The 50,847-nt window shown below is 36.9% G+C and overlaps 4 protein-coding genes and 1 long non-coding RNA gene across 11 annotated transcripts in view; 4 read left to right on the top strand and 1 right to left on the bottom strand.

Moving 5' to 3' along the window:
• The first annotated feature begins 2,046 nt into the window (after positions 1 to 2,046).
• LOC122092965 (phosphoglycerate mutase-like protein 1) lies at positions 2,047 to 10,442 on the top strand. The gene is made up of 10 exons (XM_042663254.1): positions 2,047 to 2,296; positions 3,938 to 3,999; positions 4,172 to 4,279; positions 4,431 to 4,510; positions 6,441 to 6,603; positions 8,345 to 8,419; positions 8,521 to 8,609; positions 9,088 to 9,207; positions 9,872 to 9,916; positions 10,033 to 10,442. Exons 1-10 carry the CDS (start codon positions 2,068 to 2,070, stop codon positions 10,154 to 10,156), a joined length of 1,095 nt encoding a protein of 364 aa, XP_042519188.1. The 5' UTR covers positions 2,047 to 2,067; the 3' UTR covers positions 10,157 to 10,442.
• Positions 10,443 to 12,935: 2,493 nt separating this feature from the next.
• Positions 12,936 to 16,729, top strand: LOC122094166 (probable beta-D-xylosidase 6). Of its 2 annotated transcripts, XM_042664879.1 has the most exons (7): positions 12,936 to 13,758; positions 13,884 to 14,050; positions 14,165 to 14,262; positions 14,373 to 14,723; positions 14,825 to 15,241; positions 15,348 to 15,950; positions 16,395 to 16,729. In XM_042664879.1, exons 1-6 carry the CDS (start codon positions 13,006 to 13,008, stop codon positions 15,944 to 15,946), a joined length of 2,385 nt encoding a protein of 794 aa, XP_042520813.1. In that variant the 5' UTR covers positions 12,936 to 13,005; the 3' UTR covers positions 15,947 to 15,950; positions 16,395 to 16,729. The 2 variants fall into 2 exon arrangements, with proteins under 2 accessions (XP_042520813.1, XP_042520811.1); XM_042664877.1 differs by lacking the exon at positions 16,395 to 16,729 and having other exon boundaries at positions 15,348 to 16,118.
• Positions 16,730 to 18,441: 1,712 nt separating this feature from the next.
• LOC122093154 (fatty acid amide hydrolase-like) lies at positions 18,442 to 28,493 on the bottom strand. 2 transcript variants are annotated; one of them, XM_042663419.1, is made up of 21 exons: positions 27,863 to 28,493; positions 27,695 to 27,774; positions 27,374 to 27,483; positions 27,218 to 27,278; positions 25,831 to 26,018; positions 25,607 to 25,736; positions 25,385 to 25,462; positions 25,142 to 25,289; positions 24,554 to 24,666; positions 24,390 to 24,465; positions 24,066 to 24,137; positions 23,298 to 23,349; positions 22,184 to 22,264; positions 22,005 to 22,088; positions 21,789 to 21,892; positions 21,549 to 21,641; positions 21,194 to 21,262; positions 20,614 to 20,678; positions 19,333 to 19,394; positions 18,866 to 18,961; positions 18,442 to 18,727 (listed from the first exon to the last, which is right to left on the bottom strand). In XM_042663419.1, the coding sequence occupies exons 2-21, from the start codon at positions 27,771 to 27,773 to the stop codon at positions 18,665 to 18,667; spliced, it is 1,824 nt and encodes a 607-aa protein (XP_042519353.1). In that variant the 5' UTR covers position 27,774; positions 27,863 to 28,493; the 3' UTR covers positions 18,442 to 18,664. The 2 variants fall into 2 exon arrangements, with proteins under 2 accessions (XP_042519353.1, XP_042519354.1); XM_042663420.1 differs by lacking the exons at positions 27,695 to 27,774; positions 27,863 to 28,493 and having other exon boundaries at positions 27,218 to 27,277.
• A 5,528-nt stretch (positions 28,494 to 34,021) lies between these two features.
• On the top strand, positions 34,022 to 34,691 carry LOC122092700. Its single transcript, XR_006144268.1, has 3 exons — positions 34,022 to 34,178; positions 34,271 to 34,355; positions 34,452 to 34,691. It is a non-coding gene; the product is annotated as an uncharacterized LOC122092700 (long non-coding RNA).
• A 14,862-nt stretch (positions 34,692 to 49,553) lies between these two features.
• LOC122092627 (7-deoxyloganetic acid glucosyltransferase-like) overlaps positions 49,554 to 50,847 on the top strand; it is an 18,927-nt gene continuing 17,633 nt past the window's right edge. For 4 of the 5 annotated variants that reach the window (XR_006144241.1, XR_006144243.1, XM_042662851.1 and 1 more), the window contains exon 1: positions 49,555 to 50,147. Coding sequence is in view for 3 of the 5 variants with exons in the window: in XM_042662851.1 (XP_042518785.1) it covers positions 49,634 to 50,147 (514 nt within the window). In the remaining 2 variants the exon portion in view is untranslated. Of the gene's footprint in view, positions 50,148 to 50,847 lie in introns of all 5 variants that reach the window. The other variant, XM_042662852.1, reaches the window with a different exon arrangement.

Below are 50,847 nucleotides of genomic sequence, written 5' to 3' on the forward strand. Positions count from 1 at the left end.
CCTATACATGCCATATATGCCAATGTTACCATTGTTGTTGTAAGTAGTTATAATTTTTCTTTAGCACTTGTTTAATAATTAATACTTGTATTAAAAAAAAAAAAATAGAAAAGAACACTACTTAGTGCGTGGCCTCTGTGCCCAACACAGAGGAGTCAAAAATGACGGTCACCATTATGAAATAAAAGATATTCATTCCCAATTGATGCCCCTTTGCACCCTCTTATTGGACCCCATTATGGGGCAAGGGCCATGTGACTAGCTAACATTCTTCTCCCCATTAAAAAAAAAAAACCTTAGGGATCAATGACTTGACATGCTATCACCTCAAAGAAGAATTACACTACCTTACATAATTGCCATGTGATTGTTAGGGAAGACTACAATTTTTTGTATATGTGAACCCCAATGTTTTCTATTTTCATGTTAAGCTTCAATACAAAGATTTCCAAGCAAGGTTTGAGAAGACATAATCTAGGTTGGGATTGGTCAAGGCCTATATTGATCTGATCCCAAACTATTGGCGTTGATGAGATAGAATGACCCCTGGATTCAATCAAAATAATATATTTTTTTTACTGTATAATCCTTTATCCATATTAATTCACTGATGTAGTATTGATCGATTATTGGGAACAATCAAAGCCAGTCAATACCAATCCAATCCAATTGATTCCTCAAACCATGATTCAAAGGGAAATTGTATTTGATTTCAATATTATAGCAGGAGCCAACTAATGAACCTTTACTGGATTCGTCATCTTATGTAATGAGAGTCTTTAAGAACGTGGTTTTAAAACATGAAACTAGAGGTGGAAGCGGTTAGTACAGATTTTGATACGATTCAGGTCAAATTTGGCACTAACGGGTTTTGAAAGATCTATGAAATCGATAATTTTTCAAGGAATATTCCAATGATCATAGTATTATTACCAGGAATCGATGGTTTTCGAATTGATATATAATGAGTTAACAATTGGTAACCCATGATTTATTATTATTATTATCATGAAAATAAATATACGCTTTAAGAGAAATAGAGTTATATACATATGTAGCAAATAATTCATCGACAACAGCTTTACAAATTAGCTCTTAAAAAAAAAAAAAGAAGGATATTCATCGGCATTTCACCCATGATACTATTGAGAGTGGCTCATACACTTCACTTACCACTTGGTAATATTGTTAGCTTGGGAAATAAGTTTGGAACTAGGAAGTGGGAATTTGATAATAATTTAAACACGTTGAATAGAATCTCACATACAAGTATCTACAGGACCACAACCATAGTGCACCGTTTCATGTTCCATATTCTTTGGTAAATACTTTTCCATGTTCTTCACATCATTGGAAGTAGTGTGTCAAAAGCCAACTTGAATCGGTTGGATCGATCAAATAGACAAAACAAAAATATATATTAATCGTGCCCGAACAAATTGCAATTGAAATCTATGATTAGATTCCTCAATTTAAAGGTTAGGAAACCATTTATTATTTAGTTCAAATTTGATAAATTAAGATATGAAAGCGTTTATGAAATCATTTAAACTATTGAATTTGAACAAATTAAAACTTGATAAGCTATTGAATCGATTGAAAAGACATGGTTAATCCAACATTCTATATACATCCTCTAATGTTTCATAATTTTAACTTAGATGTTAAACCTAACAACATCAGATTTTTTTAATTAGCCTTCAAAATTATGTTCATTGCCAATTAAAATGAATTAATAAATAAAATTCAATTTTGATTTATATTTTTCACATTTTGAAAAAAAAAAAAAAAAGTGAACCCAACCGAACCAGTTAGTACCTCTAGTCAAATTGATGAGAAGGAGACTCACGGAACCATTTCCATCTCCAATTTGCATGAGAAATTGAAAGGAGAGACGACTCACGGAACCTCACGGACTTGGAGGGAGGCTCTGTCTCATACGTGGAAGGTTCGGACAGACTCGGAGGTTTGAGTAGGGACTAGGGATCGAATCTACGCTGACCAATTTAAACCATAATAATAATAATAATAATAATAATAGACAAACTTAAATAGCAGAAGCCAACGATGGCTTTGCCCGCCGTGCCCGGTTCCAATCTTCCTATTTCTCTCTCTTGCTCTTATTCCTTACCCTTCCACTTCCCAATCCTTCATCTTGCCCCATTTTCTATTCCCATTTCCATTTCCAGTTTCAAATCCAGAGCTACCAGACGAGCTTCCGTTTCTCTTCCAGCGACAGCACTACCTCCATCGACTACATCTCGTAATACCTTCGTTTGCTTCTCTAGTCTCTCAGGTAAGTTTTTATTGTTTTCTTATCTCTCGGGATTTTTTCCTTTGATTTGGCGATTCTGATCTGCTATATATATATTTTTTTGTTGAATCTCAATATTCGTGACATGTTTGTGTAATATTTATTTTGACCTTTCTCTAAATGTTACGAGATTGTTAACGATTGTGATGAGATTTCTTCGGAGTAACGCTCTTGAGATTCGGTTATGTTTAGATTTCTAATGGTTTTCCCATGCCTATGCTTTGGTTTTGGTTTCTTCATTTATGATCTGCGTTTTTCTATAGGCTGTGGATCTATTTGTCTCTTCAAAAGGCGGGCCATTAAGTATTTACACCTTTGCCAGAAGTATCCGGACCTGTTTTTGTCTCTGTGCTGAGTCTGTTGATGTTAATAGCTTGAGCATTAGATATAGGTGGCTGCTTAAACCTGGCTAGCATAATCTATTTCCCCGAACCTCCTACATGGAAAACAGTAGACAGAGTGATTAGTTTTACAACTGTGGATATGGCTGTTGATTTGTGGCAGATGTGGACTAATGAAAGGTGGTTGAATTATGGAGCGATGGACTAGAGAGACAGCCCATTGACAAATATGAATCATTGGCCACTATTGAGAGAATCTGAATGCTATTGTTATATTGCACTTCAGTACGTTGCATCTATTGCAATTGATCCCAAGTTTTCTTAATAAAGAGATTCTTGTTCCTTGTCAAATTGGTAATTTTATTCCTCCTTCAATTAAAAAAAAAAAAAAAAAAATCCGAACCAATATCTACTATATTTTTATCAATATTTGGCTTAGGGAATAGCTTTTATTGCACTTTTAATAAGAAATTTGTCCCAAACAACACTGTCCAATATTTTCATTGGTACTTGGTTTAGCTCCTTTTGCTGGTTGAGGGTTGATGTCTTGTATTTTGTAGTTTGGGTTGATCTCCTATATTTTCTTGGGCCTCTTCAAGATAGGGGATCCATGTAGGGGTTAGGGGGCGGAAGTTCTGGAGGAATTTTTTTAGGGATTATATGGGGATAATCCGCAAAATTGTATCTCTTTGATTTCCATGTAAATTGGTAGTGATGGGGGTTAATAGGGACATAGGGTTACTAGGAGTTCTTTGTAAACGAAGAGAGCTTGTAACCCCTTCTCCATTGCTAGTGAAACTGCTCTCATCACTCTGTTGACATAAACACCTTGCAGGATATCCTTGTGTGGTGATGGTTGTGTTTTCTGCATTGTGTATAGCTTTTTGCTTCTACACTGCCAACATAGGAAACTTAATTCATGTTTATTGAACCCTACCACCTCCCCCCACCCCCACCCCCAGAAAAAATAAAATAAAGAAAGGTATGATAGCCTGGAAAATTCAATTATTGAAATTCTCCGAGGCTTACAACTTAAATTTTTGAAGTGTTGACTGACAGTCTTTACACTATAGCTATATGCTTTTCAGTGGTGTTACTGTTCTTAGCCATTGCTTGTATATTTTGTTGCAAAAAAAAAAAAAAAAAGGAAAAAAAAAAGAGAACACTTAGAGATAGTATGTACTTTGACTATGTAGTGACTTTCTGAGTTCTTGTGGGTGGGTTCACTTTCTGATTCTGTTATGTTCCCTTTCTCTGAAAACTTTATTTGCATGCATTTCAGATATGGATGGTACTGCAGGCCCTACTCTGTTTCCATTGCATCGCTGTAAAACTCTACACCTGGTTTGTGCTAGTCTTATTATCTTTTTCTCTTGCATATCATTATAGTTCGATTATGTGTTTTGTGGATGTGAATCTGCTGCATTTGATCTGGAGGATGTCAAAAATAGTCTTCCTTTTTTCTTTGCCTTAATCAAATTCATATGCATTGGGGTATTGAAAACCATGTATGCAGGTGCGACATGCACAAGGGATTCACAATGTAGAAGGTGAGAAGGATCATAAAGCATACCTATCTCAAGAACTTTTTGATGCACATGTTACTCCTTTGGGATGGCAGCAGGTAAATAGTTGGTTACCTTGAGGTATTATGGTTAGTTTTATGGTCTCTCACAGTCTCTCCATTTAAATAGAATTCCATATGGTACCCTCTAAAATGTGCTTATGACCCTCAAGAAAATGCCTGAAAAAGCTTTTCTCTGGTGTTTTAATAGGTTGATAGTTTGCGCAAGCATGTTCATGCATCTGGACTTGCCAAAAGGATTGAATTAGTTATTGCATCTCCTTTGCTAAGGTATCAATTTGCCAGGGTTTTTTTTTTTCCAGATTATTTTTAACAGTCAGAGAAATTTGGTCTTCTATTTAATGATGATCAACATGTGGTTTGGAAACTTTCCCTCTTGTAATCCCTGGTTGGCATTGATGATTGCTGCTATCTGGAACTAAAACTTTGCTTTTTTTACTTCCTAGACTTCCCTCTTGAGACATTGCAACTTTTGATGGATTTATTTTTGAAATAAGGAATTCTACCATTTTTTTTTTTTTTTTTTTGAAATAAGGAATCAAGTACTGGACCTACTCCATCAAGTAAATGAATTGGAAAATGGATTAATAAAAGCATCATTCTAACCTCTCCATCATGCTCCATGATTACAGTAGAACTTTGTAGCAGGGTCCCAAGTTTCAGTTTTGGTTTCGGTTTCGGTTTCGATCAGGCTCAAAACCGATATATTTTTTGAAACCGCAAAGTTTCGGTTAAAACCTGGAAGGTTTCGGTGGATGGTTTTGATGGATGGTTTAGAGACCCACATGGCCAAAATAGGTCCAAAAACTTGTAGGAAACCCTATTTTAGGCCATCTAAACATGGTGGAACCCTTAGATTGTAAAAACACACCCAAAATGGTAGTTTGACTTTGGACCCTAGGTTGGTAATATACTTTGTACACTGCTGTATTCCTTCTCGAATATGGCCTATTCCACACAACTTTGAATCTTGCACAAAACTTCCACAAATACAGCAAAAATCGTCACTTTCAATGTGTTTCATTGCTACCCAACAACTTGTTCCACGTTTTGTATGGGAGTAATTTTGGCTAAAATATAAAAAAACCAAGTTTCCACAAACCTTAAGAGTCGAAACCAGTGAAACCAATGAAATGGGTCGAAATTTGAAACTATACATTTTATAATAGAAGGTTTGTAATGTATCGGTCGAAATGATACCGAAACTACACATACGCAGAAATTTCACCAATCAAAACCTTGCACTTTTTACATATCTCATGGAGTTTCGCTTCGACATCTTGCGAAACTGAAATTTTTCGCAAAATTTTGGTGAAACCTTGAACATTGCTTTGTAACACCAGAAGATTGCTTTCCTCCCCCCATGCTCCAAACCCTAAAAATTGAGTGGTAAAATTGTAATATATCTTACGCTTTGAAAATATGTAAAAAGTCATGTATACGATGCTATTTTGGTTCAGTCATTTAAATACTAGCATGTTCTTGCATGCGACTCTAAGGATGCACGTCAAGGGTTTGATTTTCCAGAATGTATTTTGGATGACTTTCAATTGTATTTAAAAGTGCTCTTATTGAGAAGTGTAAGTGAAGAGGTTTTCTAGACAGATCTCATAACAGACTTAGCAATATGGCTGGCTCGAGGCAACATGGAGAGCTGATGAGGATAAATGGATGAGCCAATCTTCTTCTCTCTTTTTGTATTTATTTATTTATGAGAAGGCCAATCTTATTGTTGGATAGATAGGATGCCATTCCGATCTATTAAACATTAAGTTATGTATTGCTTTTTGACAATATAGCTCAGCATGTAATGTATTTCTTCCTTGCATTTTCAGCTGTCTTATTGTTTCTCAAAACATTGATTATTCAACTATTTTCAAAGCTTTAGTCTGCAACACAATATGCTCATTTCTAAAAGAGGTTTGATAGATCAGAAGGCAATATCATCTGTCTTGCTAATCGTTACAAGACAGCATCCTGCTGACCTCTTCTCATAGCACAGATAGCTTGGTGGTCCCATATAGGTTTAGCAGTTGGTATACCAATTGAGATTATTTAACTTGAATTTTTGTTGCAGAGTTATTTTGATATTTCTACTTTGGGAACGAATTCTATATTTGTAGAGGGGTTTGTCACAGAGAAAATACCTATTTTTGTTATCCCATTGTTACCTTTTACAGGTTGCTTATCTGCTTTTCAGGACAATGCAAACAGCTGTTGGAGTATTTGGTGGGAAGGAGTATGCAGATGGGATGGAGGCACCTCCACTAATGGTAGCAAAGGCTGGAAACAGTGACCATCCCGCAATTTCAAGTATAGATTGCCCACCTTTTGTAGCAGTGGAGCTTTGTCGAGAACACTTGGTATGTCATACACTCATACATTCTACTTATGATTTGTTGTAGAGTAGCAGGTCCCAAATGGTTCTAAGAATGGTTGCTCTAAATTTAATAGAGGGTCATAGATTGCTTTTGAGAGATGTGATATTTGTTTGCTTTGAAATTCTGATATACATTTCAAAACTCGATGCCAATACATCCTCACCATGAGATTGAATAAAATCTTCAGATTGCAAGTTTCATTTCAGTTCCAGAAGTTTTGGTATTGGGGTAGGGACTGATGTTATGTAACCAGTGAAAGAGTCCACTTTAGCAATTTTGACAGATTTTGGTCAACTCAGGTATTTCTTAGAAATCTGGTTCATTGCTGCCAAAATTGGCAGTTTGACTGATAAAATTTCTTGCAGCATGAAATTCGGGTTAGATAACTATTTTGGGCTAGGTTTTTGGTTTGTAGGCGTCCTGGCCACATGTAAGACAGGTTCATTTTATTTTCAGAGTTGGAGCATTTGGAAACTCGATTTCATGTTGCCTTGTAAGATACAGTATTCACAGGGTGGGGATGGCACCATTTAGCCAATACTGGACTCCCCATTTAAAACAATGGTTAATCTATACCTACCCGCCCTGTGAAACATGCATGGGGCTTGCCAATTGTACATCAAAAGAGAGCATGCGTGTGTCTGCACCCAAAAAGATTCATTTGGATTAGTTTACCTGTGAAAATTGAATATTTGTTCTTAGTCTTAGATTGTTGCATAAGATTTTTTTTAAGCAAGCGAGCCTCAATTGATTTCTCGGTCTTATTCTTCAATTAATGAATTATGGAATTATCAAAAATCATTGAATTAACCAAAGCATTCCAACTGTTTGCAATTTTGGTCTCTAATCTGAAAGCATTTAGGGATTTATTTGGTCTGATAACAATTCAGAACCAGTTGGTTGTCACTGTGCTGAGGGGGTGACAATCTCTTCTTGGGTTGAGAGAGAAGTGTTTTAACTCGTGGCTTTGGGTACTTGCAATTAGAGGTGGCAATGTTTTCTTGACCTGGATTTAATTCTGTCTGGACAAAGAATCTTCTGTCTTCAATCCAGGTCCAGACAATTGAGTTTCATCTGAACTGAAGTGTGATCATGACTGAGTCTGAGTTGAACAATTCAGGCAACTTGACTCGGTCTGCAATTTAGGTATATTAAAGTATGTTAAATACTATGTTGATTTATTTTTGAAGTTGAAATATTTGTTTAGTTTGTTTAAGTTGTAAGTTTTAACTAAATAAGTGATACAGGAATGATCAGATCTTAGGAATCTGATTGTTCTTGTGAGTAATGGACCCAAAATCATCATAACAATTCAGGGGAGGGGGGGGGGGGGGAGTAGGTTACATTGCTTAAAATCTCCTAGATTATCTCAACTACTAAGAGTTTCCGAGCTAGACAGCTCAGGGCTGTAGCTTTCCTAAACTAATTTAAAGACTAAAGAACTTATGAATAAAATATAAGATAGGTGCTTTTTGTTGTTACCAAAGTGGTGAAGTGAGAAGTTGTAACCTTCTTTTGATTGCCCCTTTGTCTTATTCCCCAAGGTTTGACATGCTCTCTCAGTTTCCCTTGATATTTAAAGTTTATCACACTTTTCGTGAGAAGGGGAAAAATTAAGGGGGTTGGATGGTTGTTGTATATGGATATGCATGTATCCCAGTTTTAATCAGTTTTTTTGCGCTTGAAGCCTTAACTTCTCTACCATTTGTACTGTTGACTACAGGGCGTTCATCCATGTGATAAGAGAAGAAGCATTACGGAATATCGGCCTCTCTTCCCTGCAATCGATTTTTCCCTGGCAAGTACTGTGTTATGACAATTTATAAAGTGCATAAAATAGCAGTTATAGTTTACTTTGTAGGGAGTAATGCTTCAAATAATATATGAATTTCTGTTCAGATAGAAAGTGATGAGGACATTTTGTGGAAGGCCGATGTTCGAGAGGCAAATGAAGAACTTGGAGCTAGGGGAGTGAAGTTTATTAACTGGTGAATGCCTTTGCCATCTATATAACATGGGGTTGAGGCTGATGGATACTATAAAAAACAGACACTTAGGTTAGGCAGAAGGGTGGCATGGTGTTTTTGTGCAATGGCAATTGAAACATTAGGCTATGTGTACTCTTAGTTAAATGGACGTTGTTTATTACAATTTACTATTATTTTACGTCTCTGGTGATAACTGATTCTGCTTTCTCTTCTAAGCTTGATTCCCCCCCCCCTTCCCCCTGTTGTCTCTGGCTTTCTGAAACACGTACAAGGTCAAGAACTTTTTAGTGAGATGTAAAATCATACCAAAAAAATTCTTTGCCGTAATCACTTTCATTTGGAATGAATCAGAAGACTGACACCCTTCTATGTGGTTTTCCCCCTTTAGGTGTCATTCTCTGTGGTTAATTTTATGATTTCTTTAGATATTTAGCATATAATGAACTGATAAAAATGTGATTCAACCATTTCCTTACAGGTTGTTGACACGAAAAGAGAAGGAGATTGCAGTTGTTACTCATAGTGGATTCTTGTTTCATACCCTAAGTAATTTTGGAAATGACTGTCATTCGGTGGTGAAAGAAGAGATCAGCAAACAGTAAGTGTTGAACGTACAGTTTTGTTTGGGTTGTTGTACATAAAGGCCTTGAGTCCATATTTACTAGCACATGTTTTTAGCATAAGCTATTATTGTGGAATAGTCTACTTGGCTCTGTATCATAGCAATGTGCCCAAATTCCTCCGTGTGAACAACTATCAACTTACCACAACTTGGGTGGTGATATGTGATCTGTTGGGGGTGGTGGCTCTTTTGTTGGGTCTGTACTTCATCTTCGCTTTTATACCCCATTTTTGAAATGCTTTTGTGTAATAGATTTTGTTTTGACAATTGAAAATGGTTAATCTAAAATGTAGACAAAGAAGAAGAATGCTGCATTTATGTGCTTTATATCAGTATTCTTTATGGATCTGATAAAAGTCAGTAACTCCTTTCTGGGGAGGAATATAGAAGTTAAGCGAATAAAATAAGGAAAAAATATACAATAGATTGGACTGCGATCAGGCGCCTTTTTTGTTTTGTTTTGTTTTTTGTTTTTTGTTTTTTTTCCTTCCCCCTAGTTTGCCCTCTTAAATGGACCATGCGACATTGCATCTAAAACAGACATAATGTAGTTGCTTTTGTTCTTGTCTGCCGCATTCTGTTCTGCTTCTTCATGACAAATCAGGGACTGACCCATGACTTTTACCATCTACACTTGCAGCTTTGCTAATTGTGAGCTCCGCTCCATTGTGATTGTCGATAGATGGTGAGTGTTGCAAGCCAATCTAGAGAGCACTTAATCCTTTCCTATTATTTTGATTGATTATGCCCTTTTCTTTTGCTTTTTTCGTTCTTTTTCATATAATTTCTTATGATCTGCAGTATGCAAGGGTCAGACTCCTCAACAACCAACTATCCAGGAAAGATTCCTCGCGGTCCTGATCCCCCCAGTGAAGTTGTAGATGAGAATCAGAAAGAGAAGGTAGTTCCCAATTCATCAGCCTGATTGGTTGGCGAATTGGATGTTGGAATCTTATTCACCCATGATGGTATTCTTGGGAATTGGTTTATTAAGGTTCCCATTTCATTTAGTATAAACAAATGCCGGTCTGTGAGGCAATACCAAGATTCTTTTGGAAAATTGTGCCATTCAGAAAGAGTGGTAGGCATTGATTCTTTAATGCAGTGAAAACTGACATTCTCAGGGGCCTGTTATCTTTAAATTCTGTGACAGGGTTAGTTTTATTCCCTTGTTTATTTTTGGATATTAATAACAGGGTTAGAATTGCATACATGTTTCTTAGTGGCATATTTTCTTGTGCCAACAACAGGAAGATTTCTTCTGCAATTTTTTTTCCTTTTGTTGGAGTGAGGTGGGGACTAGGGGACAATACTATTTGCTTTATAGTCCATAAAGCTATTCCCTTCATCGCTTTTTGGATCTCCAATGTTGAATTTGTGTCACAAAATAACATTTGCAGGTGAGAATATGAAAGAAATAGGAGACAGTTTTGGAGTTTGAATTTCCTCCATCTTAAGGTGCGCATAAAAGGGAATCTAATTTCCATTTAGACTACTGCCCATCACCCACAAATTAATTACAGACTTATTCCCAACTGTATAGATTCTCAAGATCCAAACTGAGACTTATGTGAACTACCCCTCGAGGGTTCATCTCCATCTTAAGGTCCGCATAAAGGGGAATCTAATTTCCATTTAGACTACTAGCCATCAGCCACAAATTAATTACAGACTTACTCCCTGTGGGTTCTCAAGATCCAAACTGAGACTTTTTTTTTTTGGGGTGGGGGTGGGGTGCTTGTGGAGGGGAAAGATTAGTAAGCTTTAAGGAAAGTTCTTTTCCGTGTTTGTTTTTCTTTGCCCATCACTTAGCTGCCACTTGAGTTTTGTAAGGTAGGAAATGAAGACATCTCGAAGATTTAAGGAAGATATCGTTGTGTTTAGCGTTTTAAACAAATGATCAGATCTTCAAAAGCATCGAATCACATTGAATATTAATCGGAAGATGCAAGAGCAAATACTTTTAACGATCTAATCATAAATCATACTTTACTATTGTGTTTACTATAATTAAAAATACTAAATGAACATACATGATGAAAATCAATCAACGATCTAAAATGTCAAAATGTAATGGTTGAACTGTATCTTTCCAATTGAAATATTTTAGAAAAATTTCTATCTGCCTGATCTTAGATCAAGTGGTACCATCATGTTTGTATGATTTAAAATGCCAATTGAATGATTCTGATCCAAATCAAATATTAAAAATATTAAAATATTACGGTTGAACTGATCTTTCAGTAGAATTTTTTTAAGCTTCGAAGATCAAATGCACTATGATTTAAAATGTTATATGAGTACCCATGATCTATTTAAATTGTTATATGAGTAGCCATGATCTTTAAATAAAAAATTAAAAAATAAAAAACCTTAATGTTGAATTATATCCTTTCAATTGAAAACTTTTTGATAGATTTAAGAACTTAGGATACATTAATCAATATCTTTTACACTTGGAACATCCCAAACATAATATTTTAAAGGAAGAAAAAACACTACCGCTTGGTGCAGGTACATGACACAGTGTGTGCAAAAGGACTGTACTACCCTCATGGTAAAGATGCTCCCGCACACTATCCTATTAGTTGGTACACTAACGTATATTTGTGCCGAGATAACATTCTCTTGCAAACCTAATCAATTGATTCCATTGAAATATTAGAAAAGAATCCCTATTCATCTAACAAGTCAGACTATAATGACAAGCACGATCAAGGAGATTTAGTACCTAGAATCATTTTTGAGGTTTTTTTCCCCTTTATTTATAATAATCCATGACCCATCTATATTTTTATAGTTTTGCTTATAAAATCACCTACTAAAACGATAGTGATATCAAACCACCATCCAATTCCACTCCCCTTGGGTTTCCTTTTTGTTTCATTGATTGAAGTGTAAGAAGCTATTTATACATAGACAAAATAGAATTGCAAATGGCTTCATCTTGACCCAAATTTGTAATTTAAAATAATTTTCTTTTTCTTTTTCTATTCATTACTTGCCAAACAAAACACTTTTCATTCTCGAAGAAAAGTGGGATCTGGCAGAGGAGAAGTTGAAACCTGCGATGTAATGAAGTAAAGCTTACCATAGTTACAGTTGGAACCTGAAATCTGGCGTAGAAGTAGAAAGAGTTTCTTGTTGGAGTAATGAAATATAGCCTTCACTTTTGAGTTGAACAGACTAAGGCTCCGTTTGGTATCGTTTTTGTTCCAGAAACGTTGTTTCGTGTCAAAAACGAAAATTTCAGTTTCTGTGTCAAAATGCAGTTTTTAAACGAAAAAATGGTGTTTTAAAATTTCAGATTTTTATCGGGAACTTTTTTTTCTTTTTTATTTTTGTAAAATTGAACGAAACTGGGAAGTCTAATCTCGATTTTTGAGTTTTTTTTTTTTCACTTTTTATTCTAAAAAAACAGAAACGGACCATAAGTGCACCAAACAGAAGATTCTGTTTTTTCGTTCCAATAGAACAAAAAAACTCTAGAAACATTTTTTTAGAACGACACCAATCGGAGCCTAAGAGTATAATTATGTAAATTTGACTTTATCAAAAAAAAAAAAAAAAGTATGTAAATTTTATGGAAAAATCATCTTTCTCTAATTAAAAAAAAAAGTTTAAATTTCTGTTACTTTTTCCCAATGACATCATCATCATCATCAGCCATCCACCATTATTGCCAGGCCAATCTTAAATTCTCCCTCGCCAGATTCTGTGTTCAGTTTTCCCAACTGGGTTCCCACAGAACCGTGAGGAAGAGAGAACCTGGAGATGTTTACCCAGTGGAGATTCTTCTCTCTCCTCGAATTCCTAACTCTGCTGCTCTTCATCTCTCAATCAATCACAGCACACCCACATCCTGAATTCCCATGTAACCCTCCACATCACAGCTCCTACGCCTTCTGCAACACCTCACTCCCCATCTCAACCAGAGCTCAATCTCTAATCTCTCTTCTCACCCTTGATGAGAAGATTCAACAGCTCTCTAACAACGTAACACCAATCTGGAGGCTTGGCATTCCTGCCTACGAATGGTGGTCCGAATCCCTCCACGGTATCGCCGACAACGGCCCTGGTGTTACTTTCAATGGCTCGGTCTCATCCGCCACTAGCTTCCCGCAAGTGCTTGTCACTGCAGCATCCTTCAATAGAACCCTCTGGTTTGCGATTGCTGAGGCAATCGCCGTGGAGGCAAGAGCTATGTATAACGTGGGTCAAGCTGGGTTGACATTCTGGGCACCCAATATCAACATATTCAGAGACCCCAGATGGGGGAGGGGACAAGAGACACCAGGTGAAGATCCCATGGTCGCGGCTGCTTATGCCATCGAGTACGTGAGGGGTTTCCAGGGAGAGAATCGGAACAGTGATGGAAGCAGAAGAGATGATTATGGGTCTGGAGAAAATAATAGTTTTCTGGAGGGGTCTGACAGCAATTTGATGCTCTCCGCGTGTTGCAAGCACTTCACAGCTTATGATCTGGAGAAGTGGGGGGAATTCAGTCGATACAACTTCAATGCTGTGGTAAGGTCTCTTCTTTCCTGCAATTTTTTTGGGGTTTAAGTGCTGGGGATGATCAAGGTCAAGTCCATCCCTCTGAGTTTTTCCTTTCTGAAATTTGGGTCACCATTGCGTTATCAATTCCACAGGTTTCACAGCAAGATTTGGAGGACACGTACCAGCCGCCATTTCAGAGCTGTATCGAAGAAGGCAGAGCAAGCTGTCTGATGTGTTCCTACAATTCGGTAAATGGAATCCCCGCGTGTGCAAGGAAGGATATTTTGCAGAAAGCTCGAGAGGATTGGGGATTCAAAGGGTATTTATAGTTAATGCTTGCGATTTGCCAATAAACCCAGATGGGATTTTCTGCGAAATCGGACATTGCAATTGGAATTATTGTATTTGGACTTGATAAAGAGCTAAAATGCAGGTACATCACCTCTGACTGTGATGCAGTGGCCACTGTCTATGAATACCATAAGTATGTAAAGACCCCAGAAGATGCAGCTGCAGATGTTCTCAAAGCAGGTTCATTTCTTGTGCTTCTCGGACTGTAATCTCTGGCAGCCTAATTTCCCTCTAACAGTAGTACCTTCACCAGTTTCACAGAATTGACTCCATTGCATTTCCATGAGCAGGAACGGATATTGACTGTGGAACATTTTTGCTTCGTCATACTCAGTCAGCAATTGAACTAGGGAAGATCAGAGAAGAGGACATAGATAAAGCTCTCCTTAATCTGTTTTCAGTTCAACTGCGTCTTGGTCTTTATGATGGAGACCCAATCAAGGGGCAGTTTGGGAAGTTGGGACCCCTGGATATCTGCACCCAACAACACAAGCAATTGGCACTGGAAGCAGCAAGGCAGGGCATTGTGCTTCTGAAGAATGATAACAGGTTCCTGCCACTGAATAAAAGTACTGTTGGGTCTCTAGCCATCATTGGCCCGGCTGCACAGAATACAAGCATCTTGGGTGGTGGCTACACAGGTTTGCCTCTGTGTGTCGATTAGCAACCAAGCTTGGGGACAAGTATCTGATTGGAACTTTGATTTGGCTTATGTGGTTTCAGGGTTTTTTGTACTTTGTAGGTACTCCTTGCAATCCTATAAGTTACTTTGAGGGGATTAAAGAATACACGGGGAAGGTTTCATATGCTTCTGGCTGCCTTGACATAAAATGCACAGCTCACAATGGGCTCACCGAAGCCATTCAAATTGCAAAGGAAGCTGATGTTGTAATCGTTGTTGCCGGGCTGGACCTGTCCCAGGAAAATGAGGAACTCGATCGATTTAGCCTTCTGTTGCCTGGTAAACAGATGGATCTCATATCTACCGTTGCCAACTCAAGTGAAAAACCAATACTCCTTATCCTCACTGGAGGTGGCCCTATTGATGTCTCCTTTGCCAAAGATGACAATCGTATTGCTGGCATTATCTGGGTTGGCTACCCAGGTGAGGTTGGTGGACAAGCACTTGCTGAGCTCATCTTTGGAGAATTCAATCCAGGTTAGTAACCCATTTCATATGTGCATGAGACTTGCAGCACAACACAAAATGATGAAATCAAGAAAATGGCTCACATTTCTGTTTTTTGGTGGTTTGAGATACACAGGTGGAAGGCTCCCTATGACCTGGTATCCTGAGTCATTCACTGATGTACCAATGACTGATATGAGTATGCGGCCAGATCCCTCACGCCGTTACCCTGGACGAACTTACAGATTTTACACTGGAGATAATGTATACAGATTTGGATATGGCTTGAGCTACACCAATTATACTTACAGTTTTTTATCAGTGCCTGATAAATTAAGTTTGTTGGGTTCCTTCCAAAAGCATCTCTACAACGTCCGCATGCTAAGCCAGAGTAGAGATGGCCATGAATATGTTCCTGTGGATGAGGTTGAGTCCTGTGATGCATTGAGATTTCACACAAACGTATTGGTGACCAATAATGGGGAAATGGATGGGAGCCATGTTGTACTGTTGTTCTCCAGAATGCCTGCCACATTTAGAGGTGCTCCACAGAAACAGCTTATTGGATTCACTCGCTTGAATACTTTGTCCCACAGTGCGACTGCAACAAGCATCTTGGTTGACCCATGCAAGCATCTTAGTTCTGTCAACAAGCATGGAACAAGAATCCTGCCTTTGGGAAACCACATTCTAATGTTAGAAGACTTGGAGCATTCCATCTCAATTCAAACTTAATAAGGTAATTTGATACATATTGAAAAGGCCTGGAGATTTTGGCCTCTACTCACTAGAACGATTTTTCTGCACTATATATTTTATTCTTGTTTACAATGAAAATTGCCTTGGTACTCAGGGTACTTGTAGAATTAAGGCCTCAAAATGGTAATCTGAAATTTGATTTTCTTAATGGAGCATGTCCGTACACAAATCATGTTAACTGTTAATGGACCTGCAAAGCCTCTATAAACAATTTCATAAATAAAAACACTTTCATAACTAGATGAAGCCGCAGCTTACAATCTTACAGGATACACTTTGAGAACAAGAATCACCAATCTAACTGAGATTGATAGTAGGGCCAATGGATGTCAGTTAACAAGCTTTTAAATCACACAAGTCAATAGAACTTCTGCTACTTCCTTTTCCTGCTGAATAATCTTTCCTTTGTTTCATGACTTTATAGATAACCTGTACTCTTACAAGCTAAGTTTTGAGAATGGAGAACACCAATCCAAAGAAGATTGATTGTAAGGAGCAGTTACAGGGTTGAAATCAAGTGATGCAATAGTTTTTCAGCTACTTTATTTTCTAACTGAGTATCTTTCATTCTTCCTCTTTGACTGGCTATAAGATCCATATTCTAAGAACCAGGGGCTATTACATCCAGAAATATTTTGTTGACAAGAGTTGTTCTGTTTCTGGTTCCAAAATTGTGGAGATATCTGTTAGATTTTCCATGGACATCAATTCCTTAAGTCGGAATGATCAACATGAATCAATTTGTGACTTTCCTTCCAATCTCTAGACTATAGACATGGTAAAACAAAGACAGATTACTGAAGATTTAAGAAGGAAAAAAGATTCGAAGAATGTTCTTTGAATGAACCATCTATGATGTGCAGCCAAATTTATTGGCTTACTTGTATAACTTAAATGCTACTGGTTTTTGTTACGAGAATTCTCTTTCTTCTGCCAATTGTATCATTAGAATGCCTACTGAAAGAAAAAATTTGTATGAGCACCAGCATTGTTTGTTGAGTAAATATTACAAAGAATTTTTTTTTTCTTTTTTCTTTCGGTAGGCATTCTAATGATACAATTGGCAAAAGAAAGAGAATTCTCGTAACAAAAACCAGTATATTGCAAGAAGAGAGCAGACCTTGTGCAACCTTGAAAGAAAGCTACTGTAACACATTATCAAGGTAAGGAGAAAAGCATCATCATGCAACTTTTGGTTCCAAATGCACAATAGAAACTCTATTTTCCCATTAGGTTCATACTGGATGGTCCATTAGATATTAAGTATGATATAGAGATAGCGTATACAGTTAGGTGAAACTTTTGGTTTACATACTAAGACAACCGTGGCGGATTGCAAACAAACCATTTTTCAAGCCTGCGAAAGATTTATTTGGAGAACAGAGGTGAAATAGAAGGTCTTCCACATGACAAAAAGCAAGTTTTGAGAAGTTTGTTACCTAAAAAAAACAATGGGAGAAAGACTTTCACAGAGAACCATTGGGCTAATGGGGAACTTCAATGTCTTCCCAATTCAAGTATAAGCACATAAACATGATTCATCATTAGTTCATTGTTACGCCAACCATCTTATCTCTCTCGCAGCACAAATGTGGAACGAAGCCCAAATCGAATACAGAACCCTCAGTCTAAACCACAATCAAAATTTCCTATGACGAGACACAACTATGAAATAGAGAACTCATTTTGGCATCCCAAGTGACTAATGTATCGGCCATTACTAGTGACAATGAAAGAGTACCTGGGCAGGCACTTCAAATAGAAGAGACTATCCTCAGCTAACGTGAGTTGGATTTCTTCTCCGACCATAGCTTTCACCATTTCAGCGTTGTTCGTTATTCTCAGTTTCCACAAAAATGGGTCTAAAAACCAAAATCAAACCGTTTGGTTGATGGTTTATCTGTTCCAGATTTGCAATTTTGAAAAAAAAATCTCAACTTGGAATCCTGATATCCAATCCAAATAAATTCATGGAAAAACATCAATCATAGACTTGAGGAATTGGTTTTGATGGCCGGCAATCCTTTTACTGGTTTCTCATGGCACTAAAGATTTAGTTGCGAAGGATGTCCAATGTCTTTGGTTCTATAAGTTTGTAAAGCAATGCAAATTTTCTGCCCTTTTTTTGGGTTTTCATATTTGGCAATAACTCAAAAACTTTCCAACAAGGTACTCATAAAGAGGACTTTCTTCCTGGTTCAGTATTTTTGAGCAATAGGAAAGGCTACTTAAGACATGCCAATGGTTGGATGGGAACCTCCCCCTTTGAATTAATATGTCAAGCTTTGGCTCCTATCTCTAACAAGGAAAACAATTTCCAAGTCCCTTCACTCAAGCTTGAGCTCCTAGCATGAAATTGTTGGTTCAATGTTCAGCTTTTTTTCACACAATGGCTACCTTCAAACCTGAACCAGAAGCTTTCATGCTAGCGTCTTGAGTTTTTAACCATCGCCGCAAGCAACACCTCTATAAAACTCAAAGTGGATGAATCATTGAATTTCTACTGGACATATCCGGGAATGTTCAATGGAAAACAGATTATTTCGGAGCACAATAGGGAATAGTCCACCAGGCATTCATAAGAACTAACTTTATAAAATACAAGTACCCCTCTGCACACTATGGAGAAGGGGGCATATTCTTCAAACTTATAATGATTCTTTCAGACAAAATCCAGTAACGTTCTACAGCAGTCTAATTCCCCTTTAGAACGTCATAAAAGGTCGAAGGCCTCTTCCTAGAATCTGTGCAGAGTTCCTGAAAATGCAACAGGGATATGCTGTACATTAGCTGTGCACTTTCCAATTACTAGATGGAAATGGCAGAACATAAAAGTAATGAAAAGCTCTACAAACTTTATCCCATATATCATTCCAGCCGAATAAGATGTGGTACCTCCACAGCAGAAGCCAAACGCAAGATTGAAGCTTCAGCCCATGGACGACCTATCAGTTGCAAGCCAATTGGAAGACCTTGTTTGTCATGACCGATCTGAACATGGAATATGTTAGGAAAAAAAAAAAGATCAATAGACAAAACGACAAGTTCATCTTGAAGATAAGTAAAAGCTGAATTGGTTGGATTAGAGATGGAATGAGTGAGGAATGGATCACTCGTCCTAATTGTATTTGTAAAACAGGGAAGTCTGATGGGTTTCTAGGAGCCTAATGTGTTAGGTTCAGAAACTCTTTTGAAACCACAGTCATAGTGAATAAATAATGACCAGCTAACTACTTGAGAGTTGAGTCTAGATTGGTCCCTATCCTGCCAACCAATCCATGAAGCAGCATATCAGATGATCAGACCATAACAACATAAAACACTTCAGTGAACAAAACCAACACATGGATAAGTTTACCCACAGGGACAGATATGGCAGGGAGTCCAAGAAGATTGGCTGATACTACAAACTGCATGAGATATCCTGAAATCCACATTAATAAAGTATGAGAGATAAGACTAACAAGAAAATAATGAGTTTCACAAATGAAAATTAAAGCAAATTAACCAATGAGAGATTTACATCTTGGCTACTTTTGAATGGATGTAAAATGCTGTAAAAAACCAAAGCAAAATCATCTCCAATCACTAAATTACTGTATAATTAACCACTTATTGGATAACATAACTAAACTTTTCTTTACTTCTCAACTAAATTACTTAGATTTAGTAGAAAGTATGAAAATGCAGAAATTTTGCTTTAGTTCAACTACTACTGAAAATAGTGATATTTACTGTCACCTATTAGCCTTTTCTTCATAAAACATTTCACTGATACGCTTCATCACTTCACATTCAACCCAGATGAAGCCCTTTGTCTTTTGAGTGCATGCAATTTCAAGAATTCATAAAGGAAAGTCCAGAATAAAAAATTTCCCAAATGCCATGAATCAAATAACAAAATTTTGAACAATCACGATGCTTTACCTAGTGATTGCCCAGATAATTCTGAACTACATGGCCACAGCAAAAATCACTGTATTTGGGAAATCATTGCTTAATAAAAAAACATAAACATATGTTGTGTTCCATTGACAGATATAAGCATAATGCATTTGATGCTGGACCCACATTCTATTTAAGAACACTGGATGAATATCAAAAGTATACTAGTCATTGAAAAATATCTTTGCTCATGTCACTATAAAAAATAGTGTTACATGCATCAGTTGGACTTGATAGACTTAATGGGTCACCACCCGATCATCCCCGATTTTGAATGACTAATATTGCATACAAGTGGAAAATATCAAGCAAGAGTGCAAATGGGCAGAAGATAACCCAGGAACATGACAATCCTCAGATTTCTGAAGAATTCTTAAAAATTTTCCATTGTTAATTCTAGTGTCTTCACATTCAAGATCCATTGTAAGTGGTGTTGATTTTACATAAATAAAAAAAGTATACCCGAATTGAGTTTCCCAATTTTTCAAAAAATGTAGCTTTTTATTTGTCTGGAGTTAGTTGACATCTTGTTTGGGCCTAATACTTGCGTGATTTGACTTTATACCACATCAAGAAGCAATTTCTTTTATTGAGAAGATATACAGAATAAATGACAGTTGGCAAATGGCTCAATTGAATATGAGTATTCAAAATAAATGAAGAGAAATCATTACCAAAATGCAGGTATACTGACTGACCTGTAACCTGTAAATTTGTTTCCCCTTGGTTGAGAGAACTTGGAGGTATTACAGGCGCTGTGATGCTGCAATGCAAAACAATACTAAGTCATCTTGTATCATTGTTAGTTACAAGAAAACACAGTGGACCTCGGCACAATGGTAAGGTTGCTCCATTGCGACCTAGCAGTGTTCACAGGTTGAGTCAGGAAATAGTCTCTCTGTGAGGGGGGTGGTAAGGCTGCGTACATCATGACCCTCCCCAGACCCCACAGTGGTGGGAGCCTCATGCACTGGGTACGCCCTTTTATTCTCAGTTACAAGAAAAATATCCCTTCATACAATTCATACATGACCACATTCACTACGTGAACAGCACTTGCACATTCACTCTATTATGCAAGCTTATACATGAAAAAATCCACTCTTTGGTTGAAAGAGTAGACTGCAGTTACTCTCTTCCTTACCACAAGGAAATGTCAAAGAAATGGCAGGAACAGATTGAAAAGGGTAGGGAATCAACATAAAAAGCAGCCAAAAAAATAAGTTTGTTATAAGAAGCTACGTCCATGACAATCTAGTAAAAGTTAACCAATCCTACCCTGTTGTTGGGGTTACTATGATATCAACCTTCTTGAAAATCTCCATATGATAGTACATGATCCTTCTCCTGCATCCAATTTAATAAATTTGAGAGAATATAGAGATAAAATAAACATTTGGCATTATAACCACTCATTAAGTTGTGAACAACTTAATTGAGAAATTTTCCATGGGATTTCCAAAGGAGAATATAAAAAATATGGACAATGGATAAATCCATAAAGGGATAAAAAAAAAATACAAGAAAAACGTGTCATAAGTACTGCCCAACTAGATAGGTACTAAAACTATGACCACAATATTACTCAAGAATCTACTAATTATTCAAGTAGATAAGCATTATTTTTCCACACCTAACACGCTGGGAAGCGACATAATCTGATGCAGAGAAGGACCGAAAAAGTGCCAAATTAGTGCGAGTATCAAGTGCCAATCGAGCATTTTTCCTACAGACCAAAAGAAAGAAGATGTTGCAATATGACTCCGGATTATGAAATATGAATACAAAATCTTTATGTGAAACCTATCATTAATTAGAGGAACCATACAAAAAACCATTAGAGTTGGAGAGTAGTACAAATAAGAAAATGTACCCATCTTCACAATCAGGATTTAATGTGCATAGTGATTCAGAACCAAATGAAACAACTTGGGCAGTTCGCATCTCATGCAGCTCCGGTATTGCAATCTCTATAGCCTTGAACAAAAAATAGGTAAACGTAAATCTTTTATGTGTTAATCCTCAAATCAAATTTCCCCTTTGAAAAAGAAGTTGAAAGTAGCACATCTTACAAACAGAGCAAACTTACTTCACATCCATGAGTTTGTGATAGCAGGTTAAGAACTTCCTCACACTTATCAGAAATATCAGTTGAGTAGACATCATTAAACCACTGCAGATAAACAACCATTTAGCCATGAAGTTATACTTAGTATCCATGAAAGTTATTTGAGTTTGTCTCAAAAAAAGGATTATCTTGATCCATACCTCTGTATACTTTCCGAGTCGTAGAAATCTTAAAGCATCAGAACTTTCATATGATGTCAAATTTGGCAAACAAGGAGGGGACTACAAAAACAAGCATTAGTTTTGATGGATAGTTTTTGAGATACTTATCAAATATAAAAATAAGATGTCGAGCATTTACAAATGTCATGTTTGAGGGTAAAAGAATTGGTACACATGACAAAGCTAGAAAAAGGCTAGAAAATGTAAAAATATAGAGTACAAATTTAACAAAATAAAGAAAAGAGGTGCACCAAAAACATAGGTAGTATTTGCATTATGCATTTAACATGGTTTAACATTGTTAAGCAGAAAAAGCAGAGATAAATTGCATTTTTCAACTCATTAGAGACAATCATGTGAAACCTCATTTTGGCAAGAGAAACATACATTAACATCAAAAGAAACAAATAACAAGGTTGAAGATAAGGATTATAATGCCAAAGTGGTTTGCCATCCTCTAAATGGAAAGAAATCTTTCTTATGGTGGCCATTTTTCTCAAAATTTTGCAATACTTTATTATTCTTATGAATGTAACCTCAAGGAGTATAGTTTTATATTTAATATTTGATAGAAGAAAAAGTAATTAATAACATTTATGTAATATTAAAGCAACCACAGATGAAATAATGGGATAATAGCCACTATCAAGGTAAGAATGGTTAATAACAGTTGTTACTTTATTCACCCCCTCCCCCCACACACACAAAAAAAAAAAAAGTTTGTTATTTTTTCCAGTTTATTAAAAAAACATCTTATAAAGTTCCTGGGCCTGCCAAAATTTACTAAATTTTTTATGTAACTTAAAGCAGTCATTGTGAAAAAAGAAAAATTTATTTGCAAAAGTTTTAAATAGATACATTTCCTAAGACTGTGAAATAATAGGGACATGATACCCAAACTACCAGACAGGTTTCATAATATGGTAGTCAGTAAAAGTGATCAAGAAAGAAAGCAGTTAAAATAAACCATAAATCAGCCAAGGAGTTTTTTGTATGTTCATAAGCAAGCCTGAAGCTATGATTATATTTCAGTTCAGATGAACACTAAAATATATGTGCATATCTTGAATGAAGAATAGGTTCAGAATGTTACTGGATTCAAACTGATTCTATCAGCAAGAGAGGAGCCCAATATTGCTGCATACCTGAATGATGCATCACTACTATCAGAACATCATCAATTTCAACAAAAAATAGTCCATGAGAGAAGGCAACAATTGCTTATCTATTTTCTCAACTCGCAAAAGTCCAAAGAATGCACATAAAGGAATTCTTGGAAGAAACTTCAAACAATATGAACAAAGTAGTGGAGTTGATGGCATTTAAAGTTCTAAAAGAGAGCACATTTAGTTGAGCCTAGCAGTCTCTAACATATGCATTTTGTGAGGAGCATATCCAAATCTAGGAATGCAAAATTTGATACATCAGGAGCCTAGCAAGGAACTGATAAGGAACTACAAACAATGTGAAACTTCAGAGCATGTTATCTTATTACTATTATCATTGTTTTTAATAATAACAGTAATGTTTTGGCCAAACAGAGTTGCAAGCTGAAGTGGACGAGATTATGAATTCAGCAAAAAAAAAAAAAAGTGTTTGTTCAAACTATGGCAATAAAAATAACTTGGAATAAATATTATGTCATATGTCTTATATATATATATATATATATGTATTGAATTGTCTCACTGCATATGATCCTCCACTCGGGTGGTAATAAAGTTGAATAATCCCAGCTGGAATGGGGAATTTAAATGTTGGCAATAGTAGATCAACCATATCAAAATATGTAATGAACTACTAATAACACAAGCAATCAGATTCATGATTCATCGAGGACTGACCACAGGTGAAAGCTTACACAAGCATGACATCCTCAACTGTGGATGCAATTGGTCCAATGATTTCCAGAGTCCCATAGTCACAGGGTGATCTGTAAAACAAATCCAAGAAGAGATGAACTTAAATTGCTGATGCCAGACAAAGCCTAAAATGATTTTAACTTATCAGCTAGACATAAATCGAAAGAAAGCTAAGACATTATGCATTACCAAAATTGCATGGATTACTATTTAAAGTCTTCGATAATACTCTAAATAAATATAACAAAAGAATGTCATCTGACATGAAAATAAAAGGCTAACATCAGCAATGATTACACAAAACCTTTCATTCACCAGCTTACCCTTTCATGTCAGTCCGCCCATATGTTGTTTTCAAGCCCACAACACCACAGAGAGAAGAAGGAATTCGCACTGAACCTGCACAGAAAAGAATGAAAAAGAACTGGGTTACGTTTTGAAAAAAAAAAAATGGATTGCTAGAAATATTTCTAACATATTGTACAACCTCCAGCATCTGTTCCCAGTGCAGCTGAACATAGTCCAGAAGCTACAAGTGCTGCTGAGCCAGAAGAAGATCCACCAGTATATCTATCTAGTGCATGAGGGTTCCTCACTGTACTGTAACAAAACAAGATTTAGAAAACAACTATGGTTATGAAGCAACTTAGAACATCCCAGAAATCAGGTTTCAGTTGGCAAGATAATAAAGGCCTCTGATGCAAGTAATTATGCTACCCATGGGTAAAAAAAAAACAAAGACTAGCAATAGTGATAGGTAGCATATTAAAGTATTCAACATCTAGATATGAGGGTAAAGAAGCATAAAAAAGAAAAAGAAATGACCAACTATCTATGACACAATTACCATCTTATCAATCTACTACATAAAGATGCCAATAATTGGTAGTACTGGTTAAAGCCTGATTAACCAACAAAGTAGAGATACAGAAAGAAGCATATAAGCTGTAAAAGGAGAATCCTTGATGAAAACCTTATGAACACTAGGTACAAATTTGCAACCGATGCTTCTGAAGTGCAAAGGCAAATTTAACATATTCCGGGAAGAACTTAACACTGTTAAGCAGATCCTTACCCATAATTTGGATTGTTTCCAGTAGTCCCAAAGCCCAACTCATGCATATTTGCCTTCCCTACAAAAATTACACCACAGCTTCGCAATTTTGAAACACAAACTGCATCTTCTTTAACAGGACGGACCTCATGATACCATGTTGTTGCACCTGATACATCTCCAAACTAAGTTAAATATGCTGATACAATAAGCATCTCTAAGGGAAAAAAGATTTTTATGAGAAGAAGAAAAGGAGGATATTACCCTTCGTTGGATAGGGGTAACAGTCTATATCATCCTTGATTGCCATGAAAATGCCATCCAAAATAGAAAGTGGTTCTCCTACAAAATCAATGTCCACATGTCTATTAGCAAGAACCTCTAGGACGATGACAGCATTGTTCAGCCATATCCAATACATCACGTACCACCACAATCTATTGTAAACTCATAAAGTTTAGCAGGATTAGCAGCTAGCACAAGTACCTTCCTCAAACCTTAGTGTAGAAGCGGCAGCTTGTGTCCTCAGTTCCTCAGCATTAAAACTGATCAAGAATGGCATCGGAGGCTTCTTGTTGTTGAACTCCTCTGTAACTGAGATAATCTTCTCTGCAACCTGTATGTTGAAGCCTTGGAGGTTCATTTCTCCTTTCACAGAATTATTATTTAAAGAGAACTGTCATGACACCACAGAATCTGCAGTGATTTACCATTAATGGAGTTACATGTCGAGATCGATAAGCATGTGCATAATCACGGATCTTCCAGTACAAAAATGGAAAAGAGTCACCAGACCATTGGTGAGCAGGATCATAAGGAGGAAGGCACTTCAAAGCTACTTCAACACGGTCACCAGCGCTACTATCTTCTTGCATGACAATTACACCAGGTTCCTTTTCTACATCCACAAAAATTATGCAACCTCTGTTACTTTGGTACTTCAGATGACCATATTTTTAGGTGAACCAGTTTTGGGCAGTTTTTTCCACTGTTATATAATTTATTTTTTCCCTACAAGTATATCCTGTTTACTCCCTGATTGCTTGTCACCTTCAATTAAACTATTCATATTCTGAAATTTGCATAGCATTTCTATCCGAAAGAAGATGCTTCAATGAACATTATCAAGTCATACTGGTTTTCGAAGTACAGAAAGGACCCGTTTGAAACAGAAACGGCAAAAACATAAATTTCCGTTTCTAGAAACAGAAACTGAATTATAAGAGCCCGTTTGGTATCGTTTCTGTTCCAGAAACGCCGTTTTGTGTCAAAAACGAAAATTTCAGTTTCTGTGTCAAAATGCAGTTTTTAAACGAAAAAATGGTGTTTCAAAATTTCATATTTTTATCGGGAACGATATTTTTTTTTTTTTTTTTTTTGTAAAATGGAACAAAACTAGGAAGACGGAACTCCATTAATCTCGTTTTTTCAGTTTTTTTTTTCACTTTTTGTTCCAAAAAAACATAAACAGACCATAAGTGCACCACACAGAAGATTCCGTTTTTTCGTTCCAATAGAACGAAAAAACTCCAAAAACGTTTTTTTAGAACGATACCAAACGGAGCCTAAGTGTTTGATAAGTCATGTTTCTAGAAGTCGATAGTAACCAGCAAAATAATGGCCACGAGTCGTTTCCAGAAACAGTGAAACAAGTTCTGGGTCGTTTCTTGAACCACAAATAGGTAGAAATTTCAATTTCTATTTCTGAAAACAAGTGAAACGAAACAGTTTTATCAAACGCTTTTTGTTCTGTTTTTGCCGTTTCTGGACACATAAATGGCAAAAACGCTTTTCTTGAAACGTTATCAAACGCCCCCAAAAGGTCGTTTTAATTTTGTTTGAAAGAAACCATTTTTCTTGGTCTTCAGTGATGGAATGGAATTGAATCCAGTTTCAGTGAAGAAAATAGGCAATATAATTTCATTAAAAAAGGGAAATGAACCACTGGACAGAATAGAAACACACATCTGGAATATAAACAACTTTCTCGCCCCTCTTGCGGCCATTCCGATTCAAAAACTGGATGAGGTCATTGATGAGTATAAGATATAAATTTAAAAAATTGAAAAGAATCACGAATAAATGAACAAGAAAAACCTTGAGGTGGGAACTCAGGTTTAAACATCGGTTTTTCTGGTATCACAGTCCTCCGCAATTCCTGTAAATTAAAAACAGCCTTGCATTAGTCTCAAAACAGTCTAATTATGAACTGTGTAATAGGGAAAACAAAGACTATTAAGCATGTAATCAAACCTCAATCGTTCTGTTCTGCTTCTTCAATAAATACAGGATTAAGGACCCTACAAGTGGAGCTTCAAGCAACCAAACGAAGAACTTTAATGCAAACCCTGTTAAATGAGGAGCTGCAAGCAATAAACCAAATCAGAAGACGTAAACATCTCCATCAAACCAGTCACTTATGATTCCAAGCTAAGCCACATTCTAAAATTTAGAAGGAAAACGGATAAAAATATTAAGACTGAAAATGAAGAATTATAAATCAAACCAAACCAACCAAAAGGACCCATAAACGGTTAGAGATGATGAAACAATGGACAGGCAAAGCTATCTAACCTTGTATGGCTTCGTGTTCATACTTGATTGCCGTCAAATCAACTTCCTCCACCGGCAACATCACTCGCTTCTTGCCCATCCTTGAAACAAACACCCCCATTTGCAGAAATTTTTCAAGAAAGAAAATGAAATCAACGGCAACGTTTGAGAGAGAGAGAGAGAGAGTACCTTTCAATATGATAACAGGGGAAGAAAGTAACAGGGCTGATTCGCACTAGTTGTGTGATTGACGACAAGTAGGTAGGTGGGTAGCCAGAGAACGCGCCACAAAACGAGCTGAAGTCCCAACCCAGAGCCTCGCTCTCTCTGACCTAAACTTTCGCAGTCTAAAGCAGAGGGCGAGAGCAACCGCAGATTCCAACACGACAGCGCCGTCGTTCGCTTATTGTCTCCACCTATTGCGACCAAATACTCAGTCTACGCTTGTCATTTCTGTAACCAAAATCTGTAGGCGTTAACAACAAAGGAACCCAATACATCTAAGTTGTGTGGAGCCTCTCGAGCGTCGTAGGATGATTCGAAAGTGTGGAGGATGGAGGGAAAAGCTTCACGAAGACTTGATCGGGCGGAGTTAGTAACGTAAATCGGGAAAAGAAATGGATTGGGACAGGTCAAAACAGAACTAAATCATGAAGAAAGAACAAACAGAGCAGGGAAAATGGACCAATTGAAGGCGAAAGATACGACTTTAGATCAGTCTTACAAGTTACAACAACAAATCTCGAAGTCTTGAATTGTCATGTCAACATAGTTGGTTGACGACGAGTAGAGACGTTTGAATCTGACGCCATGAACAGTGAACCAGTGAACCAGGCTTTTATGATATAATTGATTGAAATCAAAACCAATTGGATTAAAGTTCCCAAATCTGAAACCAGCTACTAATTGGTTCATTTATACGATTTATTACTGATTCGGTTTCGATTTGTTGTTGGTTTATTCTGGAAGTGTCGGTCAAATGAAACGGGAATTTACTATCACTCCCGGCCTATATTTACTAAAATTTCCCTATCTTTTACTTTTATACTAATACTTCCTTATTTTTTTATTTTTACATCTCTTTCTCCTTTGCACTTTTTAAATGTCCAGATTATCCTTCTTTTCACCTGTAACCTATTACACTATTTGTCAAATTGATTGGTTCAAACCATGATTGGTTCAAAACATGATTTGAACCAAACCACTAACAATTTTTATCTCATCTAATCATCAAGGATATTATAAATTCAAAAAAGAATAATTTTGTATCCGATCTATATCTATATCGATATCATATGTTCCAATCGAGTGCCACACGTTTTTTTTTTTTTAGTCTTTAGATTGGCTGAGACCCATACCAATCTAATATGGATAAAAAAATAGATTGTTAAATTTGTGATGATGGATGAGAGGGACTATTGTGACGGTGGATGAGATAAAAAATAATAATAATAAATAAACAGCATCCTGATGATTAGATGAGACGAAATATAATAATAATAATAATAAATTAATAAATAAATAATATCTTTAAAGACACATAACCTATGTCAATATCCTTGATGATTGGATGAGACAAAACTTATAAGTAGTTTGATTCAAACCATATTTTAAACCAATCACTATAAAAAAAGTGTAATAGGTTACAAGTGAAAATGAAGGATAATCTATGTATTTAAAAAGAGCAGGGGAGAAAGAGATGTAAAAATAAAAAAGTAAAAGAGTATCAGTAAAAAGGTAAAAAATAGGGGAGTTTTAGTAAATATAGACCAAGTGTAGGGGACAGTAATACGACCAGCGATGATGTATAGGGTGGAGTGTTGGACAATCAAGAAGAGTAATTTGAATAAATTGGATATAGCAGAGATGTGGATGTTGAGAGGGATGTGTGGAAAAACCCAAAGAGACAGAGCAATAAATGATTGTATTAAAAAATAGTTAAGGGTGGCTCCAATCCAGGACAAGCTCCGCGAGAGCCGATTGAGATGATATGGCCATGTGTTAACGGAGACCCATGGATGCCCCAATAAGAAAGTGTGACCAGTTTCAATTACATGGAGCTAGAAGGAGACGTAGACCTAAATTGACCATTCACGAAGTGGTAAGAAAATATATGCAGCTGGTAGAGATCGATCATAGTATGACCGCAGATAGAGGTAAGTGGAGAACAAGGACCCGTGTAGCCGACCCCATGTAGGGGATGTTTCAAGGATGCTGCTTTGACTACTGCTTTAACTTCTTCTTTTTACCTCATTTTTTTTTTTTTTAATACCTTACCGGATCCTTGTAGTCGACTCCATCAAGTTGGGATAAGGTTATGGTTGTTGTTGTAGACCAAGTGTAGGGGAGTGATAGTAAATTCCCAAACTAAGAAGTAAAGAGCATCAGAGGCCCACATTCTAGGAGAGGAAGACAGACGATGTTGAAAAGGAAGAAATCTATCGAAGGTGGGTTGACAAAAAGGAGTATAGAGACTGGACCAGGTTATGGTATGTCTCTTAGTCAACATGCGTATAAGATTAGATCCATCTACATATGATTAATTACCTGATCCTACATGTGAGTATTGAACATTTCTTTTATTTTTTTGCCATTATAATAGTGAAGAGAGGTATATTTGAAAGCAAAAGAATAAATTGTTAGATAATGACTCATCTTATCCATCTTGAGAGTGTTTGGACATGCAGCCCAACAAATCCTCACAACCTTGAATGATCGTTCGAGGTGGTTGGGAGAAGGGGGATTGGTTTATTCTCCTATTACAAATTCCAAGCTTTTTATTGATTCCCTAGAGAATCCTGTGCAGTATTTGAGAAGGAAAAGCGAAGCAAAGGAGTATGGGTTCGTCAAATCTGTCTAATCTATGCTCTTGATATTATCCTTTGTCTTCTTTTCTTATCTCCTTCCTCTCTCCTTTCGTTTTTTTAAATATATCTTCATCTCTCCTCTCCTATCCTATAAATTCAATCAAATAGATCACCACCTTCTTGAGTTTTAATTAATAAATATACCAATGAGGTTGGTAGCCTAGTGGTGAAAATGCCCTCAACCCATCATCGCTCGAGTCGGCTGATTGTGGGGGCTATGATCGCTATCACGGAGCACCGTTTTTTCATTACTAAAAAAAAAAAATTTAATAAAGATAAAATTTTGCTCACAAGTAGGGTTTGATAGCTTATGGGATTGTCCTCTCAAGATTTACTTGCATCGTCTTGTACATTTATGGGTTAGAGAGGAAATAGAGCGTCTTCAATTATTGGGCCGTCCGAGGAACCATCCGGTAGCTGAATGGTTTCTTTTCCTCTTGCCCCTATCCCATCATCCTTCTCCATCTATTCGGATCATGATTTCAAATACATACTTTCTATTATAATATAAATGATTACCACGAAGATGCTATTCCACTCATATCATTTTCAAAGAAGTTGGAAACTATTCTTCACACCAACTCACATGGATTTTTATTACTATTGAAGGAATTAGGATATATACATCAGGATTACATTCTCTCAAACAGAGATTCTAAAGAATCTCGTGCAATGCATTTGTTGAGATCCCTCATTCTACTTTCATGGTGTTCTAGTTAATTTATAGTTTGGCATTTAAATTGATCTAAATGGGTAAAAATTGAATCTTCCAAATCGTTTGTCAATCTAAGAAATAAAAAGAAACATAGGCCTATACAAGAGAAACGATGTGAAAAAGATAAGGGTGTTAAATGGTTTGATTTAATTCAGTGTAAGATTATTTAAATAAAATCAAAATTGAACTACTTGAAAAATGATTTCAAATATTGAAACCAAAACATTTACAAATGGTTTCGATATAAATAATTTTCTAACTTTTTTTTATCCAAATTGCTTTCATAACTTTAATTTTTCTTAATTTGTTTTGTTTTTTTTTTTTTTTTTTTTTGTTAACCAAGGTGTACGGGCCAACTTTTGCGCACCTCGATTAATTATTGGGGAGACTAGCACAGCAACCCATCGCCATGATCTCCACTTAAAGTTATTATGTATATATTAATTGATTAATAGGCTTTTGTTAACATTTCTCACAGCGAAGGAACGAAGCCTTTTCTTATTCCTCGAGAATCATGTGCTCTCGATATTTTTTCACCTTCTAGGGCCCGTTTGGTATCGTTCTAAAAAAACGTTTCTGGAGTTTTTTTTGTTCTATTGGAACGAAAAAACGGAATCTTCTGTTTGGTGCACTTATGGTCCGTTTCTGTTTTTTTGGAACAAAAAGTGAAAAAAAAAAAACTGAAAAAACGAGATTGGACGGAACTCCATTTTTGGAGTTCCGTCTTCCCAGTTTCGTTCAATTTTACAAAAAAAATTAAAAAATTTCCCGATAAAAATCTGAAATTTTGAAACACCATTTTTTCGTTTAAAAACTGCGTTTTGACACAGAAACTGAAATTTTCGTTTTTGACACGAAACATCGTTACTGGAACAGAAACGATACCAAACGGGCCCTAAATCCCTATAAGATCAATTCTGGTTTCTCAGTTCACTTTCTTTCTTAGGAAATAACCCTTAAATTTGTTGAAGGTTATTGTTACAGCCAACACCCCCCCCCCCCTCTCTTATGGCATCATCCCCCAAAAAGGCCCAGGCACCACCTCCCCAAAAAATGGGATCCCTAGGCAGAATGGTATGAGATCACTGACCAGAGCATTCCTCTCATTCTTTCTTTCGAAACTCATTTTCAAATTCTCCTCTGCTTTATGTTTGATCACAGTGGTAAGGCTCTAGGATGCTGGTATGAGATCATCACCTCCTGTTATTAAAAAGACAAATAGGGATGGGCTTCTCTGTTCTGTACCCATTTAGGCATCTTTAATTTGGGTTTTGTTTTTGGTTTGTAGGATACATATCAATAATTTTGTGAGTGTAAGTTTAAGAAAATTTCTAGGGAGATAACACAATAGTTTACTCCATAGTTAGGAAAGCCCCGCCGATCATGGTATGATGGTTTGATCAAATTCTATTCCGTGATTAAGTGACTATTGGAGGCTTGTAACTCTGTGACCGTGTCCTTCACCTCTGCTGAATAAGACTCCAATATTTATAGAACAACCATTCTCAAGTTTGAGACAAACCAACTGTTTTTAAAAAGGAAGTACACTAGCTATACTATTCCATGTCTAATAACTTCAGTTCATAGTTTTCTTTTCTATGCTACCAAACATAGCCTTAGCTTTTAAAACCAAAACCCAAATACCATGAGAGTTGCTGGACAAAATGCCATTCCAACTTTGTCAACAAGGACATATTCTTAATCCTATTGCTGGTTGGATTGTACCAAACGTCGCTGGTGTGCCAATCTGATTAACTAAAGCCATAAGCTGGAAGTTATTATTATTATTATTATTTTTTGGATAAATGGTTCTTACACCTATGGTATATTCTTCCATAGATCTTGATTTTAAAAACTTAACTTTGTCATGTGGCAACTTGATGAAACTTGATATGTGAGCAAAGAATCAAGGGTATATTAATCTCATAAAATTTATCACTATGACAAGTATTCACATTTAAAATAATCGTCTTGAGAAAAGTTCCTACTATGGACTTATAGGCCTCATTCTTGTAAATAAAAATTTCAGGATGATCAAAATACGGGAGAAGAGTTTACACATGATGGGCAATTTATTGAGAAATCTGGCTCCTCTCCAACGACTTGGGCTTTCAACGATTTATCTCTCACCCATATAATAGTTAGGATGACTTGGAGACCACCCCTAAATGTTGACATTGGAGAAAATATTTTTCCATTGTTAAGATGGGGTAATTAAATTAGACATGGAAGTCCCTATGTCCGAGTGTTGCTATAACTAAATTAGCCCTCCATGGGTCAAAAACTACTTTGTAAGGAAGGAATTTTCCACTGGCACATGACTAGCTTTCCCTATAAAATTAATATACGCATTTTATCAATGTTATCTTAAATAAGATTCTATTCTAGAAGGTTCCCAAAAAAAAAAAAAACTATTCCATTCCAATCTGATAAAAAATATGATTTTGATAGGAAGGAATCGTGGAACCCAGTAATTCATTTGAAATTTTAGTTAATAATAAAGAAAAATTAAAACAAAGAAGGAAAGGGTAAAGAGGGAGAAAGGAAGATGGGAGGGAAAACCAGATTTTTATTTTTTTAAATTGGAAAAAACCAGAACTTTCTTTGGCTTTCTATGCGGTGCAGTGTCTTCCATGTGTTCATTTTAAGTACAGAACCCAATGTGTTTACTTGAGGTATCAACTTCTTGCGTTTCTGCCTTAAGAAGGAAAACAAAAAAGTTTTAAAAAAAGACGTAAGCAGGAGGCCGGTTTCTCGAATCATCATCTTTTTTGCACTTTATTCTTATCCTCCTCCTTCGGCTCACCTCCCCTTATAAAATAACCAGATCAACCAGAAACCCTCCATTGTATTGGTTAACTTTGTTCAGACTCTGTTTTTCCAATGAGCGATCCTAAATATGGTTACCCATATCCCCCCCAAGGTACCCTGTTTACTGACCCTTTTAATTTTGGGAAATCTTGATCTGGGTTTTCTTTCTTCTCTGTTATGACAAAACCCTTTAATTTGTTGCAGGTTATTACCAAGGGCCCCCTGTAATGGCACCTCCTCAATATGCTGCTCCACCACCTAGAGCAGAACCAGGATTCCTTGAAGGATGGTATGTGATCACTTAAAGATGATTCCTTTTCATATTTTTTTCCTCAAAGTTGAAACCCATTTCCAAAATCTCTGCTTCTGCTCTGTGTTTTGGCAGTCTTGCGGCTCTCTGTTGCTGTTGTCTCTTAGATGAGTGTTGCTGTGACCCCTCCATCATGTTCGTGAGTTGAGGATGATGGTTCTGATTCTGATCTTTATAGTGAATTCTTCTCGACTTCTTGAATCTTTTTCTTCTTTCTCTTTATGATCATCTTTTCTACCATAATAATGCAATTTAATGTAATAATATCAGATATATTTTTCGTGATTAGGTAAAGATTGTTTGCCATTTCAATTACATTACGTTTACAAAATCATATAAACCTGTGGTTTTAAGAGGGTTTTGCACTGTGTAACCACGGTGGGTGACACTGATCACGTCACAAATTTGAGTTCCATGGTTTTCTTTTGGGTGTCAAAAAAGTCGTAGGTTTTCTTAGCAAGCGGTATAAAGGAGCGCACCCTCCGCCCTCAGTGGCGAAATGGTATCTTACATTGTAGGTTATTTCATGCGAGGAAAAAAGAGAAACGACACACAAGCACTATTGTTTTACTTGGTGGTCAAAGAACTAATGATAGGAAGGGGGATCATTGGCTGGTTGTGTGGCCCTACATCAATGGGGAGGGTCAATGAGAGAGTGGTGGGATTTTTTATTTCATGGGGTGGGTGCATGGTTTCAAGTATCATCATCGTCTCAGCCTTATCGGTATCAGTTGCGATTTGAATCGATTACCCATATCATTTTAGGGATAAACAATAAAAAAACATACTTTTTTTTTCTAAAAAGCAAGGGGTAAAAGTGATTAATACACACCAATCCTCTCTAATACCGCTATTGAGAAATAAATTCATGGGTGGGTGGGTTATTTTGCTACGCTTGGCAACTTTTTTTTTTGAGAACGGATCAAATCCTCGTACAAGAATGATTCTTGTACAGGACTGATCCACAAAGATGGAATCCACCACAGGGTTCTTCCTTGGGTGGATCCATCTTTGTAGATCAGACCGTACGATAATGGTTCTTGTATGAGAACCTGATCCACAATCTTTTTTTCTTCCTATTATACCAGGGGCCAGGGAACTCGATAAATCTAGCTCTCCTTATGTCCAAACACAGTTGGGCATAAAAATTCCTAGCATGCATGGGGTAATTGGGTCATTTCACATTCAGTCATGTATGGGTTAGAAGCACTGGATGGATAGGGTTCTTTCTCCCAAATAATAATATGAGTTTTTATGATTATCTTTCATGTTATATAATCTACATCAACTAGTGGCAATTTAGCGTGACACTCCATATTTACATGGATAAATATGCTTTAAAACAAAAATTGAAAATTGTAGCTTTGATAGACAAGAGAAAGCTTTGACTAGAATCTTTTAATCAAAACTTTATGATGGTATTATCTTAGATCATATTATATAATTGTATTCGTCATGATTTCTTTAAAATATTTGAAAAAAAAAATTGTTTAAGAAGCTTAAAAAATTGTGGGTAAATTCTATCCTTCCAATTATCATGTTAAATTGAGGTCTATGACCTAAATCAAATGTTTAAATTAATAATAAGATCTCCCTTTTAAGCCAAACAAATAGAGGACTATTAGGGATTGAGGCCCAAGCCCAATCTAAAATTGATTAGACCTACACTTGAGACCCAAGGTAGATCATGGGCCTTACGTGAAAGGACAACCCTGGTTTTATAAGATGTTGTGGGGTGGATTAACCTTACTCTCAACACATCAAGGAGTAGGAGAGGTGCAACTTTTATTTTCCAAGGTAATCAAAAGGGAAATTTAGGATAAGGGAATTTAAGTAAATATAAGACGAGTATAGAGGAGTGATAATAATTGACCCGATATATAATTGTATATGATTTCATCATATATAACGATTGCTAGGATCGATAAGGATCAAATGTGGACGGGTTGAGTTTGGATGGGCTGTGTGTACATAAGGTTGGGCCCCCCAAATTTTATCAAATTTGAAAATAACCATTACTCACAAAATCACAACTACAACCACCATGTGATTGGAGTAGAGGGGGGTGCCTTTGCTTAAGAAAGAAAAGAATATCTATTACCGAAGAAGTGAACGTGAAGCCTTCCAACCATGAACGTCAACCACCTCATACGTCACCAAATAAATGCAAGGTGACAAATTAGATTAATTTGTTAGGGCAAGAGGTGTTGTTGTCCGGTCGCTTAATCCCGGCACCATGGGAGGCCAATGATAACCCATGCAAAGGCATATATACAAAGATATGAGTTTTTATATCATAGAGGGTGGGGGGTTAATTTTGCATACTACGGTGTTTTTTTTTTTTTCTCACACGAGGCAACTAGGTCTTTTTCACACCAACCATGTCTAGAAGTAAGGAATGCCAGACATATAAGGTTCTTTCTCCTTTGAACTAAATTATGGAAGATGGTTCTCCACAACATCAACATGCATGTCGTATCAATAGCATAGAAATCGATTTCATCCATTGAGGCCCACATGGTCAAAGTAACAATGAGAAAATAATAGAGAACATTATATATAGGGTTTTAAGAATGAGATATTCTTAATGACACTCCTTATGCCTAAGGTGTCAAGAAAATTATTACCTTACCCTTTTTGCCTTTTTTGACTTCTTTTTTTAACAAGGGTATATATTGTCATTCTACATACAAAAAAGTGTAATAATTTTTAAGAATAAGACAAGTGACAATTAAAAAGAGGTATCATTCAGATATGAATCAACTGTGAGATCGATCTTGATTCTTCCGGCTTGACTAATCATATATGAAAAAACCTAAATCCGTGAATATACTGATTTTGAGGCAGATCCGTACTGATCGTGATTGATCTAGATTCCAATTCTTGATTCTTAAACTCTACTCATATAAGAAGAAAAATAATACTCTATATTTATGGTGATTCTTTCCCCTTCAATTATAGAGACTAGAGAGCCAACCATGTTACTCAAGTCTTTTTTGGAATGTTCTTATCAAGTTGAAAGCTCACAAACGTAAATTATAAAATCCATGATTAAGAATCTCTCCACCAAACATCAAACTACAAAATCCATGGTTAAGAATCTCTCCAACCATATTATGTTTGTCCAAAAAGGAAGAACATGAGAGGTGTAAAAAGCTATGGGGTTCCATTGTTTCTTTGTCCAACGACACAGGAACAACAGAGCTTCCTTTAAAGCAATCTATCAAGGGCCTTAAATCCTTGAACTATAAGAATTCATTAGGTTCTGACACTAACCAAACAGATTCATTATTGTACTAAAAGTTTTTGTGCTCCTGCTTCTTTGATCCACGGATAAAAATCCTCTGCAATTCTTATCTTGTGCAATTGTGTGCAATACCCCCTACAGAGGTCGACACGTATACAATGCCAAATGAACTGTCCAGATTAATCCTCCATTGATACAATCCTAAACCAATGGTTCACCAATTTAAACCAAATCGTATCAGAGTAAACTGGTTCGGTTCAGATCAATTTGAAATAAAAGGTATGAGAGTTTCCCCTCTCCCTCTCTCTCGACTTTCCCTCTCTGTTACGTCTTCCGCCCTAACCCTCTCTTTCACTCCCAGCTTCCTACTCTCTCGACTCTCTCTCTCTCTGTTCCTCGCTCGTCTCCTCTCTCGACTCTCTCTGTCTCTGTTCCTTGCTCGACTCATCTCTCAACTTGCTCTCTCTTTGTTACGAATATCTCCCTCTCTGCCCTAACTCTCTCTTTCACCTAAAGGCGACCTGCTGCACCAACGTTTCTTGTTCACTCCCTGCAAGCTGCTGTTCCAACGTTTCTTGTTCACTCCTGCAAGCTGCTGCACCAACGTTTCTGCTGTCATGTGCTTCTGCATTTTCAAGGTTTTTCAGTCTTTAGTGAAGAAGCTCTTAGTTAGGTTGTCAGCTTCTTGGAGATGGTTCAAAAACCAAATTTTCCTCTCTTTATCAGAGAAATTAAAATCATAAACAAGGTTGGATTCTGTAACACCAAATCCTATACTCAAAATCTGAAAGAGGATTAAAAAATACAGTGTTCCAGGAATTACTTGTAAAATAAGCAAACACACCAAGAATTGAAGAACAGAGACTAAGTACCCACCAATAGCATGCGAAGTCAAGTTCTGTGATGGAGGAAAAAAAGGAACCATTTCAAATTCCACCAAAGAAGTGAGAGCAACCATGAAGAAATACGTAATACAGGCCCCAAGGAGAAAACCCATCACACAAATTTGACATGGAAATGAGCTACTCATCTGAAACACAACATATATATACTGAGCAAACCATCAATTTGAGAGCAAATAGTGATCATCTGCAGGAATAGGTCCCTTGTTATGAACAGCTCTGTCCTTTTACTGAAAAATATGTTTTTGTCTTATTTTAAAGAAGGAAAAAAAAAGGAATTATAGGATTTCTGAGGAAGGAACTATCTGCAAAGCAAAAGATAAAAGATGAAGTGATTGAGAAGTAAAGTGGGCTGCTCTTGAATTTTGATCCAATTTGGTTTTTTGTTTTGGAAGATTGAAAACATCAAAAGCCCCACACTCTTTAATCTTTACCATCCTCTTCTCACTCCTAACTCCACTCACCCGAGGGGGGGGGGGTTTATATTTCTCTCTTTTATTTTTGGTGAAGAAATAGTCTTCTTAAAAGAGGCCAAGTTTGCTCAATCTCTCAACCTCACTGATTCTCTCTACCAAAGAAGGCAAAAACAACCATCTTTTGGTCTGTAATGGAAGGAAAGATAAGATAAAAGAGGCCAATTTTGGGCAAGAGTTTTTTGCCTCAAATGCATGAATCACCATACCCTTTCCAACTCTGCACCAATAGAAGGATCCACACCAGAGTAACTTTCTTAGCTTTTCTTAGCTTAGCTAGCCTTCCTGTAATGAATCTGCAATGGATATCACAGTTAAATCACCAATCATTTCTAATATACTTTGCTCACCGAAAGAGGTAGAAGGGAACAAGCATGAAGCACCATATTGGAGGATCACATCAGAGTACCTCTCTGACTTGGGCTTTTCTGTAAAAGACTGCCATGAAAACTATAATCTAAAATCTGAATTGGCTTTTGCAGTTAACCACAGTTGTGCCTCATTTGAATTGGGTTTTACAATTGGATTTAGCGCAACATTGGAAAACATGTTCATCAGTCAGGTTAATCAATTAAGCAGAGGTGTTCCAAGTTACAGCATAAAGAACATAACAGAACCAAGTTTCCAGCTCTGAATAATCTTACATGGGATTTCATATCCACTACAATGACAAGGAAGACATTACAAGAGAAAACAGATTTCAAGTCTCAGTAACTGAACTCGTCACCTGTGAAACAATCTGTTTACATTACTAGACTATGATACCTAAATTAACAAGGTAGAGCCAAGTAGAAACACTAAAAGCCTTAGATCCTGTAAACATCTATATACATTAAAAAGGCCGGCCAATTATATAACTCATTCAATTGGAGAGCTTACTCCACCCTGTAAACATTTCTGTGAAGTATGCATAAAAATAGGAGTGCTTGAAAGCTATGGGGCAGGAACATATCACAGCTTAATGACTTCATTGAGCACATTGTATGGGATTAGGTAGAATACAATATGACTTTACTTTTCTCTAATTTCATATCAAAAGCTTCATAATTTACTAGGAAGGATAAGAACAGGGCATGGCTGAACTGGAGTCCTCCAAAATAGTTGGGCCAAGACTTCATTTATTGGAAGCATAAACAGGAGACTAGCAAATAAAAGATATATGCTTTACTATGTATCCATCAGAAAAATATATGTTTTACTCTTCGGGAAATCTCAAACTGATCAGTACAACTTATTCCACATCTTTTACTGTGTATCCATCAGAATAAGGATTTATTTAGAGAACAATTTGAAGTAAGAGAATTCTTTGATTTACTTGCAGACCAATTTGGAATCAGAAACACTACTGACCAAGGTAATGGCATATTTTGTATTTTCCTGATAACTACACAGGTGACCAAATTTTGAAGTTCTTTCACATAAGGTGCCATATCAAGGAGATACAATGGCAGGATCAACAACCATGAGAGTAATTCAAAACTTCGGTGTAATTGAAATTTTTTTTTCTTATCCAAATAACATCAAGAAAGTAATCTATTTAGAACCAATGCTACTTTCAATACATTTGGGTATTATAACTTTGAGTCTTGGTGGATTTGAACCACCATAACCTTGGCATTAACCAAGGTGCTCTACCATTTTGAGCTAAAGACTCCTTCCCCAAACTGTAAAATTTGTAATGAATCACTTAAATGGTTCCAGGTTCAATTCAAAAAAAAAAATCCCATTATCATCACAATTAGGTAGCTCTATCTGTGAGAGAGAATTCCTACAGCATACCCCAAGGGGCTGAGATAGGAACCAAGGACATTGGGTATGTACTAACCATGTCCCTGGTTGGAGCCGTTTCGACAGAGACAGCAAGCAAATACACAAGAGATGAGATAGAGATTTTACCTTCAAACAAATTCAAATTAACCAAGGAAAGTAACCCTAAATCTACATTCAATACTTCACACATTCAAATCACAGAACTAGAATTTGATTTCGATGCCTCTTGAGAGAGAAAGAGAGTTGAGTATTACCTTCGTGCTCAGAGATTGAAAAAAATATTCTCCCAGGTAAAATCGAACTTCGACTTGGCTGTATCAACAAGGTAAGCTGAAGAAAAAAAAAGGTTAAGAGAGGGAGACAGAAATCAGAGGGGAGAGGGAGTGAAAGAGGGACAGGGAAAGAGATCGACCTACCTCTCCGGCGGCAGATCTGCGTCATCTTCAGTGGCTGGAAAAGAAGAAGAGGAGCAGTCGTCGGTGAGCAAGGAGCTTCGTGCGAGTTAGGCCAGTGAGCAAGAGAGCAGGGAGAAGGGAGAAGGGAGCAGGGAGCAGGGAGCAGGGAGCTTCGTTGGTTTTTTTTCTTGGTGGAAGCATGGAGCTTCGTTGTGAGTTAGGGCAGAGAGGCAGAGATGTAAGAGAGAGAGAGTCGAGAGAGGTAATGGGATAGAAATCTCTCCGGTTTTAATTCAAAATGTGAATCGGTTCGGTTTGAATACCTAGTACTGATTTGGTTTAAATTGGTGAACCATTGGTTTAGGATTGTATCAATGGAGGATTAATCTGGACAGTTCATTTGGCATTGTACACGTGTCGACCTCTGCAGGGGGTATTGCACACAATTGCACAAGATAAGAATTGCAGACGATTTTTATCCCGAATTGGGGGAAATTCGGGATAAAAATCGTCTGCAATTCCGATCTCGTACAATTCCGTGCAATACCACCTTCAGGCGGTGACAAGTGTATTGATACCAATACAATGGTCCAGATCTGATTTAAATGCCTCTTCACTGATTTAATGTTTTATTAGTTGTACCAGATCTAGACCATTGTATTGGTATCAATACATGTGTCACCGCCTGAAGGTGGTATTGCACGGAATTGTACGAGATCGGAATTGCAGACGATTTCAACCCCGAATTGGGAGGTTGAAGGCCATATGTATAGCATGGCTGCGATCTTCACCAATTTCTTATATATAACTAATAAAAAGAACTCAATCATTCAATTTAATTCAATATGATTGGTTTCAATTGATTTAATAAGATTTGCAGGATTTTTCACACTCCTAAACTCATTCATCGCTCCTTCTAGGGAATCTCACTGCGTGGTTCTTAAAAATAGGATTTTCATTAAGAACGTAATTGTTAAAAGTAGGGGTGTCAATGGTCTAGGTTGAGCCAGGTTTTCTACCCGGCCCCCAACCAAACTGTTAAGTTCTCTTAACTTAGCCTTGCCCAACACAACCCTAGGTCAAGCTGAGATATCACAGCTCAAGCATAGTCCTGTCAGGCTTCATCCAACCCAACCTAGCCCAAATTGACCCTGATGGGTTGGCCTTGATTAGGGCTGGCTCTGATTAACCATGGCAGCCCTCGTCCTCGTATATTGTTATTTGGATATGAGAGAGTGAGAGAGGAAAATACTGTTCACCCATTGGAAGCCAAAATTTTATATTAACTAATAATAATAATAATAAATAAATAAAAATAGACCTAAATGATGTGATTAAAAAAAAAAAAAAATGTGTGAGTAAAAACGGTGTATGTGGTGGATATATATATTAAAAAAAGTATGACATTTTTTATATGTTAAAAAAATGTGATATATTTATTATATACCTAGGGTCGGGCTGAGCCTGAAATTTCAGCCCAGGCCGGGCCTGCGGGCTGAAATGCTTAGCCCATACCCTGATTGGGCTCAGGCGGGCTGGGCTTTTTGAAAAACTAGTTAAAAGAATTGCCAGTACCATGCATTTGAGTTCATCTTTTCTACCAAAATAGAATTTATTTTTATTTATTTTTTTTACCATATAAGAAAGGGGATAGGGGGAACTAGAGAAAGCAGTCAACAGATGATATGGACCCATGGGGTTTCTCTCACCTTGCCTCCCCGCCTCCAGCCACACACCCACACTCCAAGAATAAATATTTTTGGATAGACAATTGCTATGATAATAGAAGGGAATTGTGTTTTACTCCATCCCAACTATTTATGACTATTTCTGACAGGAAACATTATTGAAGCAGTATCATGAGGCCATCTCTATGGAATATGGATTAAAAAAGTCAAAGGTAGAAAGATGAGATGTTTCACGAAATATGAAGTGGCATAGAGCAATTTGGGTTTCTTTTATTTTATTTTTTTCTAACTCTAAGCCTTCGGATTCAACTTTCACTGAAAGCAGTGAAGAGTATTAAACACTCCCGTATGAGTGGTCCAAGATGTACCTAGTAGGAGTCGAATTTAAAACATTCGAGTTTGCGGCTCGTTTCAAGTTTGTTGCTCACCAACTACGCTACCAACAAGGATCGTGCTTATTTGTGTGTGTGTGGATAGGGATAATATTCCCCTTTCCCTCCTTCGTTAAAATATTCATATTATATTTAATTTGATGGTGATTGCATTTTATTATTTTTTTTTATGATTGTCAATGATGTATTTGGTGGTGGTATGTTTGTACTGGAAGTCAAATATTTGTAGGGCCTGAAGTAGTAGCTAAGCTTGTACACATGATTATACATGCTTTAGTATAATGATTGTGCCTATATGTGTGTGATACTGGTAGCCGTACATATCTCGAGTACATTGTAGTGGTAGTCAAATCATATTTGAGGCTAGGTATGTGTGATGAATATATATTGCCTAGGTTATATAATATATATATATATATATATATTGCCTAGGTATGTTACTTGGCTGACCAAGAAATGAGATTTGATCCAAAGAATACAGAGTAACGAAGTAGATCGACGGGTTTTAGCATATTTAGCCCAGTCTATATCTGAGGATGCTGCAAGTGTAGGAAGATCACCTCATTTAATTTGAAGCCCATAATCAATTGTTCTTTTACCAATGGGGTTGGTAGCCTAGTGGTGAAAATGCCCTCAACCCATCATCGCTCGAGTCGATTGATTGTGGGTTCGAGTCTTATCATACCTACTATCGCTCATTGGTCCTACGGAAGCGCTGCTTGTCGTACCTTTGCCGCGGATGAGGCAAGTGGAGCGAATACAACCTTTGAACCTTCCATGTGAGTTTTCTGAGCATTCGGCCTTATGGGTTAAGTTAAATGTGGTTAGATGTTTACTTGGGATTTAGGAAGAGTAGGGGCTGGTGGTGTCTTTCGGAATTCAACAAGGTTTATGGTGTTTCCATGCTATTTGGACATTCATCCAAATAAATTTCCAAGATGAAGTAAAAGCTTTCTTCCTTGGAATGGAAAAGACAAAAATAATTTCTTTCCTGCAAATATGAATTGAAACTGATTTAGTTGTAGTTTCATGACTGTCAATTCTACAATATATCCATGCTTATTAGAAGCATGACGGCAAGGCTTCCCATCCTTATGTGTGTTCTATTTATTGGAAGTTATATGATCCTCTTGGATGATCTAGATTTCAATACGAATAACGTGTGGTTTATATACTTCTAATCATTATTATTGTGGGAACTTTTGTTTCTTTTGGACCTCATTGGTTTAGAAGGGTTTTATTGAAACAATATTTAAGGGATGATGTAATTGTCAACAGACTTCTTTCAGACGTTTCTCTCGGAGGGCTTCTATCGAGTCGGATCAAGATCTCAAAGTTTGGCAAATGGTTATTCGAAGGGAAAAAGGGGTTTTAAAAACCCCAACATCCACCGCCATTGGATTGACTATTATACATACACTTAGGTTGTGTTTGGTGGCCAAGAGAAGAAAAGAAAAGAAAAGAAAAAAAGAATTTGTACTTTTTTCTTGATATAAGAAATTCTCTTTATGCTTGACATGTCTTTTACCAAGAGAAGATTTTTTTTTTGAATTTTAAAATTCACCTTAAAAATGGTGAAATTTTCTTTTACTCCCAAAAATAAAATCTTGCGAAAAACACAAGAAAACATGAGAAAATACAAAAAAATTTATTTTAGTTTCTATTATGCTCTTCTAATGGTAGCTAAACACACATACTTTTTTCTATTTTCTTACTATTTCAATTCTTTTTATTATTCTCTTTTCTAGATTCTTTTTTCTTTTCCTTTCATTTCTTTTCTTCTCTTGGCTACCAATCATAGGCTTAGAGAAGAGAAGTAAATAATAAAAAATTAGAGGACCAAGAATTAATGACGAGACAAATCCATCCCACACTGATAACATTCCCACCTTCAACTCCCCCCTTTAAACAAATAGGACCTTGGAATCTTCAAAGAGTATGCGTTTAGGATAGAGAATATGTGGATTGCAACAGAGAGCAGAAGGGTTCCCCTTTTCGTTTTGAGAATCTTCAGACTTGACACCGTACGAAATGAATAAAAATCCTTTGTTTTGTTTGATCTTGCATTTCTTTGTTTTGCCCTTGCAGAAGTCGACACATGTCCTCCTTTATGCCAACGGTCAAGATTGAGTTAAAAACCAAACTCAAGCAAAACCCGGTTTCAGGCTTGAATGAATCGATCCATTCATTTGAACCAAACCGGACCGGACATATTAGTTTTGAATCAAAACCTAAAGAAATTCCCATTGTTTTGCATTCTCTTGCAATAATACAGAAATGAATATGTACGGCAATTAAATGGGTCATACGAAAATAATACTTTTTAGAAATTTGGTGTAATAAAATGCGCACGACAATGATACGGTACATGTTTAATACGATTGCTATGTAAAAATCCAGGAGCAAAAATACGAGTTTATTTTGATATTAAGAATGAACTGAAACTGGTTATTTACAACTATATTCTAATATCCCATGCTCTCATGTATGAACACTTAAATCCAATCTAGCTTTCCAATTAGGGATCATTTCTCAATTTTGTTTATTTTACATTTAATATTAATTAAGTTAAATCATGTCTATCATAGCCAATGTTGATAGGTGATCCATCAACCACTTTCTATCCCAGTAAATAATAGCATATATTTGTCAAAATAATAATAATAATAGTATGTGGATAATCATTTAACAAATTAAAATATCATTAATGATATTATCTTATCACATCCACAACAACCCCTACTGATGCAGATCTACATTTTAAAATCTGAATCAGATCACGTATAGGTTCATTCAGATATTCAATAATTCAATAAAAATAACCAATGGTAGATCTGTAATCAAGGTAAAATTTTAAATTTTGTGTCAAAATTATAATTAAATAGGCTAATGGATAGGAACAAAACGGTGGACACATAAGGTTCTTGATTAATAGATGTAAGATAAACTTAAAATGAAGTTAAATAAAGGGTATAAGGTAATAAAGGAGAGATAGAGCGGCAATATGGAAAGAGGGGTTAGAATTAACAAAATAAGAAAGGGAGACGCGCGTCATCCACATCTTTTCTCAAAATCGAGAAACCTATTAGAAAGGGAGAAGTGTCGTTTTGACTTTTGGGGTTGAGTTTTTTTTTTTTGGTTCTCAAACTAAACGTATTATAAACATTTTGAATGCGTATAATAAGGAACCTATAAAATACGTGTATAATACAGATTTTTTGGATTCATATGCCAAATTATGATTTTTTGATTAAAACGTTTAGATAGGCAAAAATCTGCGCATTATGCGTGAATTTACTATGTTCTCTCGCCCCTCTCACTGCCTCTCTCTCACACCGCTCTCTGCTCACGAAGGAGACTCTCTCACCCCTCACATTCTCTCTCTCACACCTCTCTCTGTTCACAAAGGAAACTCTCTCACCCCTCTCACCGTCTCTCTCACACACCTCTCTTTGCTCACAAAGGAAAAACTTTAGCGGGTTGCTCTGCTCACGAAGGTCTCTCTGCTCCCGGCCAAGGTCGCTTTCTCGCGAAGGTGAAGTAAACAGTGGCAGGGTTGAGTCAATCTCTCTCTTTCTTCCTGCTCATGAAGAGAGTCGTTAATACTCTCGCGAGAAAGCTCTATCTGTGCAGTGGAGATCTTTCCCAGTTCCAGCCAATGCGGATTGGTCAATCCATACTGGATTCCTAGGGTTAGGGCACATTTTGGCCAATTCTGGTCAATTCCTGACTAATCCAAACCGATTTCAACCCGGATTTTGATTCTGTTCTTCTAAACTCTGAGAAGCATGTAAATGACAAAAATTTTTGTTGTACCCAAAAAAAATGACAATTTTGTTTTGCAATTCACATCTAGATGATCCAGATGTATCCTTGAGAACTGAGGTAGTCAAAATCTTCTAAGAAGGAAGTTGTGTGTGTTTCTTTCATTGGAAAGATTGTGTGTGTTTCTTTCATTGGAAAGATCTTTCACCAAAAGAATGCCAATCTTAAGTAATAATACAACTCCAAATATTTATAGAAACAATGAACACAAATTTATGCAGATCTTTATTTTGGCAACTAAGAGCTTTGGACTTCCTTATCTCAGTGCCTACCTTGATTCAGAGGGCTCCAACTTCACTCATGGAGCCAATTTTGCTGCTGCCGGATCAACAATAAGGCCACAAATTACAACTCTTTCTCAAAGTGGGTCAGTCCTATCTCCTTAAATGTTCAATTCTATCAGTTCAATGATTTTCGTCACAGATCTCAAGTGGCTCATACAAAAGGTAATTCTACTAACATTACTTCATCATATTATCATATGAACTCTTTGGAAAAATGCAGTTTCTTGTAAGCTTTATCAGTTGCCTTGATCAAGTCAAGGCATATGTCCCTGATTTACTGAATCAGTTCACTACTATTATTAAGGTGAGTAGCCTTACTAGTATCCCTTTTGTGCTTATTTTAGAACTTTCTCATCCCAGTAATTGATAGATAGCTCAGATATGCTTGCTGTCCTGTGTGGTGAGGGTTTAATTTGATTGCGTGAAAGCGGTATATATATGGGCAAGGAGGGAGATCATTCTAAAAGTTTCCCTTTTAGATTTGATAATTTTCACTTTAATCAAATGGAGTCAATAAAATTACTTCCATATCTTGATTTTCTTCACAACATGCAGGATCTTAGGTCTCTTTCACTTGATAATGATCAGAAATATCATAGATAAGGGTTTCTCTCAAGAAATACAATTTTTGAATTCTAAAGAAGTGAATAACTTGAGGCTAGTATCAATTATCCAGAGTGGACTAAATTCCCTGAGTGAGGAGGAAGAAGAGTGATCTTTGGACTCGGCATTAATGTCATGCATAGTGAGAAACCAATCTTTCACCCACCGATCCACCAACCAACAACCCCAATTTGTCCAACAGGGGAAGGAAAACAAACAAGTTAAGAACATATATTTGACTTGTCTTTCAGGTAGGTGTTTAGTCACTACAGATTCTAGGGTAGGGGTGTCAACCGGTTGGGCCGGTCTGGTTTCGATCGGGCTTAATCGGGTTTGAAGACTTTCAAAGGCTACACCGTGTCTGCCCATTTAACTAATCGGGCTTAGTTATTGAGGGCATGGTACACTTTATATTCGGTCGGTCGGCCTCGGACTATAATCGGGTTATCTTAATCGAGCTTTAGTCGGGCCTTAACCGGGCTACGGACATGTTTAATGTTAAACGGGCTTTAACCGGTTTTTAAACGGGCCCTCTTTAAAATGTGCTCTTATATTCCGGCCCACTCATGCAAGCCCAAAAAAATGAAAATAAATCAATAAATGATACCAAATATAACCATTATTTAAAATGTAAACATGTCTTTACTTTTTAGTTTTTATTTTTTAATTTGGGGGGTAAAATAGGTATTCTACAATCATTAAAGGGTCGGGCCAAGTCGGTGCACAATAGGCCGGTCTCGGTCGGGCGTTATTCGGTCCGTCTCGGTCGGGCGCCCGACGGTCCAAGTAGCAAAACCGAGACCGACCATTTATAAACGGGCCGGGCTCAAGCCCGACACGTTTAATAAATGGTCCGGGCTGGGCCGGTCTATAAACGGTTGGTCCCGATCGGTTTAGTCGGGTCAGGCCACGAATTGACACCCCTATTCTAGGGTCACACTTAAGTTTGTCTCTTTGTGAGAAAGAGAGATCGACTCAACCCTGCTACTGTTTACTTCACCTTCGCGAGAGAGCGACCTTGGCCAGGAGCGGAGAGACCTTTGTGAGCAAAGCATCCCGCTAGGGTTTTTCTTTCGTGAGCAAAGAGAGAAGGTGAGAGGGGTGAGAGGAGTTTTCTTGGTGAACAAAGAGAGGTGTGAGAGAGAGACAGTGAGAGGGGTGAGAGAGTCTCCTACGTGAGCAGGGAGTGGTGTGAGAGAGAGAGAGAGAGAGAGAGGCAGTGAGAGGGGCGAGAGAATGCAAAGCAGCGGGAGTTTCTTTAGTTTTTGATTCAAACCTAATATGTCCGGTCTGTTTTGGTTTAAATGAATGGATCGATTCATAAATCGGGTTTTACTTGAATTTGACTTTTAACTCAATCTGAATCGTTCGCATAAAAAAACATGTGTTGAATTCTATAAGAAACAAAACAAAGAAATGCAAGATCAAGCAAAACAGAAGATTTTTAACCCGGTACGAAATAGTCTTGCCTTTGTCCTAAATTGTTCAAACTAGCCACGTGCACAGGGACCCTGTCGGATGATGACCTTCTACAATAATCTTACACCATCGATTGGGTGCGAACCCCACACCCGTGAAATTGTTGCAAGAGGCGGCCGCATCCTTTCGTCATGTTACAGATTTCGCAGATGTTACTTGAGAGTGAGAGAGTGAGAGAGAGAGAGAGAGAGAGAGAGAGATGGAGCAAACGGTAGCAAGTCCTCATGTGCTTCTCTTTCCCTTCCCGGGACAGGGCAACATGAACTCGATGCTCAACTTAGCAGAGTTCCTCTGCAACGCCGGTCTTCACATCACCTTCCTCAACTCCAATCACAACCAGCAACGCCTTCTCCGCTTCACAAATGCCCAAGAACGCTTCAGTCGCTGGCCTAAATTCCGATTCCAAACCATCCCTGATGGTCTTCCAGCCGATCACCCTCGTTCCGCTGCCACCTTCTTCGAAATCTTAGACTCCATGAAAGCTACTGCAAAGCCACTTTTCCGTGAGATGATGATCATGGCTTCTCGGAAGGAATCGGGACTTTGGCCACCCTTGAGCTGCTTTATAATAGATGGGCTCATGCCTTTCGCCATTGATGTTGCAGAAGAGCTTAGTATTCGTGTAATTGTTTATCGCGCCATCAGTGCTTGCTGCTTGTGGACTTTCTTCTGTCTTCCTGGACTCTTTGCAGCAGCTGAGCTTCCCTTTCAAGGTGGGTAAGGTAGAATTTATTTATTTATATTTTTTAAATATAATTTTCAGCCATTTTTCCAGTTGCTCTGTATCTGTCCAAATCTCTATTCTTCCTGCTCCAAATTGATTGCCCCTTGTTCCATTGTATAGGAAAAATCTGTTTTGCCATATCCAGAAATAGCAGAATATGTTCAATGTCCATTTATATAATTGATGCAAGTTCTTATATGGGTTAGGCTTCTTTTTTGCAAATTAATTTCTTATTTTTGGCATAGTATAAAAATACATAGCTACTAATTACAATGGTTTAGATTTTTTTTTTTAAACAAATTTGGCTATAGGTCATTATTCTTTAAAATCTTATACAAGGTCTTTCGATGACACAGCAGACAAATTCTGTTCTTTTATCTGTGTGGGGAAAATGTACACAGCCTTGGCCCCCATGCTTCACAAGAGAGGCTGTTTCCAAGTTTCGAATCAGTGACCAAATGTTGCAATAGTGCAACTTTATGGTTGCCTCAGAACTTGATTTGTGACACTTCCTTTGAAACCTTTACTTTTTTTCCTTTTTAGTGTTATACATAAATTTTTTTCCAATGAGGTTAATAGTGTCATTTCATATGTGTACTCGAAAAAGATTAGATAAGTCTTACATTATCTTATGAACCCTCAATTAAAACATTGAAACTGTTGGATAGGTGCAAAAAGTCTGGATCACC

Source organism: Macadamia integrifolia, chromosome 11, assembly GCF_013358625.1.
Source record: "Macadamia integrifolia cultivar HAES 741 chromosome 11, SCU_Mint_v3, whole genome shotgun sequence".
NCBI classification, from domain to species: domain Eukaryota; kingdom Viridiplantae; phylum Streptophyta; class Magnoliopsida; order Proteales; family Proteaceae; genus Macadamia; species Macadamia integrifolia.

Bases quoted from the DNA above. Each gene is read 5' to 3' on its own strand.
- LOC122092965 (XM_042663254.1), top strand. From the start codon at position 2,068: ATGGCTTTGCCCGCCGTGCCCGGTTCCAATCTTCCTATTTCTCTCTCT. The intron at 8,420-8,520 runs GCAAGTACTGTG...ATTTCTGTTCAG, and splicing joins CTGCAATCGATTTTTCCCTG to ATAGAAAGTGATGAGGACAT. The intron at 9,917-10,032 runs GTGAGTGTTGCA...TATGATCTGCAG, and splicing joins ATTGTGATTGTCGATAGATG to TATGCAAGGGTCAGACTCCT.
- LOC122094166 (XM_042664879.1), top strand. From the start codon at position 13,006: ATGTTTACCCAGTGGAGATTCTTCTCTCTCCTCGAATTCCTAACTCTG. The intron at 14,051-14,164 runs GTATTTATAGTT...GCTAAAATGCAG, and splicing joins GAGGATTGGGGATTCAAAGG to GTACATCACCTCTGACTGTG. The intron at 14,724-14,824 runs GTTTGCCTCTGT...TGTACTTTGTAG, and splicing joins CTTGGGTGGTGGCTACACAG to GTACTCCTTGCAATCCTATA.
- LOC122093154 (XM_042663419.1), bottom strand. From the start codon at position 27,773: ATGGGCAAGAAGCGAGTGATGTTGCCGGTGGAGGAAGTTGATTTGACG. The intron at 24,138-24,389 runs GTAAGCTGGTGA...TTTGTTTTACAG, and splicing joins GGGCGGACTGACATGAAAGG to ATCACCCTGTGACTATGGGA. The intron at 21,263-21,548 runs GTGTGGAAAAAT...AATTGGATGCAG, and splicing joins GTCGCTTCCCAGCGTGTTAG to GAGAAGGATCATGTACTATC.